Source organism: Trachemys scripta, chromosome 3 (assembly GCF_013100865.1).
Source record: "Trachemys scripta elegans isolate TJP31775 chromosome 3, CAS_Tse_1.0, whole genome shotgun sequence".
Classification (NCBI taxonomy): domain Eukaryota; kingdom Metazoa; phylum Chordata; order Testudines; family Emydidae; genus Trachemys; species Trachemys scripta.
In genome coordinates, this window is record NC_048300.1 from 53,333,167 (window position 1) to 53,405,255 (window position 72,089).

A 72,089-nucleotide genomic window follows, 5' to 3' on the forward strand; every position below is an offset into this window, starting at 1 on the left:
GCCTGTGTCCTGCAGATAGCTAACTGCTTGGTTTGCAAAATAAGCAAGGAGGAGGGGGCAAGTAGATGAACAATAAGAGGTCAGAAGAGGGGCGGATACATGTAGCTTGCTAATTATGTATGGTAACGATGGCAAATTTTTGGCCAATCATAGAGCGATAGATTATCATAAGCAACTGCATATAATGCTTTGGTGTAAGTGTTTTCTTTGTTCTTGTTGACTTATGAGCTCGAACCCAATTGCAATTGAAATAAATGGATCGCCCCTCCCGGGGCTCCTTGCTTGGCTAGCTGTGTCCGTCTCTCCTTATTCCTAAGCTGGAACGGACAGAAATTTCTATGACAAGATGTAAAAGGAAACTTAGTTTGATAGCATCCTGTCTGGCAAGACCTCACTTATCAATAGCTGGGATGTGAAATCCTCATTTCTGTATTGTTCTATCACTAGTCTCCACTTCCCTATTGTTTGTCTGTATAATCTCTGTCTGGTTCTGTGATTGTTTCTGTCTGCTGTATAATTAATTTTGTTGGGTGTAAACCAATTAAGGAGGTGGGAAATAATTGGTTAAATAACCATGTTAGGATTGGTTAGTAACATTTCAGTAAAATGATTGGTTAAGGTATAGCTAAGCAGAACTCAAGTTTTACTATATAGTCTGCAGTCAATCAGGAAGTAAGAGGGGAATGGGAACAGGGACTGGGGGAATTGGGATCATGTTTTGCTAAGCGGGGGGATGGGAACAGGGACAGAGACACAGGCAAGGCTCTGTGGTGTCAGAGCTGGGAAGGGGGACACTAAGGAAGGAAACTGGAATCCTGCTTGCTGGAAGTTCATCCCAATAAACATCAAATTGTTTGCACCTTTGGACTTTGAGTATTGTTGCTCTCTGTTCATGCCAGAAGGACCAGGGAAGTGAGAGGGTGAAGGATTAAGCCCCCTAACATTTTCAACACCACCCGAATGCCTCCTCATCACCCACACCTCTCTTACCCCCCAATACCCATCACGGCCTGAACCCTTCCCTGGCACCCACACCTCTGTTACCCCAATCCCCTTTCACCCTTCTCATCACCCACACCCCTCTTGCCCCCAACCCTGTCTGAATCCTTCTTCATCACTCAGATCCTTCTTATCCCCATCACCGTCCAAACTCTTCCCTATCACCCACACCTCTTTCACCCCGAACCCTCTGTCACCACCCAAACCCCTCCCTGTCACCCACACCCCTCTCACCCCCAACCCCGTTACCACATGAACCCTTCCTTGTCACCCACATCCCTTTTACCCCCAAATCCCCCAATACAGCCCAGACCACTCTCATCCCCAGTCTTCATCACCCACACCCCTCTTACCCTAAATCCCTCTGCACCGCCTGAAATCCTCTGATCCAAAATCCCCTCTTGGCTGCAATCCCTCATTGGCCAATATCCCCCATCATCTAAGCCTTGATATCTGAAATCTCCCATCATCCAAATTACTTTTATCTGAAAACCCTGGACATCTGAAAATAGGGGTGGTCCCCTCTTTCTCCAATGGTATCAGTCACCCTAAAAATCCTTTGATCGCCCAAATAAATTGCATACCTCCACCACCCAATTCATTCTCTTTAGATATATGGGTCTCTACTATAATACAAACGCTATTTCAGAGTTTTTTAGGGTCAAACTCTTGTTTTTAAAATTAAATCATTTTGGATCTCATCTTTGGAACAAATAGAAATAATTTGTCTTGATTGGGGTTGTGAGGGCAGCATGGTCCCCTGGCAGCAGTTAAAGTGCTTGGGCCCAGATCCTCCGAGATATTTAGGTGCCTACATATTTTGGAGGATCTAGAACTAGGAGTCAGGCAATCTGGGTTCAACTTCCAGCTTTGATTTCTCATGCGACCTTCAGGAAGCGACTTAAACTATCTGTATCTCAGACCCCTATCTGTAAAGTGAGGATAATACTTTTCTAGCTCATTGTGGGATGGGGGAGGGGTTGACTCTTAATTAATTCATTAATGTTTCCAAAGCACTTTGAAATCCTCCAATGGAAAGCAACGTAGAAAGACAAATGAAAAATTATTAAAATCATTTTGCATTTATTTAGCTATAATGCTGGAACTTGCTGACACAAATCAGCAGTTACATCATCCGTACAAGAGCTTCTTATTTCTGCAAAGTAGTCAAGGAGAAAATATGTTGAGAACAGCATTTTAAATAAAGGCATCAAAGTTGGTAACATTGCCGAGTGAAAGGTACATCCATTCATTTGGCATGAACATGGCTCATATCACTGTTATAAAACCACATATTACTTTTAAACCAGACTAACAAAGAGTTCTAACTAGGGTGGAGACATTGATATAAATGTATTAATCTTCCAAATAACTATCGAAACACGAAAGAACTACAAATAACCTACTGTATATTTGTGTGGGAAAGACAGCTCCCAGAATTAAGTAAGTACAGAGATTTGGCTGAAGACTAGTGTTTCAGTGAGTTATGTACTGATCAAGAAGGCTGTACAGTTTAGGTGTGAAGTGTCAATTATTTTCAAATATGATGTAATTTTTTTTTAAATGGTAAATTTAGCAGTAGTTGAATTACTGAATCAAAAATAATGAAATTTAGTTTAGTTTCCCAAGGGATAAGAACATAACGGCCATACTGGGTCAGACCAAAGGTCCATCTAGCCCAGTATCCTGTCTTCCGACAGTGGCCAATGCCAGGTGCCCCAGAGGGAATAAACAGAACAGGTACTCATCATGTAGGAGGAGAATTCCTGTATTTCTGTTCTGGTTGTTAATACCCACACGCCATCCTGAATTCCTAACAACAACTGGGAATCCATCTTGGCTGCCTTTCTTCCCCCTCCTTAGGGACAGTTTTCCACCCTTTTTGCCAAAAGGCGGGAAACTGAATATCCATGTGACCTATGATCTGCCCAATAACAGCAGGGCATATAAAGGCTAGCACGTCTGAGGTAGAGGACTGCCAATCTGAGTGGCAGAGGGCTGTACTCAGGTGTGTATGCCAGAGCACCACGCTTTAGGGTTGTGGGAAGGTTTAACACACTTGCATGCAAGGGTGAGCTGTTAGCTGCCACCCTCTCATCCGGATCTTACTTGCACCCATGACATCACTGGGAAGAAGGAAGAAAAACCAGAGTTACCACCTACCTGTCGCCTGAGGTCCACTTCTCACCCTGCCGAGTCACCTGGTCGGTTCTGGACCTGATTCGTGCCGTGAGGTCAGGAGGCTCCAGGCAAGCTGCAAGAAATGGTAGTGACCTTTTAAGTCCTCCATACCCCTTACCTGGGACCTGTCTTGGGGAGGGAGTAAAACCCTTTTGGTCACAGTCAGTATAGTTATAATGTCACCTTTACCTGTTCGCTTTACTTGCTGTGTTGGGAGTTCTTTATAGTATACTCAGTTTACTTACTTTGTTGAACTGTTGTTAGTTTAATAAACATACCTGAGTTTTATTCCTGCACTTCCTTGTTAGTTTTTATTTTGGGCAATCTTAAACCCCGATGATAGAGGCGGGTAGGGAGACAAATCTCTCGACTGGTCTCCGGCCATTCTAAATCCAGTCAATAATCAAGTGATCCATCCCCTGTTGCCCATTCCCTGTTTCTGGCAAACAGAGGCTAGGGACACAATCTCTGCCCATCCTGGCTAACAGCCATTGATGGACCTATCCTCCATGAATTTATCTAGTTCTTTTTTGAATCCTGTTATCGTCTTGGCCTTCACAACATCCTTTGGCAAAGAGTTCCACAGACTAACTGTGCGTTGCATGAAAAAATACTTCCTTTGTTTGTTTTAAACCTGCTGCCTGTTCATTTCATTGGGTGACGCCTAGTTCTTGTGTTATGAGAAGGAGTAAATAACACTTCCTTATTTACTTTCTCCACACCAGTCATGATTTTATAGACCTTTATTATATCCCCCCTTAGTCATCTCTTTTCCAAGCTGAAAAGTCCCAGTCTTATTAATTTCTCTTCATATGGAAGCCGTTCCATACCTCTAATCATTTTTGTTGCCTTTTCTGAACCTTTTCCAATTCCAATATATCTTTTGAGATGGGGCGACCACATCTGCACGCAGTATTCAAGATGTGGGCATACCGTGGATTTATATAGTGGCAATATGATATTTTCTGTCTTATTATCTATCATTTTCTTAATGATTCCCAACATTCTGTTAGCTTTGTTCACTGCCGCTGAACATTGAGTGGATGTTTTCAGAGAACTATCCACAATGACTCCAAGATCTCTTTCTTGAGTGGTAACAGCTAATTTAAACCCCATCATTTTATATGTATAGTTGGGATTATGTTTTCCAATGTGCATTATTTTGCATTTATCAACACTGAATTTCATCTGCCATTTTGTTGCCCAGTCACCCAGTTTTGAGAGATCCTTTTGTAGCTCTTCGCAGTCTGCTTGGGACTTAACTATCTTGAGTAGTTTTGTATCATCTGCAAATTTTGCCACCTCACTGTTTACCCCTTTTTCCAGATCATTTATGAATATGTTGAATAGGATTGGTCCCAGTACAGACCCCTGGGAGACACCACTATTTACACTTCCCTCCATTCTGAAAACTGACTATTTATACCTACCCTTTGTTTCCTATCTTTTAACTAGGTACCAATCTATAAGAGGACCTTCCCTGTTATCCCATTACAGCTTACTTTTCTTAAGAGCCTTTGGTGAGGGACCTTGTCAAAGGCTTTCTGAAAGTCTAAGTACACTATATCCACTGGATCCCCCTTGTCCACATGCTTGTTGATCCCCTCAAAGAATTCTAGTAGATTGGTGAGGCATGATTTCCCTTTACAAAAACCATGTTGACTCTTCCCCAACAAATTATGTTCAGCTATGTCAGGGGTCGGCAACATTTGGCACACGACTCGCCAGGGTAAGCACCCTGGCGGGCCGGGCCAGTTTATTTACCTGCTGACGCAGCAGGTTTGGCCGATCGCGACCCCCACTCGCCGCAGTTCGCTGTCCTGGGCCAATGGGGGCAGTGAGAAGCAGCGCGGGTGAGCAATGTGCTGGCTGCGGCTTCCCGCCACCCCCATTGGCCCAGGACAGCGAACTGCGGCCAGTGGGGGCCGTGATCAGCCGAACCTGCCGCGTCAGCAGGTAAATAAACTGGCCCAGCCCGCCAGGGTGCTTACCCTGGCGAGCCGAGTGTCAAACGTTGCCGACCCCTGAGCTATGTGTTTGACAATTTTGTTTTTTACTATCGTTTCAACCAGTTGCCTGGTACTGAAATCAGGCTTACCGGCCTGTAATTGCTGGGGTCACCTCTGGAGCCCTTTTTAAAAATTGACATCACATTAGCTATCCTCCAGTCATTTGATACAGAAGCTGATTTAAATGCTAGGTTATAGACTACAGTTAGTAGTTCTGCAATTTCACATTTGAGTTCTTTCAGAACTCTTGGGAGAATACTATCTGGTCCTGATAACTTATTACTGTTTAGTTTATCAATTTGTTCCAAAACCTCCTCTAATGACACCTCAATCTGGGACAGTTTCTCAGATTTGTCACCTAAAAAAAATGGCTCAGGTTTGGGAATCTCCCTCACATCCTCAGCTGTGAAGACCGATGCAAAGAATTCATTTAGTTTCTCTGCAATGACCTTATTGTCCTTGAGTGCTCCTATAGCATCTCGATTGTCCAGTGGTCCCACTGGTTGTTTAGCAGGCTTTCTGCTTCTGATGTACTTAAAATTGTTTTTGCTATTACTTTTTGACTCTTTGGCTAGCTGTTCTTCAAATTCTTTTTTTTTTTTGGCCTTCCTAATTATATTTTTACACTTCATTTGCCAGAGTTTATTCTCCTATTTTCCTCACTAGGATTTAACTTCCACTTTTTAAAAGATGCCCTTTTGCCTCTCACTGCTTCTTTTAATTTGTTGTTTAGCCACAGTGGTGCCGTTTTGGTTCTCTTACTATGTTTTTTAATTTGGGGTATACATTTAAGTTGAGCCTTTAATATGATGTCTTTAAAAAGTTTCCATGCAGCTTGCAGGGATTCACTTTTGTACCTTTTAATTTCTGTTTAACTAACTTCCTTATTTTTGTGTAGTCCCCTTTCTGAAATTAAATGCTACAGTGTTGGGCAGCTGTGGTGTTTTCCCCACCACAGGGATGTTAAATTTAATTATATTATGGTCAGTATTACTAAGCAGTCCAACTATATTCACCTCTTGGACCAGATCCTGTGCTCCATTTAAGATTAAATCAAGAATTGCATCTCCTCTTTTAGGTTCCAGGATTAGCTGCTCCAAGAAGCAGTCATTTAAGGTGTCAAGAAACTTTATCTCTGCATCCCATCCTGAGGTGACATGTACCCAGTCAATATGGGGATAGTTGAAATCCCCCATTATTACTGAGTTTTTTATTTTAATAGCCTCTCTAATCTCCCTGAGAATTTCACAATCACTATCACCATCCTGGTCAGGTGGTCGGTAATATATCCCTACCACTAGATTCTTATTTCTAAAGCATGGAATTATTATCCATAGAGATTCCATGGCACAGTTTGGTTCATTTAAGATTTTTATTTCATTTGATTCTACACTTTCTTTCACATATAGTGCCACTCACCCATCAGCCTGACCTGTTCTGTCCTTGTGATACATTTTGTCCCCTGGTATTACTGTGTCCCATTGATTATCCTGATTCACCACATTTCTGTGATGCCTATTATATCAATATCCTCATTTAATTTGAGACACTCTAATTTTCCCATCTTATTATAAGGGATATGCATTGTATTGTGAAATGCACTTCCTGTGTGCTTCCCAACAGGATATACTGTCTGCTAAATGGCTGATCCTCAGAGCACATCATCCTGCCAGGCACAGATGAAGAGTGTTGCACATAAATTAAACGTCTATGCAACACAAGGCATACATGGCAATCCAGTTCACATTAATGAGAGCGTTGATCACTAGGTTACTCCTGCTGAGTAGCAGAAACGAGGCCTATGAGGACAGCTTATCCAGTGCCTCAGTATAGACAAAGATGATGCTTAAGTCCGTGTCTACTCTCATTCTCTCCAGACACCTGTCCCTGCCCCATTTTACCTGGCACGCTTTCAAATATGGGAGTGGGTGAGCGAGAGGCTTGAGATTTACTACAGTTTCCTGTGGAGGAGAAAGCTTAGTGATGTACTTATGACTTGGCATAGCCTCTGCTCACAATTCTGCTGGAGCACTATAAACCTGCACTCCTGGCTGTGTAGGGACTTGCAGATCAATGGCAGAGAGATGGGGACACCAGCCTTATTCACTGCATACGGAGAGAGTAAAACAATGACAGATCTTTGTAATAATGTTTTAGAAAATACAGATTGAGGTCTAACCCATGTGAGGAGTAGGGCAAAGATGGTTTTTAGCCAGGTAGCCATCTTCCCACTCTCAGCATCCTAGGCTACTCTGAGGGAAGATGTGGCTTCTGGAATAAATTAGGGCAGCCTCCAGAGAGCTGCTTATGGGCTTTTCCAGATTTAGGGAACAGAATCTCCCATAATGTTCCATTCTACAGGATCACCCACTCCCATCCCTGGCTCTGCCCATGGTACAGAAGGGAGGTCAGTATAATACAGCAGGGGCTAGAGTGGGCTACAGGGGCTAGAGCGGGGTAGAGTGACCAGACAACAAGTGTGAAAAATTGGGACAGGGGGTGCAGGGTAATAGGAGCCTATATAAGAGAAAGACCCCAAAATCGGGACTGTCCCTATAAAATTGGGATATCTGGTCACCTAGAGCGGGGGCAGGGTTGGTGTAACCACTAGGTGAACTAGGCAGCCGCCTAGGGCGCCAAGATTTGGGGGTGCCAAAAAGCGGTGTCCGGTGTCACGGGAGTCAGCTGAGCAGGGCAGGGCGGGGAGCGAGGCCTCCATAACAAACCCGCCCCTGTAGCAAGGGGCGCCACGCAGGACGGTCAGTGGGAGCCTACGGCGGAGCAAGGAGGAGACAGCCAGCCGGGCGCGGCGACCAGCGCAGCCGAGGGACGGAGCCGTTGGGGGAGGCAGGACGCGGTCCTGAGCTCAGGTGAGCTTCGCCCTCCAATGCATCGCGCCTGGGGCCGGGTGCAGCCACCTCCTGGGGTGAGGGAAAGCGAAACTAAATCCCGCAGCACGACAGAGGGGAAATGGCTGGCGCAGGTGCTGCTTCCAAACACCGACCGTCCTCTCCTCCCCGGTCAGGGCCGGCTCTAGGCACCAGCCTGGCAAGCAGGTGCTTGCGGCAGCCGCTCTGGAGAGGGGCGGCATGTCCAGCTATTCGGCAGCAATTTGGCGGACTGTCCCTCACTCCCGCTCGGAGCGAAGGACCTTCCGCCGAATTGCCGCCGCAGATCAGGATCGGGATTGGGATCGGGATCGCGGCCTTTTTTTTTTTTTTTTTTTTGGCTGCTTGGGGCAGCCAAAACCCTGGAGCTGGCCCTGCCCCCGGTGGCACTGTGCCAATGTGGGGAGCTGGCCCTGATCCCCAGGGAGATCCTCACCTGCTCCCTGGGAGAGCCCGGCTCTTCCCTCCTTGCCCCTGGGTCCCCCTCAGAGGGCGAAGTACTCAGAGCCTGGGAACGTTTAGAGACCCTGCGAGCTGAGGGTATTCTTAGCCTCCTCCTTGCTCATAGGTTCCCCCGGGCCAGAAGGGACCGCTGTGATCATCTCCTCTGACCCCCTTGTATTAATTCTAATGAACAATGCCACATTATGCAGTATTCATTTTTGAAAGTTTATAATAAGCGATGCTCCGGTGGGAGGGGAGAGGGAGGGGGGAGCGCAAGATGGAAGTTTCGCCTAGGGCGCAAAATATCCTTGCACTGGCCCTGAGCAGGGGCACTATTTTATAATCATTGGACTAAATCTGGAGAGAATCAGAATATGGCATAGATCCTATGCTGTTTACAGCTATCAGAGCTTTTCCTTTACCACACATGGTAGGGATCTGCACTTTTGGAGAAGAAGGACTTAAAACTCCTAAGGAGCCCTGGTATGCAGCATAGCAGCACCTGTGGAGTCCTAGGTGGCCATGGATTTTTAAAAGGCCGCTGGCGTTCATTATTGACTCGCTCTGACCTCAGCCAAAGAAATCTCCCCATTGTTATTTCTGCTTGCTGTGTGCTCCACAATCTCTGTGAAAGTAAGGGGGAGACCTTTATGGCGGGGTGGGAGGCTGAGGCAAATCGCCTGGCTGCTGATTACGCGCAGCCAGACACCAGGGCGATTAGAAGATCACACCATGAAGCGCTGTGCATCAGAGAAGCTTTGAAAACCAGTTTCATGGCTGGCCAGGCTACCGTGTGAAATATCTGTTTGTTTCTCCTTCATGAATACCCTCCCCCTTTACTGACTGATTTTCTGTAAGGAACCCACCCTGCCCCTTCCCCCAGCTTTCTTTCAAACCAAATAAAGTCACTATCATTTAAAAATCATTTATTCTTTATTAATAGATTAGAAAAAGAGGGAGGGAACCCGGGTGGTATTTGGGAGGAGGATTGCTGGGAAGGAAAAAGCCACAAAGAAAAGGTTAAAAAAATGACAGCCTTTTGCTTGGGCTGTCCACTGGGGTGGAATGGGAAGGTGTACGGAGCCTCCCGCCCCGCGTTCTTACACGTCTGGGTGAGGAGGATACGGAACATGGGGAGGGGGGAGGGTGGAACAGGGGCTGAAGCGGCAGTCTGTTTTCCAGCAGCCGTTCCTGAACCTCCACCAGACGCCGGAGCAGCCCCAGCGTTGCATCCTTCATCCTCTGGTCTTCCTGCCGCCATCTCTCATCTCGATCGTCTCTCCTCTCCTCACGTTGGTCCCTCCTCTCCTCACGTTGGTCCCTCCTCTCCTCACATTCACTGACTTCTTTCCTATACTTTGAAACTGTTTCCTTCCACTCATTCAGATGAGCTCTGTCACTCCTGCTGGATTGCATAATTTCAGAAAACATGTCCTCCCGCGTCTTCTTCTTACGACGCCTTATCTGTGATAACCTTCGGGATGGAGGAGGGAGGCTTGAGGAATTTGCAGCTGCTGTAGGGAGGGGAAAAAAGAGAGAATTGTTTTAAAAGCTACATTTTGCAGAACAATGCTTATACTCTTTCACGGTGACCAACACTGTTCACATTACATAGCACATGTGATTTCTGTGCAAGGTCGCATTTTGCCTCTTAATGCTGAGTGCCTGTGGCTTTGCTGCTAGAGATCAATCACAGGTCTGGGCAACAGAGGTTCACGTTCCAGCAACAGAATTCGGCTTGCATGCGGCCATGGTAAGCTTCAGCGCCGTCCGTGCTTTCCAACATACCAAGCATAGCTTGTAGAGTGCTGCAGAAGCCTGGCCAATCTCAGCCAGTTGGGGGGGGGGGCAGTGTGGTGGTGCTTGTCTGGGCCCCTTCAGGCAAGTAGAGTGCTGCGGTTTTTCTGTTAACATTCAGCAGCACCAGAAAACAAACTAACCCTGCAGGAAGATCCCTGCAGGCACCAAACTACCCACCCCCCCGCCGCCGACCCCCCCCCCTCGCCATGAATTCTCTGGGATGATCACAGTACCCTCCCCCCACCGCGTGGCTGGTAACAGGGAAGATCCCTGCTAGCCAAACGCGAAAAACTAACTGCAGGGAAGGATTTATTTTCCGCCACAGGCAAACAGCCCAGTAGGAACGGCCACCTCTGTCCCCTTAATTAAGTTCCCGTATTTCAACCAGGTTACCAGGAGTGATATCACTCTCCTGAGGATTACACAACAAGATAAAGAACGGATGTTGCTTGAATGCCAGCAAACACCGGGACCATACGCTGCCAGGCTTTGTCAGGCAATGATACCAGATTACTTGCTGCAAGCATGGCGTGGTCAAGTGTCCTACCATGGAGGAGGGAATAAGGATGCACTGCCCAGAAACCTTCTGGCAAGGCTTTCGGAGTACCTCCAGGAGAGCTTCATGGAGATGTCCCTGGAGGATTTCCGCTCCATCCCCATACACGTTAACAGACTTTTCCAGTAGCTACAGACTTTTCCAGTAGCTGAACTGACCGCGAATGCAAAGTCAGGCAAAGTAATCATTAAAAACTGTTTGCTTTTAAAACAAGTTTTATATTTTAAAAGGTAAACTCACCTGAGGTCCCTTCCATGGGGTCAGAGTCTTGGGTACTGGCTTGGGAGGCTTGGGAGGGTACTTCAGTCAGGGTGATAAAAAGATCCTGGCTGTTGGGGAGAATGGAGTGCTGTGTGCTCTCTGCAAGCTCATCCTCCTCCTCCTCCTCTACCCCCTCGGCAGAATCCTCAGGCGTCGAGACTATCCCCGACCCAGAATCCACGAACAAAGGTGGGGTAGTGGTGGCAGCCCCCCCTAGAATTGCATGCAGCTCGGCGTAGTAGCGGCATGTCCGTGGCTCTGACCCGGAGCGACCGTTTGCCTCCTTTGTTTTTTGATAGGCTTGTCTGAGCTCCTTGACCTTCACGCGGCACTGCTCAGAGTCCCTATTGTGGCCTCTCTCCATCATGCCCTTGGAAATTTTTTCAAAAGTTTTTGCATTTCGTCTTTTAGAACGAAGTTCTGCAAGCACTGAATCCTCTCCCCATACAGCGATCAGATCCAGTACCTCCCTCACGGTCCATGCTGGTGCTCTTTTTCGATTATCAGCCTGCATGGTTACCTGTGCTGATGAGGTATCTGTGGTCACCTGTGCTCTCCACGCTGGGCAAACAGGAAATGAAGTTCAAATGTTCGCGGGGCTTTTCCTGTCTACCTGGCCAGTGCATCCGAGTTCGGATTGCTGTCCAGAGCGGTCACAATGATGCACTGTGGGATAGCTCCCGGAGGCCAATACCATCGAATTGCGGCCACACTAACCCTAATTCGAATTGCTAAAATCGATTTTGGCGCTACTCCGCTCGTTGGGGTGGAGTACAGAAATCGATTTAAAGGGCCCTTTACATCGAATTAAATGGCGTCGTTGTGTGGACGGTTACAGGGTTAATTCGAATTAAAGCTGATAAATCCGAATTAAAGTCGTAGTGTAGACCAGGCCTGTATCACAAAGAATAGGACATAGCATCATTCAGCATGTGTGAGTGGCTATGTTCAGGACAGGCCCACAGCTGGATTAGCAGGGATGTGGCAGTCCAGGTTTGAGTCACATGATAGCTTGGAACCGGAATAGCAGGGGGCGTTACAGGTTTAAATTGAGGTGTACTGGTGAGGAGCTTGCACAGCATGAGCTCACGTTAGGGCTGACTCACTTCTCTTATTTCACAGTGGCTCTGTGCTGAGGATGCTCATGTAACCCCCCTTTCTTCCCTGGGTTACTCGGGAGCAGGCAACTCTGACCTGTGCGCCTGGGCGCCTGATGTTGTTGACATTAAAGGAGATCCTGAGTATCCCAGTGGTGATGTTGGATAAGTGGGAATCTTCGATCCACCCCTCTGTTGCAGTCCCTTTACTCCTAAAGGAAGTTAAAATTGGCAGTGCCTCCACCTGGCTGGCCCCTGTACACTCTCAATAGCGTGCGTTAGGAACCTTCAGGAATAAACCTATTCTAATAATAATAATGTGTGGCATGGGTCTAACTCAGACATCCCAATTATAAATAATATTCATCCAAGATACTTAAATTAGAGCTAACACTCCTTTACTTAACAATTTAAAGAAACAGGGTATAATAGACAGATTAAATGTCACTGCTAATTTAAATCCACAGGGGCAGTTGAATAAAATCAATTAACAAATATAATATACAGTAATAAATGAAACTTATATAACTGGCATTTACATTGCCACCATTTACCCCATCCCGGAGTGGGGTAAATTTTTTTTATCTCTGAGGTGTAGGGATAGGAAGGAGGACATAATATTAAAAAAAATCAGCAAAAGAATTCCTTTGATCAATATTTCCCTTCAGCTAATCCGTCACTACTGATATTACCTCAGTGTTAGTCACTTTCCTGGACATCTGTTGTTATGACACATGTAAAAAATTGCTAGTTATTTATTAGTAGTATAGTGTTATGTTAGTGCCTATAGGTCCAAGTCACAATCAGAGCCCTGTTGTGCCTAGGCACTGTACACACAGACCTTGTCCAGAATAGGATGTAAACGTGATGTTAGATGGAGTTACTAGCTAGATCTATTTAACACCTTCCAAACCTCTAGTCGGAACAAAGCAATTGTACTTTAGCCCGTACTAAACTGGTCCACTTAAAATCTGGGGTGGTCTGAAGAGAGTTAATTGGAGTGAGCTGGATCTAAGACTTCACCTTAAATCCTTGTCTGGACAAAGCCACACAGAATATGAGCTGATCTCTACACCAAAGGATTTACAATCTAGACAGACAAACAGTAATATACTGGCAAAGTTATGCTTTGCCACCCATGCTCTCCGTTGCAACATTAATTGTGTATTGCTGCAAGAAAAGAAAATACCAATACAGGTCTATAGGCATTTGATCTAATGGAAAAGTATAACTCCATAGTCTGAGTACCTTGAATACACTTCTGACTGAGGGTATTGGAGAAAGTTCTAATTCTTTATTAGCATGATAGCCATTCTTGACTGTAGTGGCTGGAGCAAGTCAATGAGAGATGCAGGTGCTCTGCATCTCTCAGGATCAGACCCATATTAAGCAGGCACAACACGTGTTTGAAAAGTTTACCTCTAGCAATGCCTTCTGGGATTGGTGGGGAAGGACCTATATGATTAGCAGTGGGGTTTCCCATGCAGAGAGTGGGTTATATTTTTCTGTGGTTGCCGGCTTGTGGCTAGATGCTGGACTGGATAAGGCTATTTGGTAGCAAGGTCTGCTTTATTAGAGATTCCTTTCTAGAGGAGAAATAAGTTTTTGATCTTCTTTTACTATAACTACCTAGCTGCATTGTTAGATTAGCAATGTACTGTGAAGTACATGTGGTATGAAAGACATGCAAAGAAAAGGTTATTTTGTTAACAACATTAATCATTAGACTCTCCATTTCAGAGGCATTGCACACAGGCACATTAGGAAGCTGCTAACCCTGCACATGATGGGGCTACCTGCAGCAGGACCAGAATGACTTCACTGCACAAGGTGGAGGGATCAGATGTGGGATCCTGCCTAGGTGGGGTATGCACTCCCTGCAGATCACAGAGCTCTGTGCTGAGTGGACCCCCTGGCACCACTGCACAGTGTGTCTTTGGTGGCAGGGCAGAGCTAGTGGATTCACCACTGCACATATTCTCTCCTCCTGAAGCAGCATAGGGTACGCAGGCTTGGCAGAAGCTACTCAAGCCACTTCACTATCCTTGCCCCCAGCCCCTGAATAATTTACCAGTGCATGGCACTGGAGGAACCTGAGTGCACAGCTCTGGTGCTTGAACTGTGCCCTGCATGCGCCAATAGGGGCACAGTATATCAGAATGATCAAGCCACCTGTTGATATTAGCTGCCATTGCACATCACATGAAGAGATCGTGCTAATACTTAGCACGTCTGTAGTGCACATGTTCAAAGTGCCATTCAAACTTTGACCAACTAACCAAGCAGCAATTCAAAGCAAACACCATGAGGATAGATCCCACCTGTACCTGGAAAGGCTCTAAAGAAATCTTAGTCAACAACCGATAAGAAACAAATCTCACTCAAACCTAGCCTTAAAATGAAGAACTGACTCACCCTTTAGAACAATTCCCCAAGGTCAGGGGAAATAACCAGGTATGGGCAAGCATGAAGTGAAATGACATGGGAACATCTGGCACTTGTGCTGGGTGCTACCCAGAGCTACGTCTGTGGAGGCCTCTCTTCTGGAACATCAGCCTGACATGACAAAAAACACGCTGAAGTAATTGGGAATGCAAGGAGAATTGCACAGTACTTCACAGGGGATGAGCAATGGAGCCTAATTCATTGGAAACTTGACTGAGTGGTTGGTTTACCAACAGCAGGGACTTAGAGCAAAATAAGGTCAGAGCTTACTTGTATAGAAGTTAATGCCAAAGCTAATGTCCAGGATTGAATCAAATTTTAGGAAGCAATGTAATTAAAATAGTATCACTATACTAACAGGTAGATCAGCTTGTATTGAATGTTTCCCAATGAAGTACTCAAAGAATTGAATATGCCTTTAAATTGAGATTCCTCAATAGTCATTTAATTCCATTTTAATGGGAGTTCTGTGAGGGGAGCAAATGCATTGGCCTTTCAGCTGTAGGAAACCTGGATTCATATCTGAGTTGTCTAACAAATGAATTTTGTTTGACTGATCTCATTCAAATCCCTTGTCCCCCTAAAAGAGCAAGTAAGCAGGTTAAATCCAGATGTGCACAGCAGAACAGGAGAGTAAGGAACAAACAGAACAGACCCTGATGTGTTGGAACCAACAGATGGCATGGATTTAAAAATGCCTCCAAACCCAAACCTATCTGAAACCATGTCAAAAATCTGTGCCAGTGAGCACCGTCCAGCACCACATCTGTTAATGAAAGTAGAGACTGGCCATATATTAAGCAGGTGAATTCCACAAAGTGCTTAATTAGCTCCCAGTTACTTGAGGGTGCCATTAAAGCTATTGATAACACATGAGGCATCACATTACTTCCTACATACCTAACTTTTAGGACAGTGATGCATACATAAGTCATGGAAACTTGCCATACAGTCCTCCACAAGCAACCCACATACACAGATCTCTGTTACTAATAGTTGTCATCAGCCTCTCTGCCGAGTTATTAGGGTGGATCTCAGCAGGGGGTTGTGTGCAGTGACTCACTGTACATGCCCATGAGCAAACATTCAGCAAACACAGTTGTGTTATGGCCTGTATGTGTTGCTAGATCAGTTCAGGTTATAGGGCTTCCTTAATTATGGTCCCTTATTCCTATTTTTTGGGGGGGTAGCATAACTCTTTCCATCTTGATTAATTCCTACAGCTGAAAGGCCAATTGATTGATTCCACACTTTTGAATAAATCATCCCTAGCTCCCTATTTTGTGGCCCTGGGCTAATCCTACACAACTTCTTAGTACTATCTGTTTCTCAGTTCTTTGGCCTAATGTATGATTCTACCTTTGGATGCAAGCAGTCTTGTGTTCCAAGCTTCAGATAGTTTGTTAACAGAGCAAGTCCAGGTACTGCAGGGATGCACCTTGGAAATATGTATGCCAATAAAATATAGAGAAACTTTTCTTACACAACTGCTCAAGGGATTGACAATAATTGGTTGCTTAATGAAGGTGGCCTCCTACTAAAGATGAAGCAGGACTGTACTTAGTCCATTTGAAAGGAAGTTGGGACACTTTTCTAAGATAGGAGGTTGCCTAATAAGAAAGATCTCTTGTGCAGATTTCACTATAAAATAGCATCATAGTCCATTGGCTTTGTTCCCTCAAACTAGGGTGACCAGCTGTCCTGATTTTATAGGGACAGTCCCGATATTTGGGGCTTTTTCTTATATAGACTCCTATTACCCTCCACCCCCGTCCCGATTTTTCACACTTGCTGTCTGGTCACCCTACCTCAAACAAGGTGTGGGAGTTTTTATGCAAGATGAACCCTCACTATATATCCTGATTCTCCAGTGCTTTGCACTTTGTGCAATCATGGTGTGAAATGAGTGTAAAATGCTACCTCTCTGATCTAGTAGCATTTCACATTCATTTTGCATGGGGTAAATGACTGTTTAAGATGCAGTGGTTAGGAGGCTCACCCAGGATGTGGGAAACTGCTGGTTCAAGCCCCCCTCTGCTTGATGAGGAGAAGGGGTTCACACAGGTATCTAAAGTGAGTTCAGCTCTCTCTGGTCAACTAATATTTAATTATTTAAAGTGAAACAACTTTGATTGGAGAGACGGGGAAGGCCCTACCTTAGAATATGCTATAACTTAATGATTAGGGCACTTACCTAAGAGATGGTAGATCCTAGTTCTCCTGAAGAACTGAGGGGTCTTCCACATCCTGGGTGAGTGCCCTAGCCAGTAGACTAAAGGTTATGAGGGAAGTGGGCAGTGATGCCAGAACCAGGGGGGACCAAGGGGCCATTGCCCTCCCACTTTTTGGAAGTGGATCGGCCTGGCCCGTCCACTTTTCCTGGGCAGACCATCCCCCTTCCCCTCCTCTTCCCCTGAGAGGCCCCATGCCCCAGCCAGGCCAGCATGGCACTGGAGCCTGGCTAGGGATCCGTGCGGACTCTCTACCTGCCCGCAGTGCTGGGGGGCTGAGAGTAGCCCCTGGCCCACGTCACTGCCCCCGGGCTCTCTGCCTAGGGGGAGGTGGAGGTGGAAGGTTCGTGACTCCACACTGGCTCTCCACAGTTGCCCGCGCAGCTCTCCCTGACCCAGCTCTGGCCACGGGTGGGGGCCTCTGACCCGCTGTCCGGCAATGGTAAGAATCACACAGGCAGGGGAAGACTATGGATGGACTACTCATAGGGCCAGGATCCTATTGATACAAGAATCCTGCTTTAATCGCAGAGGAGGGCTAACCAAATTCTCCTCAGTTTGTGCTAGAGTCTGAGATGGGCCCAAGCCAAAATCCCAGATACAAACACCCTGATCTTTGGAGGAGGCTTCAGAATGCAAACCAGGATATGGATCTCTCTCTGTATTAGGTAAACCAAAGCCGACAAATTTGGGGTTGTTCAAAATCCTGGTCTGGATTTGAATGTAGATGTTTAGGACCATCCCCCATATTGTGCACTGTAGAGTAAGAGCAGTGAGTGAGTGAGCCATTAATTTAGATTTGTCTTTCTATCAACTGTAGTTTTGCAGGGTTAATGTGCATCACTATAACAGCTCTGGCGCTTGGCACATATATAGCAGCAGCCATCACATAATTCACAGTCGTGGCCCTGTTGATGTATGTTCTCCTGGCATTTATTTGCTTAGTGTGACTCTGAAGCAGAGTGGAGTGGCTGGCTATTCATGGAGGTGGGCAGCTCAGTAACCACTGCTGGCACTGGGCACAGTTACTGCAATGATTTCTTAGGGTCCAGAGCTTTACTCAGAGCCTTCACACATTTTGAGACCAAAATAGAGACAATAGGCTGTAGAGAGCCATTGCTGTTACACTTGAGTCCGTAGTTGCTACTCTCACAACACAGAGAAATGTATTAAAAATAAAAGACATTAGAACAGGATTGTTTTTATCAGGAGGGATCCAGGTTGTCTCCTTTTAAAGAGGCAATCAAGTATTTTTCATAGCTTTTGTCCCAAAACAATGACACTTGATATTTAAGGGTGTGTGTCTACATCTCAGTTAGACACCTGCAGCTGGCCATGCCAGCTGACTCGGGCTTGCAGGGCTCAGGATAAGGGGCTGTTCAGTTGCAGTGTAGACATTCAGACTCTGGCTGGAGCCTGGGATCTGGGACCCTCCCCTCTCACAGGGTCCTAGAGCCCAGGTTCAGCCTGAGTCCAAACGTGTACACTGCAGTTACATAGCCCCTTAGCCTGAGCCTCTTAGCCTGAGCCAGCTGGCATGGCCAACCCTGGGTTTTTAATTGCAGTGTAGACATACCCTAAGAGATGCTGTGGCTCAAACAGAAGTGATGGGCTTGATGCAGAAAGTACTGGGTGAGAGTCTATGGCTTGTATTATGTAGGAAGACAGACTATAGGATCACAATAGTCCCTCTGGCCTTAAAATCTATGACCCATTTCATCAGCACAGCTAAGGATACAGCAATATTCTGAGTACTAATCTTTTCCAAAAAATGTGTACTTCATACTGCAAGAACACAAGATTTACACACTAGATCAGACCCCTGCCCACATGTACTATTTGCACATAAAAAGGAAAATTGCTGCAGTGGTCAGGAAGGAAATCAGTTTGCATCCTCAAAAGTGAGATCTGATTATCTTTAGTACTCGAAGGAATCTTCTATCTGAAGAGACAGCTATTTTGTCTTGGGTCACCATCAGTGTTTCCATAATGAGATTTATTTAAATCCTTGTTTTTCTCAAAACTTATATTTTGGCCCCAAACCATTTTAAAGAATTGCTTTAAAAGAATTATTTTAACAAACAAAAAAATTGTGATTGCCAAACAAACATCCTTATCGCTTCTTGGATTTGGCATCACATCATCTAATAAACAGACCTGATAGACAAATGGCTGTGGGGCTGCTATACGCCAATCAACAGCGATGTGCTGCAGAAAATGATCTTTTGGCAAATGCACATTAGCATTCTGGAAGTCACTGCTAGCTAATATGTGAGCCTGAAAGGGAGTGACTGTCCTGACAGGGACAGCATACAGCTTGCTTTTGCTACTGAGTTATAAATGATTGAGAAGTCTGCTTCTGTAGTGGTTTGCCCCAGGTAGATATGTGTCTGCAAAATGTATGTGAGTCCATGCTTTACTGAAGTCATCTTATATTCCAATGGCTGATCCCAATCCTTGCAACTGACTGATAAAAATGCTTTGACTTTAGATGTCATAAGCTATTAAGATACCCTGAAAAAGATCCAGTTCATTTTTTAATTGACCCGATGATGACACAGGAAGTTTTACTCAAATATATCCCTCTTTTTAAGAGTTATGGGACAAATTCTGCTCTCAGATATTCTGAAGTAAATCCGGAATACTTTCTGGATTTGGCCTGATTAGTTCTAGAGCAGCAATGAGTAGGGCTGAGTGAATGTAATGTGCTGGCTAGCATGTATGTGCACTACTGACCTCTGCCAGATAATATGTCTGACTTCCTCAATGTGTTTGAATATGTCACTGTCCAGTGGTTCAATTATTTTTGCTTCCAGGTGATGGTAACTTGTTACATGTTATTTGGCAACAGAAAGCAGTGTGTCATAGTGGGCAGGATCAAAAGAAAAGGATTTTGTTCCTGGTTGTGTCGCTGAGCTGTTGCATGAACATAGCAGGTTGGCTGGTACAGAAAGTGTTATTCTCCATCCCTATTCAGTCCTTGTCCTTTTTACTAAAACAGCCAATGATGGTGCCAATGTAAAGATGTAATGTGGACATTGTCCCCTAGCAACTGGACTGAGAACCATCAACTCACTTCACATAAATCTCCAAACAGCCATCAGATGGGAACACCCATCACAAATGCTAGCCGTTGTTGCTTTGTTATATCATTGGGATTGGGATGGCCTTAGCAAATCAGTTATTGTCCTCTTAGCAGGTTCTGGAGCCCAAGCAACATTGTAGATACAGAACGGTATTTGGGTGGAAGAGCTGGTTTGTCTGAACCATAAGTGCCATTGTATGGTTTTGGTATGAAAAACAAAATATGCTTTTCCCATTGCCTGAAAGGTTCTGTGGCCATTCTCAGAACCCCAGCCCAAACAAAGCCAGCCGGTGCTACATGGCAGCAGGGGGATGGCTGCTCCTTTCACAGCCCCGTGTGTCTGTGCAGACACAGTTTCCAGAGAGACTGGCTATTTTTAATGCATCTCATTAAATGAAGCGTTTCATTGACACGAGGGTGACACTGCTCTCTACTCAGCATTTGAACAGGAATGATCCAGGCACACTGTTCCAGCAGAACAGGGACTGGCACAGAACAACAGATGCCTTTAAAATGAACCCCTGATGTCGAAGTGGGGCTCCCACTGTCTCAGACCCCACTGGGACAGAGTGAATAGGCTGTCCTGAACCTCTGCCACCCCAGCCCCTCCCTGCACAGTGTTAACAGACTAGTTGAGTTCCCTGATACTGAGGTGCCCCCTACTGCCCCATTCTTTTTTTTTCATAATGAGAGCAAACTCTTTCAGGCCCTGGACTCTGATTGGATGGGAGGTTGGCCCATTGCCCCTGCCCCTTCAATGCCCATACATTTTTATGGCCTGTTCTGTCCTTGTCTTCACTGCTGGTGCTAATTAATGCCAATATATATTGATTCCGGTGGCAGGGTCCTTTTTTTTTTTTTTTTAAATGTGGACCCTTGTCCACTAATGACTGGAGAGAGACCAGAAATTATTTTCACATAGGCCATCTGTCAAGATGGGAAGTGGGAACTGTTGCTTTTCACTGGTAAACTGAGCCAACTTCAAACAGTGGTGACCTAGAGATGAAAGACTGTATCCCTTCAACTTCCCAGCAGTCTCCCCATAGACCTTTCTCATAGCCTGAGAATGGAGAGAGGGCAAAGGAAGTGTTAATAGATGGGAAGGGTAAGCATCTTGCTTCAGAATGAGCTATTCACAGATTTATAGAAACTTGATATGGAGAATATTTCTTAATCTTCTAGTCCATCCCCATTTCTGCCCCTACAAAAGCTGGATTGTTACCTAGGGTTGATCGCACAGTGCTTTGACCAGTCAAGTTTTATATAATTAAAGTGGTTTGGCTTCCATCATTTCCTTTTTGAGATTATTCCATGTTCTCACAGATCACACTGGGAGGAAGTTTTCCTTTACTCAGTTTCATCACATTATTCCCAGCTGTTAATACAGATGTGCCTCGGTCAGAAAGTCTGGGCCTGAAATTTGAACAACTCAGCTTGATAGTTTCTGGCTCTGAAGTTTTTATTTGACCCTAATGACAGCGACCATTGTTGAATTTCAGATCTGGATCCACGTTTGGATTTCAAATACCCCAAAGCTCAATGACATTCACATTTGGGGGCTTTGGTTTGAGTCTGTCTCTAATATGAATGTGCCATTGCTTCTTATTCTGACTCTTTCATGCTAGCACTGAAAACATTAATCGAAGAGCCACAGGCTTCCACTTTCAGTCCCAACGCTGCTGCCTGGCAAGGGATTAATCAGACACTGCAGGGACATCACGTCCCATATGCTGGACAGGCAGACGCTTCAGAATCTCTTCCAAGAAAATCATCTGCACAGACTTCTGTAAAAAATCAAATTCCACCCTATTAGCCAACAGCTCATAAGCAGCTCAGAAGAAAATTCAACTATAATAGCCCCCCAACAAATGCTCCAGTGCTTAGCCCATTCATTTATATATCCAACAACTGGATGCTTTAAAGGGCACTGAGCCCTTTAACCTTCCTGGTTGATGTTTCCACACCAAATAGATCCATATTATAAAATCATAATACAATTAGAGATGGGGGGGATCTAGTAGGTCACCTTGGTCAAAGCAGAATTGTTCCATACAGAATAATACTGAAATTATACTGTAGTGGGGTGGCTGCCCCACTCCCTGAGATTATGGGCTGCGGCAGGCCAGTGGGCCGGCGCAGACACACAGCCAATGAGAGAAGGGCTTACTGGGAGCCAATCAGGGCCCAGGTTGGAGACAGCCAATCAGGACCAGGCTCAGCCCTATAAAAGACTGCACAGAGAGAGAGCAGTCAGTCTGTCCCAGGCTTTCAAGAGGGGAAGGTCTGTCTCCAAACTGGGAGACTAGCACCATGGACAATGCAGTGCTGGCCAGGCTCAGGGAACAGAGGGGAGCTCTAGCCTGAGGCCTGCCAGGCTGCAGGCCCTGAGTGGAAGGGCCTAGCGGGCGCAAGGGGCTGTAGGGGAAGCGGCCCAGGGAAGCAGACAGACGAGGGGAGAGTAGGAGGACAGCGAGGCTGCCATCAGAGGGTCCCTGGGTCGGGACCCAGTGTAGAGGGTGGGCCTGGGTTCCTCCCTACCCCCTTGCAGTACATCTAGCCATTGGCCGTAGGGAACGGCCAGTACAGACCATGCCAGATCCCTGATGGGAGGGATTAGACTTTGGGGTGTGTGGTTGACTACGGTGGCTGGACAAGGAGACTGCTGATTGACCTCCCCCTGGAAGGGGGTGTGGAAAGACAGAGGGGCACTGCTGGAGGGCAGTGGTCCTGAAGAGGACGCCGCGAGTTCGTGAGCAATGTGGGCTCAGACACGCCAACTGAGGGCGAGATGATGGTTGGGACACCACCAGGAGGGGGTGCTCCACTGGACTGAGTTAATTCCTGGAACAATCAGTAGGAGGTGCCATGGTGGTGAGTCCCAACCCCGTTACATATACTAACAAATCTTCAAGAACTTTTTAACTCCTTTCCACTCTACCCAAGCCACGTGTCTCACTGCCCTCCTTCATTATTATTTGTATTACTGTAGTGGCTGGGAGCCCTACTGTGGACCGGAAGCCCCAGTCATAGATCAGGTCCCCATTATACTAGGCACTGTACAAACACAGAAAGATGGTCTTTGACCCAAAGAGTTTACAGTCTAAGTATAAAACAAGAGACAACAGATGGATACCGACTGACAGGTTGTACTAGGAAACAGTTAGAGAATATTGGTCAGCGTGACAGGCAGTGGTCTCAGCACACCAGCAGCCTAACTGAAGTTTGTAGGCACGGTGGCAGAGGTATTTTCAGGAGGGATTTGAAGGCAGCAAATGAGATGACTTTGCGGATGTTTCTGAGATGCTCCTTACATGCGTAAGGGGCAGCTTGAGAAAAAGTGAAGCTGCTGGTTGGTAAATTTAAATAATGAGCAATGGAGCCTGGCATCATTTGCAGAGCAAAGACAAGAATTCATGTCCTCTCACACAAGGCTGGTCGATGTAGAGCTTAACAAAGCAATGCCTATTGTTACTGGGACTTTATCGGCTACTCCATTGCCATGGCTACCAATACTTGGTAACATATGCTATTGCCTAAGATCCATGAGAACAGTGACTTGTCTTTGTATGCAGACCTCTTCATACCCTCCCTCCCACCCCCGGCAGCTTGCCTGCCTTTTAGACGCTCTTTATGGTCATTTATGCCACCACAGGACATGACGGTGGAATCTGCTTGGCACAATGAGTGCTCAGCGATGACAGTCGTTAATCACTCGCTCGTCACTGACCAACCATCTGTTCACCAGGTTTTGATCTACCAAGGCACCTATGGTCACCTCTGAACCGGTATCAAACAGGACAGGGCAGCTGTGCAGCCAATCTCTTTAAATGGGTTTTTTCTAATGACCCACAGTGCAGCTGCAGTCAATTTCAGAGTGTTGTACATCCTTGACCAGTGCCCACTGACTTATTTTGATGGCGGACTACTGGCTCACCACCTGGCTGATGACAACACCATCAAATGGCTGGGCTCATTGCACGTATGCTGATAATAATGTCTTGATAGCATAGGAGAGGTTGCGTAAAGGTAGGTCAGAAAGGGACTTAAAAGTGATGCTGTGGAAAAGGGGAGCCGGTAGAGGGATGCAAGGAAGGAGATCAAAGTGCTGAGCCAGGAAAATGGATCCCCCTTTTGTCCTTGTCAACACTCCGGTCTTGGCTCTTTCTGCCTGGCCCTGCTATGCCTGAACTCCCCTCATCTGACATGCCTCCACTTGCTCTCCTCCTTTGAGTCTCTCCTTAAAGAGGCTTTTCCCACTGGGTTGATAACCCCGTGTATTTCTCTCAGACACGACTTCATGAAAAGAGATGACAAAGAATGTGAAACAAAATCCCAACAAAAAGGTGGATGCAAAAAGTCCAGGGCTGACTCCACCATTCTGTCGCTCTGCTGTACCCGATCCCCATGCTTCATCAGAATGTTGACCAGCTAGGCCCTGATCCAGCAAGCTGTTCTGCAGAAATGGACCCCCAAACCTGTGTACAGCCTGCATGAGGCCACTTGGAGCTATGGACACAGGGCTCTGCCTCCACAGAACAGCCTGCTGGATGAGGCCTGCAGGCTGTAGACTTGAGGCAATGAACTTTCTTCTTCCTGTTTGTCTTGCCTACTACATTGCTGGCACTCCATCAACAGATAGTAATTAGTAATAAATGGGGCTATAAGTATCCATTTGCATGCTTATTTAGCTGTTTTGTGCATGCAATTGCCTGTTGGCAAGTTTCTGATTTACAGATACAATTTAGACACCGACATTTGCAAATTGAGCCCATTGTATCCAAAGGATAGGTTAACACAATTTTTTTCTGCGTTTCTCCAAGCCACAAGGTCAGGAACTGCCAATGGCTCAGGTGCTATCAAGTGTTCCAATTGGATTATTCTATGAATTTCATTAGAATTATGAATAGTGTCCCAGATTGCATTGCCTGAGAAGAACAACCTAAACTAATAAAAGAGCTTTAATTCTATCTGATGGCTTTGACTCCTTGCTCTGCTGAGCAGCATTTTCTTTTGAGTACAGCATGCATCCTTACCTAATGCTGTTAATGTCTTGTTGACACAAGATATTTGCATGATTTAGGAGTCACTGGTCCCACAGATGATCTGGCATTTAGTAGACGTTCTGCAGCATGATTCATAGAGCACAGAACCTAAAGAGAATTGGAGGAGACTGGTCACAACCATCACCGCAACCGAATTCTAGCAAAACTCTCACTGATATCAGTGAGGGATTTGCCAGAGTAAGGAGTGTGACAGGTTCCCACCTGGAAGTGGGGTACCACTGAGCCCTCTGACCCACCAGCCTGGGCTTCCTCTCACACTGTGCTGCTGTGACAAGTTGCAAAGCTCTCCAACCTTGCACTTTCACCAGTATTCACACAGGGAGGGACACACCCAGCTGCAGTTACATGCAGGCTCTCTAACCACCAGCTTCCCAGCCTGGGACCCCAGAGCAGTACCATCCTACCTGGTCAAATCTGGCCAGTATATGGGTTTAACACGTGGTCCGCTTCTCCCTCAATGTGAAAAGGACCACGCACACTTGTGGTAACCAAGCTGAGATTTTCCCCAGACCTCTTAATCAAATGCACACTGGTTTGGATTAAAATATAAAATAATTGTATTAACTACAAAAAGATAGATTTTAAGTGATTATAAGTGAGAGCAAACAGATCAAAGCAGATTACCTAGCAAATAAACAAAACAGGCAAAGTAAGCTTAATATACTAGATAGATCGGCTATGAATAGCAAATCTTCACCCTAACTGACAATACAAGCAGGCTGCAGATTCTTAAAGGGCAAGCTGCACTGGTTTACAGCTTGGAATCCCCAGGTGTTCCATTCACAGGCTAAATATCCCTTTAGCCTGAGTCCAGCACTTCCCCCAGTTCAGCCTTTGTTCCTTAGGGTTTTAAGGAGTCTCTTTGGGTGGGGAGTCAGTGAAGACTATCAATGATGTCACTCCCCTGCCTTAAATAGCTTTTGCATATGACGGGAACCATTTGTTTCAAAGCTTGGTTCCCACGCCAGTCAGTGGAAAAACACTGATATCCCAAGATGGAGCCCAGCACCAGGTGACCTGGTCACATGTCCCTGTAGTGTTACAGCAGTCAGCTGTCTGCAGTGTCCTCAGGAAGGTCCCCAGGTGGGAGATAAGCTTCTTCTAAGGCCTATTGTTTTCTCTAATGTTCAACATAAATGGGCCCTTCCCAGCCAGCCATCTAGACTGAGAGCCTTTTGCCTAGTGGGCGTTCCCCATGTGTAAACACATTTGTAATATAGATGTATAGTCAGTATTCCTAACTTCAAATACAAAAATGATACATGCATACAAATAGGATAATCATATCCAGTACATCATAACTTTTCCAATGACACCTCATATGACTCATCTTGCATAAAATACATCATAATTATGCCATAATCATATCATAATAATATTACTGCGAAGAATGTGGGGTGCAGTGACACAAGGAGTTCACGACTGGGCCAGTGGAGTGTTATATTGTGAAGTGAGTTGATAGCCTCTGTTCTAGTGGGGAAAATTAAAATGGAATGTTACCTGTGATGTCCAGCCAACATTTGAAGTAGGGGCTCCCACAAAAATTCCCCTCTCCTCTTTGCTCTGTATACATGCGCTTTCAGAGATAGTCACCTGACTGCCCAGCAGCAGGAAAGTCACAGTGTGAAGCTGGGCCTTTCATGGCCAGAGGTGGGCTTTGCCACCTGAGCTGGGCTGTGTGTGTGGGTGGCGGGGTGGTTCAGATTTGGGGAAGGGGCTGAGCCCCTCTAGCCCTAGTTGCTCACCACCTATGCTCCTCAGATCCTGCTGACCCACAGGATCTCCTAGGGCAACTGAGCAACAGACGCTTTGGAGAGGAGCCCAAACCTTGGAGGAGCCAGTGAGCTCAGGGAGGGGGAAATTCTGAAGTGCTGGAGTACCCACTGTCCTGGATTTAGGGTGCCAGAGTGATACTCCAGATCTCCCCAGCATCACTACACCTCTGCTAGAGAACTGATTCATCTGTTTAACCAAGGAAAAAGGCCGCATCCCTGGCAAACAAATCTTTATTAAGTGCATTTGCTGGAAATGTGTAATTCCTGATAACTTAATTCCTGATAACAGCCCAGTGTTCATCTTGCATATGAAGTTGGGGTGGGGTGGGAGGGCAGGCAGGAGAGGTATCCTTGACAGGAAAACATTTTATTAAATCCCTGCCACTTGATGCAATCTAGTCCATTCCAAAGTAAACAAAGTCGCTTTTTGGAAGTATTTTATAAGTCCCAGAGATAAAAGTTGTCTCTGACAAATATAATTTAGCAATATCATGATGTTGGATGACTCCAGGCTGAGACTGAGATCTATTAAACTGTGGGATCCTATCCTAAGGAAAGTAGTAGAAGCCCCATTGCTTGGGACATTCAATAAGGAACAATCTTTCATTGGCTAGGAGACTGGAATACAGTCTTTTCCAACTGAGTCCTAAGATTCTGTGGACAGAATTGCTACAGGCTGCTGGAGGAGTGACTCCCAGAAGAAAAAAGAAGATTAAGTTATTTGGCATAGGGATACAATAGATATTGAAAAGCAAGGTTGGATCTGGTTTGCTGACTATCCTCAAGCTGCGTAAGAGCCTCTGCTCCTAAATTTTATTACATAGCACCACCTTGTGGATATTTGGAGGGAGTGACAGCTTTCCTACATTGTTCTACAAACATTTACCCACATTTGAATAGTGATGCCATTTGTTTGGGGGGTGGAGAGTGTTACACAGATAAAGTTGGTTCATTGTTTTTCTTAGCCAGGGATAATGTGATCATCAACTTTTGGAGGTCAGCTCTCTCTGTGTACTCCTTCTGCCAATTGACAGAAACAGATTTCATGGCTTGATGATTGTTGGGTGTTCATTTATGTGTTTATTGGAAAACCTTATATACAAATAGTTATACTCCTTATAAGCAAATAGTTCAAGATCATAGATGACAAGGGAAAAATAAACCCATCACATATATGCTAAGGAAAAAGGCAATTTTGCTTTATGAAGCTTTTTTATTCTTTCTAGATTATATCTCTAGAGTGAAATTCACCCTCGATGGCCAGTAGGCAGCCTGTGCCACTGAACTCACCAAAATAAGGCATAAATACATCTTAATTGGTGCACAGGCCTTGTTCTGCCATCTGCACAGGAATGAATTTCACCCAAAGGGAAACTGACTAGAAACGAGTACCCAGAAGTCGCCTCCTACAAGACAGGGCCAACTAAGAAAATAACAGAACACCACTAGCTGTCACCTTCAGCCCCCAACTAAAACCTCTCCAGCGCATCATCAGAGATCTACAACCTATCCTGAAAGATGATCCTTTACTCTCACAGATCTTGGGAGACAGACCTGTCCTCGCTTACAGACAACCCCCAACCTAAAGCAAATACTCACCAGTAACCACACATCACTGAACAAAAACAGTGACCCAGGAACCTATCCTTGTAACAAAGCCCGATGTCAACTCTGTCCACATATCTATTCAAGTGACATCATCATAGGGCCTAATCACATCAGCCATACCATCAGGGGCTCGTTCACCTGCACATCTACCAATGTGATATATGCCATCATGTGCCAGCAATGCCCCTCTGCCATGTACATTGGCCAAACCGGACACTCTCTAAGCGAAAGAATTAATGGACACAAATCTGACATCAGGAATCATAATACTCAAAAACCAGTGGGAGAACACTTTAACCTGTCTGGTCATTCTATGACAGATCTGCGGGTGGCTATCTTAAAACAGAAAAACTTCAAAAACAGACTCCAACGAGAGACTGCTAAACTGGAATTGATATGCAAACTAGACACAATCAACTCAGGATTAAATAAGGACTGGGAATGGCTGAGCCATTACAAACATTGAATCTATCTCCCCTTGTAAGTATTCTCACACTTGCTTCTTATCAAACTGTCTGTACTGAGCTACCTTGATTATCACTTCAAAAGTTTTTTTTCTCTTACTTAATTGGCCTCTCAGAGTTGGTAAGACAACTCCCACCTGTTCATGCTCTCTGTATGTGTGTATATATTTCTCCTCAATATATGTTTCACTCTATATGCATCCGAAGAAGTGGGTTGTAGCCCACGAAAGCTTATGCTCTAATAAATTTGTTAGTCTCTAAGGTGCCACAAGTACTCCTGTTCTTTTTTAGAAACTAAAACTGACCATAAATAGATGATAAAACTAACTCACCCAGTTTCCCTGCCCATGATGAGGGATTTACCGGCAAAGTAAACCAATGGGATAAATGGTGAAAAAGCAAATTAAATTTGTAAGGCCTGATTTTCAAACCAGACCTCCAGCTTTGAGGGCACAGTGTTGCCTGCCCAAGTTTATTCATGAATTTTTTTCAGGTATAAAATTACAAACACCGTTCACCAGGGGTGCAAAGTTGGGCCAGTTTGAAAATCTGGGCTCCTAAAATTCTTTTAAATAATCCACGGTATGATGGGTAACCGTGGCTTCACGCTTTGTCTTTATTGACTGTCCAGGGTTAAAGAGTAATGGTTGAAGTGTATCGACTTGAGCTTTTATGGGACTTTCTCCCTTTTTCACATCTTCAGAAGTTACCTTTTACATTGAAGACAGTGGAGCCACTGCTGCCTCTAATAGCACTGGCAGTCTAAGGGGTGGTTTTCGCCAACACTGTTAATTTTAGTTACTCCACTCAAGTGACCCTAGCGCAAGTAAGAGTGACCACAGTGCAAAACAACACTGGAGCTACACAGGGTGATTGGATTGGATTAGCAGATGAGGAGTTTTGCTAATTTGAACTGTAGCCTATAGCTGCATCCCCACAGCATTACTAACGCAAGGGTCAGCAGCACTTGAGCTTCAACCTGTACTACCCCCTGAGAGCACATGTACATTGCAACTCGTAGCAAATCTCCCAGCCTGGGCAGACAGACTGGTGCTAGTGGGGCTAAGGTTGCCAAGCGTCTGGTTTTTGACCGGAATGCCTGGTTGACTGGGCCATTAAAAGTCAGGTCGGCAGCACAGTGAGGCTAAGGCAGGCTCCCTGCAGGCTCTGAGTGGCTCCTGGAAGCAGCAGCATGTCCCTTCTCCAGCTCCTAGGTATAGGGGCAGCCAGGGGGCTCTACACACTGCCCAACCACCGGCTCCGTAGCTCCCCTTGGCTGGAAACTGTGGCCAATGGGAGCTGCGGGGGCGGTGCTTGCAGACAGGGCAGCGTGCAGAGCAATCTGGCCACACCTCTGCTTAGCAGCTGGAGGGGGGATATGCCGCTGCTTCCTAGAGACACCTGCAGTAAGCGCCGCCCAGAGCCTGAACCCGTCACTCCCTCCTGTGCACCAACTTCCTGTCACAGCCCTGATCCCCCTCCCACCCTCCAAACCCCTCGGCCCCAGCCTGGAACACCCTCCTGCACCCCAAATCCCTCATCCCCAGCCCCACACCAGAGCCTGTACCCCCCAGCCGGAGCCCTCACCCCCTCCCGCATCCCAACCCACTGCGTCAGCCAAGAGCTCCCTCCCGTACCCTGAACTTCTCATTTCTGGCCCCATCTCAGAGCCTGCACCCCCAGCTGGAGCCCTCACCCCCTCCCACACTCCAACCACCTGAGCCAGCCCGGTGAAAATAAGCGAGAGAGTGAGGGTGGGAGAAAGTGAGCGACAAAGGGAAGGGGAAATGGAGTGAGCGGGGGTGGGGCCTTGGAGGAGAGGTGGGGCAGGGGGTGGGGCAAGTGTGTTAGGTTTTGTGTGAGTAGAAAATTGGCAACCCTAAGTGGGGCTCAAGCTAGCCTGCTAATAATAACTGGGTGGACATTGTGGCTTGGGCAGAGACTTGACTAGCCACCTGAGCTCAAGCCCATCCAACCCCTCCCCGGCTTGAGGTAAGATGGCTAGCCCGAGACTCCGCTGAAGCCACAATGTCCATGCTGCTAAATGCCCTTTAACTTAAGCTAGAGATTTTTGTGTGGACAGGAATTGCATTAGGGACAGCACTTAAGTTATACCTTGAACTAGCACCACAGTGAAGACAAGTCTTAAGAAGACTTGCAGCTTGTGAGGATATTTGTATTGTTTCTTTCAGGTTGTAGCAGGAAACCTGGCATGAGAGGAACTGGGGAAAGTTACAGTCAGAAGCAGTGCAGCAAAGCAGAAAGAGAGCAAGTAGTATTAGTAATAATACGGTTTATTTAAAATTCTAATCAGGTTCCTTGTTCAGAGTTAGAAGAAAGTGACTCTTTCTGTGATTCTTTACCATTGTCACACCACACAGGGGGAGAAGGCAGGAACTCCTACTCTCAAAGGGATGAAAGCTAGCTGCTGCAAGGGGAAGAAAGATTGTCCCTGGAAGTTCAGATCTGGCTGGGTTGAAATAAGTTGCCTCCTCTACTCCCACTGGGGAGTGGAGTGATAGTCATCTGCCTGCCTCTACCCCCTTTTATTTTGTTGTCAGGAGGGAGAGGTGGGGATATAATGGGGCAGGGTATCCTCCCTGGTTCCCTCTCAAAGAGGGTGATGCAGGATCCCCCCAATTCTGGGAAGACTCTGGGGCCAGAGGCACCCTGTTTCCCCTGCAGTGTGTGTATAAACTCTTCTGGGTGCAGGTTGCCAACAGATACCATGCATGCCATGTGAAATGCCTTAAAACCTTTTCATCTCTGGAAAACTGTGTTCTTCACCAGGTCCTTTACTAGGTGTTGGGAAAAGTCATGATGACGCAGATATCTTCTTACCAAAAATGCAACAGATGGGAACTAAGTGATGCAACTTTGTATTGGCTGGTCTCAGAAAAGTGATTCAAATGAAGAAAAACTAAATTCATAGCAGGTACCATGTCATTTGCTTCCTACCCCCATGCAAAGGGCCAGCAAAGAGATCTATATGCCACTTAAGCCCATGGGGTTAATAGAGGTGCTGGGGCATTCTGCTAACCATCTGCAGAGGAGTGAATTTCACATCTGTTTAACTTACTTACTGGTGTAAGGCAAAAGGATGGTTTTGTAGTTAAGCCAGTGGATGGGGACTCAAGAGGTCCTGGCTGTGACACAGACTTTGTGTGTCCCTGGGCAGCAGAGCTGGTCAAAACAGATTTGTAACATTTTGCCCCTTAAACTTTTTTTTAATTTAATTGATTATGAATGTTTGGCCACTTCTAATCTTGGGCAACTCACTCTCTGTGGCCCAGATCCACTAAGGTACTTAGGCACCGAAGTCTTGGCTTTAGGTGCCTAAGTCCCAGTTTTGGCTCTACTGCGATCCACAAAACTCCAACTGAACTCCGCAGGTTTACTCACTCAGCTCCTAAGGTTGCAGACTAAAAGTTTCCTTGATGCCTATATTTGTGCCTCTCGGCGTATGCGCTGCTACTTTCCTCTACACACCTAGACATCTATCTCCTCCCCAAAACCAGAGAGCAATTAAAAAACCTGAGGTAAGGCAGGTGCTTGGCCCTACCTAAGTCATGTGTGGGGCCCGATCTAGTAGGTGCACTCGGAGGCTGTCTATCGTACCCGGTCCCATTCAAAATCTGTCTGGAGAAGGAGGAGGGGCCCACCTTATAACCTTAGCCCAGTAAGTAGAGAACTTACTTAGGATGTGGGAGAGCCAGGTTCAGTTTGTTCCCTCCCTGCCAAAGAGGGAGAGAGAATTGGAACTGGGGTCTCCCACCTCTCAGGAGGGTGGTCTGACCACTGAGCTGTTGGATATTATGATGTGGGTCTCCTTTAGTCTCTCCTGTTGAAGCTGTGCCACTGTGGATTAAACAATGAAAGTGACCAGAGCAGGGGATGGGATCCAGGATCTCCTGCCTCCCATATGGGTTCCCTAAGCACTGGGCTATGAAGTCATTCTCATTTTGTGTGTGTGTGTCTGTGAGAAACTACTACCTATGAGGTGCGAGACACAGGGTCCAGCTCCCCTGCTCCAATCACTCTCCCTTTCATTATTTTTCCACAGTGGAACAACTTCACCAGGAGAGACTGAACCCCTCCCTTGTCCAATATTCCATGGTTCCGTGGTCAGAGCACTCTTCTCAGAAGTGAGAGATCCCCAACCCCAGTTCAAATCCCTTCTCCCCCTCTGGCATAAAGGGGGGAATTGAACTTGAGTCACCCACATCCCAGGGGAGTGCTGTAACCACTGGGCACTCCCACTGACCATTTTTGTGTGGAGAGAGGCACATGCCTAACCCATTCCGGAAAGAAAGCACTTAGGCACCAAAGCTGCCTGACTCCAGGTGACAGGTTCCTGTTTGTGGATTGCTAAACAGAGATAGGTATCTATCTTCCTGAGAGTAGCAGGGTTTAGTACCCCGCACATCCTCCGGCATTTCTTATTAGCTAGCTTACAGGGCTCCCCTCCTAGCATCCTGGCATTTGTGGACCTCATTCTAAGGTGCCTATCTCCCCCCAGGCGTTGTATAGGGATCCTAGATGCCCAACGCGGGTTTTGTGGATCAGTGTTGTTCCCGTGATTTTCTAGCAGCTGAAAAATTAGCTGCTGCGACACTCAGTGTTGTGATGCCTACGTCTCTTTGTGAATCCAGGCCGCAGTGCCTCAGCTCCCTGTCTAGAAAATGGGGATAAGGGTATTGCCCTACTGCAGGATAGTTCTGTGTGCAACGATCCATGAATGTCTCTGAAGTGCTAATATACTATGGGGCCAGGAGGCCAAATAAGTTCCTAAATAGAATTTGGCTCAAAATATTGTTATATCCAACGTTTGTGTAGTCAGTACATCCTGTAATAGCACTTAAATAGCTGCTCAACTGGACTGATGTACCCTAGCAGAGCTGTGTGGGAAGATGACATGGGCACAGGACATTCAATCTAGCCTTTGGAGGAGCACTGAACTTTGGAAAGAAAGTGTATCTTTGTCCCCTATGAAGAGAAATCCTCATTTTACAGATGAGTAAGATAAACATATGGGCCACATGCAATAGCTTAACACTGAATTTTGTGAAGCAACAGTGTAATTAAATATTTCTACCTATTTATGTAATGATTTTCAGGCTATATTTAACAGGCTAGAACATAAACGTGGTTGTATTCTGGCACACAGATGGCACATTTTTGGCACAGCTTTTTCAATGTTTTTCCACAGGGCGTGTTGATGGGTGACTCATGTACATTCAGATTTTACTCTTAACAGATGCAGTAGCTCTAAGTCTGAGAACAGATGGAGGTTTGTCAGGTGTTTGATACAACCACCAAGGCCAACAATTTCAAATCTCAGAGTCTAAAATTAAGTGCCTAAATTAATGATAAATGGCCTCATTTTCAGTGGGCCTGAAAATTGACAATCCCAATAGACTTCTATTGGAGAAGAGTCAGGTCAATATGGAGTACTTTTGAAAATCCCACCCTGTCTCCAGCAGAGGTAACCTTCAGAACATGAACTGTTTGTAAACAAATGCATTGATACTTGCCAGAGTCTGCAGACCATCTGAACCAATAGTTTTGAGAGGTGGGAATGTTTGTTTATTCGTATTTGCTTCAGTGGTGTTAACTCTGGCGCCTAGTGATTTAGAATTTAAATGTCAACACCGCTAGCCATTCCGTTGCTGATCAAAGCAAGGAGGAGGACAATTATCTAATGAAGATCTGCACAATGGACTGGGAGTGGTATATCATTTTGGTGTGATGAGAGGATGGAACATGGGTCATGGATGGAGAGTGGGGAATACCAATACTTCTTTTTTAATCTGTTCCCTGTTTGAAAAGGCATATGGGGAAGGAGAAATCATCTGGAACCATTAATGGTAAGAGAATGAGCAGGGAGAGTCTGAATGCACAGCATTCCTCCTCAATCGAATCAATCAAGCCTTTATTTTTATACATTTAAGCCACAGTGCAGACTCAGAGAGGACTGCAGCATGTGCTAATGGAAGAAGGAGTGCTTTTAGCTTTGGCATATTAATTCAGGGCACGTCCCTTCATTTGTCTGCATTACAGCTGGCGTGGAAGAATGACGCCTAATTGGTTTCTTCTGGCAGGGCTGTATCTGTCCCACTGTGGATTCTCTAATGGCCCATTAAGGAACACAGTCCATACTGATGTTTTGGACTGGTTTCAGCCCCCTGCAGTAAGGTAGTAACTCACTGTGCTTGGAATGTTTATTAGATAAAGCTGCAAGACACCCCGAGGGACATGCTCAGAAAAGTGACTGTAAAAATGCATTTCTGGGGGTTCCACATTTTGGTTTTCTTCATGGTTCCCGTTTTTCTCATTTCAGAAGACCAGTTTAAGCCTCTAAATGAAGAAGCTCAAGCTTAGAAAGGTTTTTCTAATTGCTAGCCCTGTAAACTCTAAGGGCTCGTCTACACTACGGATGTTATAGCTATGCTGCTTCAGTACCATAGTGTCCTTCCTACAGTGACAGAAGGGTTTTTTTCCCATCAGTTTAAACTCCACCTCCTTGAGCAATGGGAGCTACTTTAGCTGAAGCAGTCTTACATCCACTTAGCTGCCTCTACATGGGGAATTGGGTTGGTATAGGTACTAGGGTTGACAACAGGCCCATATTACAAGGGATGGCCCTTATTTAAATAGAAAATTGTCTGTCCCACACTAAATCAGTACGGGATACCTTTTATCCCATATTTCAACATATTAAAAATATTATCATTATGCAAAGCCAGTTTTATTATTATCTTACCTTCCAAGGATATAAGGTTTGTAAAATTAGACAATCGTAGTAATGCAGAATTGGTCCCTGAACCAATGTACCTATACCATAGAGGTTCCCAAACTATAGGGTGTGGCACCCGGCGGAAGGGGAGGGAGATAAGGTTATCGGTGAGCACGAAGACTTGATGGGGCCATGCTGAAAGGCTGGAGTCAGGAGAACGCTCTGTCCAGCATGGAAAGCGGACAGGACTCTGTGCAGGTGGTCTTAGCTACTAGACCAGGGTCCCTGCCTGCCTCGCTCCCCCACTGCTGCAGTTGCCACCAACCAGCAGTTATGCTCTTCTGCTGGGGATGTTGGCAGAGACTCTGTGAGTAGGGAATGGAAGGCTACACAACAAGAGTACTGATGGCCCTGCCAGACAGAGCCCCTTCCTGACTTTTGCCCTTCAGCGCAGCTCCAGGGCAGATAGCCCCATGCACTTGCCCTGCCAGACAGACCTTGTGCAGGGAAAGAAGACCGGGCTGTGCTCAAGGGCTGGAATCAGCAGGGGGCCCTGTCCAGCAGGGGGCCAATACTCACTGGTGCATCTTTCCACTCCCCTCCCAACCCTGGCCCTTCAGTACTGCCCTGTTCACTTCTGGAGCTGGGTCCCTGCAGCCAAGACTGCCTGACTGCTGCAGGGAGCAGAAGGTTTCCTCAACTGCCACATGGTTAGTACCCCCACCCCCTGTGGCACTGAGTACCCCACCTCTGGCCCCTGTGATACAGGGCACTTCTCCCCCATAGGGATGCTAAGAAAGGAGTCCGTATTTTTGAAATACAATATTGGTGACCTTAATAGCTATTGTGCACAGGTGTGGATTTTTCACACCCCCTGAGAGATGTAGCTATGTCAATCTTAATTTTAAGCATAGATGAAGCCTAAAATCTGACTCAAGATGCGTTCTTTCTGCCTTTTGCACCATTCGCCAGTAGAGCTGCTTGAAAGTTTTCTGAAAAAATGTGCTGTTGTGGAACAGATGTTTTCTTCTAGAACAGAAAATGTTATTTTATCTAAACCAAAACTTTCCATGGGGAACATGTTGCTTTTGATGAAATTTAGAGGAGGAAAAAAAGAAACAAAAATAAAAAAGCATGTAGGCAAGGTTGAAATGTTCCTTTTTGACATTTTGGCAATGGAATGTTTCATTTTTATGTTTCAAAACAACTTTTCATTTTGAAAAAAGGGTTTTTATTTTCTATTATACATTTTTTTAAAAAGGTCAAAATCAAAAACTTGAAACAATGTGAAAACTTAGTTTTGCAGGAAATTTTGAAATTCCTCATTTTCATTCTGATTCAGAACACAATTTCAAAATAATGGAATTTCGCATGACATGCACATTCTGGTTCCTACAAGGGTCTAACTGCTAGTAATAAAGAGTCTACTATCAAAATGTAGGGAAGATTTGTTCATGATGTGCAGTGGCATTTAGTGCCCCAAATAGGGATTCAAAGGTGAATTGGATGATATCCACCATGTCACCGAGGAGGCCTTGAATTGACTTATGGACTTACGACTGCAGCTATAGAACATTATTCTGCAAATGCCTTACACAAGAGCGAGAGGCATTTAAAAAAAAAAAAGTACTACAGTCATTGTCGAAAATCCTACCGTTTACAATAAGGATGTTGCACAGTTTGGACGATTTACTGTAGAATATATTGTTTTTGTTTTTTTATAATGCAAAAATAGAATTCAGTTTGCTCTCCCATAGTTACATGGGCAGTACTGTGCTAACTGCAATAAAAACGTACTTTTGCCAGTAAATATATGACTCTGAATGCACACTCAGGGATCAAATCTCAAATCTTTGTAATTCAACAGGATTTTGATCAGGCCCCAGATTGGTAATTGTGACGTTGCAGTCTATATGGTTTTATAAAAATATGCTAATGAGTGAATATAATGTAACTGGAATATGCTTCATGCAAAAGGTCTCTTGTAAGGTATCATTACAAAGCTTATAATCTACTGAGTGTGATCATCCTATTTATATAAATGTACCACTCTTGTATCTGAAACTAGAAATATGAAATATAACTCTGAGGGCCTATTGTAATTATGCAAAGTGTGGGCCATTAATGGTGGTTTGGAATCTTGATGACTCATTAACCAGGACAATTGTCTGCAGATGGCTGTTTTACCTGTAAGTCTTCCTGTATACATGTGTGCTGGCAAGTGGGCAATGAAGTCTTGCAGTGACATGTGATCATATCACCTGAACTGGAATCCATCTTTAACCTGGTGTCTTTCCATTGAGGAGGGTGTGGGAACCCAGAGAGGGGCAAAGGGTTCCCACCTTATGCAAAAGATATATAAAGGGCTGGAACAGAACAAAGGGAGGAGCCACCATGAACAATCCCCTAGCTACCACCTGAGCTGGAACAAGAGCTGTACCAAGGGAAAGAATTGTGCCCAGGCCTGGAAGGTGTCCAGTCTGAGGAAAAACCTTACTGAAGCATCTCTGAGAGTGAGATTATCTGTAGTCAGTTTGATTAGACATAGATTTGCGCATTTTATTTTATTTTGCTTGGTGACTTACTTTGTTCTGTCTGTTACTACTTGGAACCACTTAAATCCTACTTTCTGTATTTAATAAAATCACTTTACTTATTAATTAACTCAGAGTATGTGTTAATACCTGGGAGAGCAAACAACTGTGCATATCTCTCTATCAATGTTATAGAGGGCGAACAATTTATGAGTTTACCCTGTATAAGCTTTATACAGGGTAAAACGGATTTGTTTGGGTTTAGACCCCATTGGGATTTGGGCATCTGAGTGTTAAAGAGAGGAACACTTCTGTTAGCTGCTTTCAGGTAAACCTGCAGCTTTGGGGCACGTAATTCAGACCCTGGGTCTTTGCTGGAGCAGACGGGAGTGTCTGGCTCAGCAAGACAGGGTGCTGGGGTCCTGAGCTGGCAGGGAAAGCAGGAGCAGAAGTAGTCTTGGCACATCGGGTGGCAGCCCCCAAGGCGGGTTCTGTGATCCAACCCGTCACAGTAATGACCAAATGTTATTAACATCTGATGTCTGTTTTTTGGCCTTCTTTTTAAATTATGTGTAATCCAGTGGTGCCTAGAGACCCCAGGAGATCTGGGTCCCATTGTGTTAGGTGCTGATGCTGTACAAAGAAATAGCGAGACTGTCCTGTCCTTTCCCTAAAGAGTTTATAATCTAAACAGAGGCACAAAGAAGGGAAGTGACTTGCCCAAGGTAGGTCTTGCCCACATACTGAGGGTCCAACTGATCACCATATGTCACCATGGCAGTCAGTCGCAGAGCCAGGTCTAGACCCCCAATTTCCTGACTCTCAGGCAACCCCCTCGCCACTAGAATGAGTTGGAAACAACCTGCCAACTCTCGGATCCTTAGCATGTCTGAAACTCCTAAAGGCTTCTTCCTAATACATTTATTTTTCAGCTGTATTTTGAATTTCTTGCTCCTACATCAGCTGATTCTGCCACTAATGCACCTATTGAGTGAGTTTAACTGCCCAGCTGCAGAGGCACACTACACCATAGATAAAGAGGAGCTTGAGATGATCAGCTGCAAGCTAGCAGGCTCTGAACCTATTAAACATTAAATCAGCGGCTTGTTGTAGCAGCAGCGATTTGTCCTTGTCTCTGGCTAAGGAATTACAAGTGCTCTGCTCAGGGAATGAATTATTATTCCAGCACGGTTCTTTTGGACTAGTGCTGGAGATAATTAAGTCAATCACTTGTAGAAGGATCCTGGACAAGCTTAATTTCTAGGCATTTCTGTCATTCTTATTGCTGTCTGGGATGCACACTGACAATTTTCTGTACTGACATTTGGAATGAATTTTTCTGCCTTAAGGAGCCACCTATGGGGTCTGAAACATGGCAATGTTCAAAGTGAGGCATAGGAAACTAGGAATTGCTGCACTGGCTCAGTCCAATGGTCCACTCAGCCTTGTATCCTGTCTCTGACAGTGGCCAGCATCTGGTGCTTGAGAGAGAGGTGCAAGAAGTTTCTTAATGGACAATTGTAAATTTATAGCCCCATGGGAGGTTGTGTTTTCTAACCCTTGGCATTTGGTAGTTGGCTTATGTTAACATGGAGGGTTGATTTAGTATTTAAATTGTGGTAGCACTAAAAAGTATCAACCAGGTAGGGCCCCATTATGCTAGGAACTGTACAAACCTATAGTTTATTATTATTACTTTATTTGTATTGTTGTAGCCTCTAAGATCCCCAGTCCTGGACCAGGGCTGCTTGGTGCTGTACAAACACGAAACAAGATAAGGGTGCTCCTTACCCCAAAAAGCTTAAAATGTAAAAGAATCTAACCTGTTTTGAATCCTACTAAACTTATGTCCTTGATATCATGTGGCAGTGAGTTCCACAGGTTAATTATGTTTCTGTGAAAAGCATTTCCTTTATATCAGTATTGAAGACAAAATGAGTTTGTGTCTCACTGGATTCTCAATCTTCAGCCTTGGAAGTGGCATGCAGATGTAGCAGAGCAAGGGATCTATGCTAGTAGTCATCCCATGTTTTATCTTGTTAGATGTGGAGGAGCCCACATCAAAGCAGAGCTGCAGCATGGCCCTTTCCCTTCATCAGGAAAAGAGCTACTGGGTGATTTAATTTATTTGTAGTCATAAACCATCAAAGTATTTCTGGCTCATGAAGTGCTGCCATAACTTAACAGTCAGGGTTTTATGGTCTTGGGTTGAGCAGGGTATTCTGGACATTTACGCATCATTTGTGGGGAAAGTATCCCCTAAATAGGTTAGATACCAGGACTGTAAGCAAACAGGTCACTTTGAAGTGGGAGGAGAGTCACCTGATCATGACTTCAGTACATCTTGGGCAGATGCTGTGTAAATCAGGTCTCAAAAGCATTTTAAAAGGCTGTAATAAAATCAGGCTATTTTTTTGTAGCTGACTGAACCAAGCCGTCATCTCATTCTCCAGATATAGACTGTGACTTGTCTAGACTGTATCTGAGGGATACATGACAGGCGTTCTTTCAATTAGAGTTAGCAATGCTTTTAACTCTTCCCTTGGGATTATTTTAGGTATTTATTGGGTGGGTGCCCTTAGCACTCGGCCCTCTCACTGCAACAACAGACAAAACACATTTAACGCATACTCCTGACAAACAGTTAGGAGAGAAGAGCTCTTTGTGAAAGATTCAACATCTCCACCTTGCTTCTGTGGATGCTGTCGCTCAGGGGTCAGCCTATTATGATGTCATTTTCTCAGTCTCATTCTCTGACCTCCGTACAACACAGGGAAGTTGAGATTTGATAGGGAAGAATAAGCAGAAGAAAAAACACCCTGAGAGAAGTGCTAGGGGGCCAGCATTCTACACCACAATGCAGCTGGAACTGTGGTTAAAGGCGATTGAAACAGGAGGGGGATGTCTGACCATACCAAGGAGGAGGGAGAGCTGTGTGGGAGCACTGCTTATCTAAGCCAGGGAGAGGAGAGGGACACAGGCAACAACAACAACAACAAAAATCCTATGCAGCTCACTTTGGAGGGCAATTTCACTGCTTATTGATGAGTTCTGAAGCAATGATCCTGACCACTTGTGGTCTTTAAAGGCACCATGACCTTTTAATCAGAGTGGGGGTATTGCCCCCTCTATCCTGGCCACATTCCAAACTTTGGCAATGGCATTCTCGCTCCTTTAATTGCCTCTACAGTTACAAGTTACACCTACTGTCTTAAGCTGTGGGTGTCATTGTTGTTCACTGTTAGCAGGGTCAGCTCTAGGCACCAGCGTAGCAAGGAGGTACTTGGAGTGGCCAATTCAAAGGGGCGGCACTCCGTCCGGTATTGGAGTGGCACGTCCGGGTCTTCGGCGGAAATTCGGCGGCAGGTCCCTCATTCCCTCTCTTCCTCTTTGAGCTGCCGCCAAATTGCCGCTGAAGAGGAAGAGAGGGAGGACCTGCCACCGAACTGCCGCAGAAGAAGCGGCGCGGTTGAGCTGCCGCTAAAGTTCCGCCACTCGACTTTTTTTTTTTTTTTGGCCACTTGGGGTGGCAGAAAAGCTGGAGCTGGCCCTGACTATTAGACGGTTGGTCTTCTCCCTCCCCCACTCCCCAAATGTTGCTGCATTTCAGACAGGTTTGGCGGATAAAGTGATCCCTCTGCATATCAGTTAAAGACCCTGATTCTGCATCATTGCGATGTTAGTGGGACTCTGCGCAGGTGTAAAGGTCTTCCTATGTAGATCCCTTTGTGAGATCAGGGCTTATGTTTGTATGGGATCCTTTAGAGTGCAATACGTATTTAAGATTATTATTCATAATTTACTGCAAAAAAGTCAGTATCATGGCCAATTTTGGAAATATCGATATAGCTGCTGGCAACTCTGTTGTGCTAATGACACAAGCATGCAGACATGGAAACTAGGGGCCCAGCCTGGCAGAGGACAGTAGAATTGAGGAGTAGTGGCTCCATGTGGCATGCTCTCATGGAAATCCACCATCACTGATGACACTTACTGCATGCAGCAAAATTTCACACTGAGAGTTTCAACGTTAACTCCGCCAGTTGTAAGCCCTTACTATGGCTGGTGAAATTTATGGACCTCCACATTGCACAGTGTGTCCCAGATTTACTACCCTTCAAAAATTCATGATTTCATGACCAGACCTGGGCTGCCCTCTGTGGAAGTATACCCAGGGAGGAATAGAGTGAGGTACAGATAGTCATATGTACATGTTTATAGTATGCTATTGTTATATACACACATATAGGGATTTGTCCTGCATTTTATACTGATTAGTCCTTAGGACAGAAAGACAGTCTAGTGGATAGAGCACTTGACTAGGACTCAGGGAACTTTGTTCAGTTCGGATGTTTTTTTTGTATTGGGTCAGGGATCATATATATTCCCTTTTTAAACTTACAGCCATTTTATGCTTTGCCAGCTGAATCTCTCAGTCATTCTCTGCCAAATAATCCAGGATGCAACATAGAGTTTTAGTATATGCTGGTCAGTTCCTGTAATAACAACCAAGATAGCAAGAATTTCCCTGTACTGTGTATGTTTTTACTAAGACAGAGGTTTTCTGTAACTTCACCTTTTTACACAGTATCTGATAATGCTGCTATGAAATCACAGAAACAGTAGACCCTGTATCAAGCTCATTCCTTCCGCTTGTGAAGAAATCCAAATAGCATTGTTGTCTAAACCAAACAGCTGTAGAGTTGCTACAACGTTCTCAGTGGACTCGATGTTGTCATCTGCAAGCTGACATCCGCATGCTCGGGGTTCAGCTGATCGCCATATTTGGGGTCGGGAAGGAATTTTCCTCCAGGGTAGATTGGCAGAGGCCCTGGAGGTTTTTCGCCTTCCTCCGCAGCATGGGGCAGGGGTCGTTTGCTGGAGGATTCTGAGTGACTAGAAGTCTTTAACTAACGATTTGGGAGTTCTACAGCTAAGTCAAGGGAGAGAATTCTTCCAGGAGTAGGTGGGTCAGGTTTTGTGGCCCGCATCATGCGGGAGGTCAGACTAGATGATCATAATGGTCCCTTCTGACCTTAGAGTCTATGAGTCTAGGAGACTATACAATCCTCTGCTATGGTCCTTACAAGGTAGTGGTTGTGTTTTTTTCACTGATGTGCACATTTTTTGGTCTGTGTCCCAATATCTGGAAGTTCATAATGCGCTTGTTCTTGAACCAACAATCATCTGTATTATGAGACTGTTTCCCACAACAAAAGTCTTTGAGTACTCTCCTGGTAGTGCTTTCTGTATGACCCTCAGTTTGTGTGTTGCACAGATTGCACAACGTTGCAACTCCCTGACGTTATTAGTAGCTGTCTCCATTGATGCAACTTCTAGTGCATGATTTAGGATCAATTCAGCCTTAGGCCAGGTCTACACTTAAAAATTAGATCGACCTAGATACATCACTCAGGACTGTGAAAAAAATTGTCCCTGTGCAATGTAGTTAGGTCGACCTAAGCCCCTGCTAAATCAATAGAAAAATTCTTCAATCAACCTAGCTACCATCATTTGGAGAGGTAGATTAACTATATTGATGGAAAAAACTCTTCTGTTGTTGTAGGAAGCATCTACACTATAGGTAGCACTGTAGCTATGCCACTGTAGCATTTGTAGTGTAGACATACTCTATCTGTTTTTGGGTTGCTTTATTTTGCAAACTACACATTAACTAGTTCATATATCATTTAAATGCTCTCCAAACTGGCAATGTTCTGTTAACTTCCTTAATTTAGCCACCTATTCAGAAATGGTTTCATTTGCTGTTTGATTTTGTTGAGAAGAGCAGAAATGCTCTGTAATCACCAGTGGCTTTGAGGATAGGTGACTTTGTGTAACTTCCACAATTTCAGCGCACTCTGCTGGTTTCAGAGATGCTGTTGGGCTACCTTGCAGGTTACACTCAGTGAAAGCACTACTTTTTCTCATCAGTTGTACTATTAGCCATTTTATATTGTTCTAGTCTCTCAGTATAGTCTACTCTTCTACAGAGGTATCAGACAAGTCCATCTCCCCCAAACAGCCAGACATTTTTACGCCACCCCCACTACTTTATTTAAATAAGCGGTTGACACACAGTCCTAGGGGCTGCCTCCTCATCCCCAGTTGCTTTACCTTTTGCTCTTTACACAATAACGATACTATCAAGAAACCACAGAGGCGCAGCTGAGTTCTGCATAACCCTGTTTGGTAACTATACATAGGCATGCAAGAACTAGCGACCTACATAAGTTCCTTTTTGTGGCTAAAAGTTCCTGACCGTTGAAAGTTCTATCGCGAGGTCATGAGTCAGGCTTAATTTTTACTTAGAAAGCACAGCTCTCACGATTAATTCCTGAGAGTAGGCATGTCTACATCATGAAACTGTCTCAGCTGAAGAGACTAAACAAAAACACAACCAGTCAGAAACACCATAATGGCAGGAAGCAGTTTATTCCTGTTGACCCTGTGAATCAATATACATGTGAGCAACACTCCTGGCCAAGTGAGTAGGTTACTCACGGTCCCAGTGCCTATGGACTGCAGTTACTCTTTCATTTTCACTTGCCTTTTCTGTGACTCTCTGTACCACTGCATTCCTGGATTAGGGAATCTTCACCTGCTGTGTCTTTTGGCCTTTACCCAACAATAATAGCATGAAGAAACCACAATGCATGGTGGGGTCCGTACAACCATGTATATAGGGTTACCATCTTTTGAGTGTCCAAAAAGAGGACAGTCCACAGGGCCCAGCCCCAACCATGCTCCCCCCCAACTCCACCCCTTCCCCAAAGTCCCCGCCCCAACTCCGCCCCCTCCCCTGCTTCCCACGAACATTTGATTCGCGGGAAGCCTGAAGCAGGTAAGCTGGGAGGGTGGGGGGAGGAGGCGCGGCCCAGTCTGGCCCCCCCAACCGAGCGGCTCCCTCCGGCGGCCGGCCCCAGCCCCAGCGTCTCCAGCCTGGCTCGGCTCCTGGGGTGCCCCGGCCAAGCACCCCCGGCCCAGCACCCAGCGGCGCCAGCCCCTCCCTATTTTCCTGGACATGTTCGGCTTTTTGGGATTTCCCCCCGGACGGGGATTTGAGGCCCAAAAAGCCGGACATGTCTGGGAAAATCCGGACGTATGGTAACCCTAATGTATACTAATTATATACAACATGCAAGGCCTCTGGCTGGTTTCTAAAACAGACAAGACAGTTTAAAAGGATTCTGCCAATTCCTGTACACTGCAGTATCCACATATCTCGATGTCTATGAGCTTTAATTGGAAGACCATTCTCCTATCTGGAGTTCTCAAGCATGGTTGCCATGTTCTATCTGAAATCTTAGCTGGTTTTTAGGAGGTGAGGATAAAAAATGTTCCCTGTCCCCTTCAACATACAGAGTTGCATAAAATTGCTTCTTTCTGCTGCTACGCCCTCTGTGAAATTGAGTCAGAATGGCCTGGCCTTCTGCTAACCCTGTGGAATACAGCTCAGCCAATCAGGAAACCAGAACCAACACCGTGTGACACGACTTGCTTGACCAACCAATCTCTGCTCAAAAGGCAAAAAAGAACCCCACTTCACCCCCGCTACCTCTCTTGAATCTTGTGGTTTGTTTGGTTCGCACTCATAGATAGGAGCCAAAGTTTTTTCACTCAAATTTGTTGTGAGAAACCTTGCATGTTTTTGTGTAAGAGATTTACTTCTGTTTTGCAGACATTTTTTATTTTGCAACCTCAAAACAGATGTATTACCAAACAGTCCACCCAGCTCTAGCTTGCATAGACTATTGGATCAGATAAGAGCATGCAGCACGCAGAGAGCTTGCGTATAGCAGACAGCAGCATGGCGGGGAGAATAGATGAGCAGCTTAAGGAAGCGCAGAGGCGGGCCTGATATATAATCTCTCTGCTACAGATTTGGCCCCATTTCTCCCCAGTGATCCTTCCCAGGAGATGCCTCTGTCCCTTGGGCATCTCTTCCCTCACCCTAATGGCACAACATTGTCTCTTCATAAGCCATGGAGTTTAGAGACTAATTATTCCTTCTCCTGGTATTTTATATGGGAAGGGACAATATTGTTTGCAGAACTGTTTTTGTTCAGATGTTTTTCACCCAGTGAACACACTATAATTACCCACAATAATAGAAGAGACTACAAACGTTGTACTTTGTCTTTAGCTCCAAACTTCTGCCATCAGTTTAAGAAAGAGAGGGTTGTCCAGTGGTCAGAGCATGGAGCAAAGACTCAGGAGTTCATGGCTCTACTCCCAGTTCTGCCACTGCCTTACTGTGTAAACCTGGGTAAGTCATAAAACAGCTGTGCACGTGCCTCTGTTTCCTCCTCTGTAAAATGGGGCTAGCAATACTTACCTATCTCACTGGAGTGTTGTAGACATAATGAATTAATGATTGCAAAGTCTTTTGAGATCATAGAATCATAGAATATCAGGGTTGGAAGGGACCTCGGGAGGTCATCTAGTCCAACTCCCTGCTCAAAGCAGGACCAATCCTTCATCATTGGATGAAAGATGCTATCAACATGTAATGTATTAATACTTTAACTTTTAATCAGACCAGTTTATTACACGGGGCCTGTATGCTAATGGCCTGATTTTTCAGACTGTTTGGGTGAACAACTGGACACACAAAATATGTTTGCTCCATCATGCACCTAAGTCCGGATTTAGAGCACACTGATGTTATTATGACTGCATATTTAATGCCGACAGACCCCGGGTGAACCTGGGGCCTCTGGAGCTTAAAGCAAGAGCCTCTACCATATGAGCTAAAAGCCAACTGGCTGTTAGCTAAGGCTATAGAGCAGACTCATTTTATCTCTCTCTCTAAGTGGTCTTGGTGCCAATAGATGGGACAGAACACCACACCCAGAAGGTGTGTGGGTTACACATATAAACTGGATAATTGTGCATGCAAATATCTAATTAGCTGTATTTGCATGCACAGTCACATTAATTGTGAACACAAACTGGGCATGCAATTGCTCACTCAAAATGTGTAAACCTGACCCTAAATATTAAATGTATACACTGTACAGGAGATGAGCTTGAATCAAACCCCAGGATTTAAATGTCCCTGAACTTTGTGGGCTGGGAGGTTGCATCCTGTACCCAGATCCAGACCCAAACTTTGCAAATGGACCTAATTTTATCCTATGATGATCCAAACCCCTGGCCTGAACACCTTGCAACTTTGGGCTATTCAAAATCCAGATCTGAATGTTGTGTGTTGAGTCTCTCAATATGGACACAGTGTAGCTTGTTGCCCCTTTGCCAAGTTATAACAGAATTCAGGACCTTGCAGTTCAGGTCCTGTTTGAAGCAGAAATCAGTGAAGCAGAGCCAGGTATTTTCTCAGTATAATTTGTTTATTTACAATGTGTGCAAATCCTGTTTCATTGAACACAGGTGGTAACAAACAGCACACAGGGCACGCCCTCTTGCAGAAACCTCTGGTCAGGTACCTCTGCCTTGTCCCAGAAGCATCTGCCTTGGGCCTCTGTCTCTTCCCAGGTCCTCACACAAGTCTCACACAGCCCAAAACTCCCCTGCTTGGCCAGTCCCTGAGCTAGACACCTGGGAAACCCCTAGTGCAAGGATCCCTCTCAGACTAGCTGGTCTAGACAGAAAGGTGGCTTGGACATTGTTTCTTCATGCAGCTGCTTTGCAACACAAAGGAACCTCAGAGCTTTAAATGCCAGATAAAGGGAAGTGCTTTAACTATCCAATATCCTTCATGACTCTGGATGGGGTTACTGCACAGTGTCTTCAACTTGTTCTATGTGGGGTTTCAGCCTATGGGCTTATGCATAAATGACTTATAATAGACAAACCATTATCAGTGTTCCCTAATGGGCCAGCCATAACAGTATTTAATAAATAGAAGTTACTTTATAACCATATAGCTAGCAATCCAGTATATAAAAATTATATATGGTCCTCAATATTGATTATATAGTATCAATATACATTTATTATATAATGAATTGTACAAGTACGAGGGACAAAGACAAATGAATAAATGCATATTGTGCTTACTGCACTATACCAGCTGATCTGGGTAGGCATCAAACACAGACAGAAAATTGCCTTACCTCTAAAGCTAATTTTAGTCTCCTATCTAGCTCTGCTTCTATTAAATCACTGCTAGTCTGACAGTGTTCCAGTAACCTGTGCCGTGCACGAAGCAGGGTGCACTGACTAACCATCTATTGCATGGCATGGGTTAACTGAGCCTGTGGGATTGTGCTTACCTAAACAAAACCACTGCAATGAGGGGAAAAAACAATGAATGGGTGGAGATGTTCAAGCCGAGGCACTCCAGCTAGTGCAGTCGGGCTGCAATGACAGGCTGAAGGTTGCAGCAGCATCGGGATCTGCATTCAAAGTGAGTGAATCTTACATTCTGGAGCGAGCTTGCGTGCAGGTCTTGTTTATTTGCTGAGACATGGCCAGTAACCAGGCCAGCCTGCAGGATGAGCAGAGCAGGCATTGTAAGTTCTTATCCTATATGTTCTACCAGGCTGTGAGAGACCACAAACCGGTATGGATGCTGGAAGATATGAGAACTATGGAATATTTTTACTGGGAGGAAAATGCCAGCCTGAGAACGTATTCACCTTCAGAAGCCCTTCTCTATGCAGTGGTGCATAATCACCTGCCTTATGCCCAATATCTGCTGTCTCATTTTCCAGAGGAGGCTCTCAAGGTGCCTGGAGAGCATTTCTGCTATTGCCCGTCCTCTGCCCCTCATTTGGCCATGGCAGTCACATACGACAGGAGGGACATTTTGGGGCTGATCATCAAGATTGCACACAAGCTACCCAGCCTAAACTCCTACATCAACAGGACCGGCTGCTTTCATCTGGAAGATGGCAAGACCCCGCTTCATCTTGCTTGCGAACTGCTGAGGTCAGAGACCGTCCTCATCCTCCTAGGGAACGGGGCTTCTCCCAGGATCGAGGACAGCAAAGGGCTCACCCCGTTGGATGTCATCCTGGAGCAGATGTGGGACTCCAAAGTCAATGTGGCATCAAAAAAGCTCTGCCTCGATTACCTCTTGCTCTTCATGCCTAGCCCACAGTTTAAGATGCGGAGAGTTCTGCAGGATCATCCAGACCACTGGACAGCTTTGCTAGGGGAAGACAAATTCAACACCCTGGTGGGGAACACACCTGCTTCTTTATACCTGCAAGCTATGCAAACTATTCTCCAGTCTCTCCCACCTTCCCACTTTCCTAAAAGCATCCAGGAACTACCTATACCTCAGGCACTAAAGCCCCTACCTTCCTACGGCAAAAAGTTACAGACAAAAAATGTGGTAAATGTTTTTCCTTGACTATTTTGGGGGGGTTGGATTTTCAAAGGCACCTAAGGGAGTTAGGCACCTACCTCCCCTAGAATTTCAATGAGATTTTGGTACCTACCTCCCATAGGCCCCATTTGAAAATCCAATATTTTATGAGAAGATTTTCAGTGTTTTTCTAATCAATTGCGGGCACGGCACTTTTAAAAGCAACTCCTTCTTTTTTATTGTTGTGCATGTGAAGGGTTAAGTTTAATTGAAGCAATTTTTTTAACTGCCAGCTGAAATCAGTGTATCTAAATTCCCAGTATATTAACATTATCCTATGTAAATTATGCCGGTGAAAAAGAATGACCTGTCCATTGGGATTTGCAAATACTGTAACTATGGAACTGTATTCTACCAGCCCTATAAAAACCAGCAACGGGGTTGAGATGTCAGGTTTCCTTTCTGCTCCAGTCATGATCAGAAATCCTGTGGCTCACAATACTCTTACTGCAGTGGTGTTGAGTCAGTGCTGCAGACTACTATTGCATTTCCTCAATTAGAGCCAGGGACGTGGTGTTCTTGCTCAGAGGATAAAGACAGGCAGCATACTGATGAGAAGGCATCCTTTTTTTATTTGGGAGTGAGAGGGTTAAAGGCGATCCCAGTGCTGAAGCTTCTGTAGAATTGTGCAGTGGGGCGGGAACCATCTTTCATGGTGTTCAGCGAAAAAATGCAAATCCGGGCAATACCAGCGAGTGGAAGTCCATCTGTAATGAGTGACATTAGTTCCCCGGGACTTTTGTTTTAAGGGGTGACGGTGTCCCCAAGACAGTTACAGCTGTGCCTGTGCCTTGATTTAGAGATTTATATCAAAGCCACCTGCATTTGCTAATTACTTGAAGATGGGCTGTGGTATTTTGCTGCTATAAATCATCAGTGGGGCAGATTAGGTCATTCATCCTCCATGCCGCAGATAGAAGGCCCGATCCTGCAGTGGGAGCTGAAGACAGGTGGTGTTCACAGGATCGGGCCCGGAAACTGATGTCGACTGCCTTGAATTCCCAACACAGAGGGGACTCCCCTCATTAATCAGTCAGTCTCTTGCTGTCGGTGTGGAATACTACTCCCCACACCCCTAGCCACAATCACCGCAGACTAGTGAGATCATGGCCCAGCAGCATGCCTCGCCAACGCCCTTCGCAGCATAGTCTTTATTTAGCTATACAATAAAGTTATTTTAGTCAAAGTGGTCTCATTTTCAATTTAATCCTTTGCTCTACTCCCCAGCCCCAAAAGGAACACATTCCCATATATCTGTAGGGTGTGATAGAGAGTGGATGGTTGATCTCTTTAAAATATATGCAGTGATAGGCAAAGGGCATGATTACACTGGCCAGTTTTCATGAGGTTGTGAACAAGAAACGATGTGCAATAAAGTATTGTGCCACATAGCACACTGAATAGACCACTTGTTACATTTATAGATGACCTATATCTCACACGTAAAATGCTGAGCCACGTTCTCTGTTGCTGTAAATGGGTGCAGCTTCTCTGAAGTCAATGGCTGCAGCCCCATTGACACCAGCAGTGAATGTACTGAGGGCACCACTGCTATATTGCTCTGTGTATCTGGGCGGCATGATACTGAATGCACTGGGTGCACCCAGGTGAGGTGCCTCTGATGGCCTGCTGACTGTACAGGATATGTCCACATGGAGTGTCCCTGTTGTATGTATCAGGGACATCCAGATAGAATGCTCCGGTTCTGCTACTGAACGTACCATTTCCAGTGCATGGCACCTTCTGGGCTGCTGAATGTGATGCGTGCAGCTTAATACCCCTTTTTATCATCACTTGTATGTGGAGAAAATGCCAGCACAGCATTTTCAATGCAGACCAGCAGTCGGAGGGTTAACCTATTTCCCTGCATCTCTCTTCTTGTTGCATTGTGCCCCAATGGCATCTCCAAGGACAAACAGTTCCTTTTCGATGTATTCCTTGCGAGGAGGGGTGGCTGGTGGGAATGGAATTCAGTGTAAACCTCAACCCCCCTTTTTTTCCGCAGAGACACTGCCTCTGCAGCACATGCTGGCAGAGCTGAAGGCTGTCACAGCTCAGGGGTATCTTTCTCATGAAGCAGAGCCAAACTGAAGGCAGATTAGCATAATAAGCACTTGCCCAGCCAATCCTGCCAGTCCGTAGAGAGTGTGCAGGCACCTCCAGCCTTAAGGCATCATCAGCCCCCTGTGTCACGGGGGGGAGGGGAGGGGACAAAACAGATGTTCCTCCCCCAAGGCTGCTGAACTGACAGAACAATAGCACAGCTGCTAAGAGCGGCCTCCATCCTGCTGCCACTGGATCCATCAAGCTCATCCATGCTGGAGCTGCAGCAGCTAATTTGGATGTCAGTGGGGGAGAGGTGGAGGCGGTGGGTGGAAATATTATTAAGATGCTAATTAAGCTCCAGTAGCAGAAATTCCATATTAAGAACAGTGGAAGGGAATTCATTAGGTATCAGGGAGGCTCACACTCTCTGATAGCATTAGACCTTCCATGCAGAACAGAGTTTCAGAAAATCCACTCCAGCTGGTGTGTGTGGGTAGGTTGTTGCTACACAAAACACAGATTGTAGGGATTGATGGTGTGTGCAATATGGTATTTTCCAGTAACACAGAGGGAAATTCACCCCTTGGCAGAGGGCTAGAACTAATGCTTTGGGCACACATAAGCCTTAAATGGTGAACAGGCATCAGTTTCACACATGGCAGGGTCAGAGCTTAGGTTCCCCACTGCTCCCGTCTACGCAGATGTCTTCAGTTTGCCAAGTTGGGGGTGGGGGGAGGAGGTTCAAGGGCAGTGTGATGCAGTGTGTGAGGGAAGTTGCGCTCTGCTAGCTGGCCTGCAGCAAGGAGAAGACACCTCCTTTCAGCAGCGAAAGAAATTCGCCTGTAGCTCAAGCTATGGTGTTACTACGGCAGCCTAGGTCAGTACTGGTTGAAAGTCGCTACCATCTGATGTGTGTTCATTGCCCTGTGTGTAATGAGTTTGGTGTTCTCAGCTCAGTTCTCAATGGGCAGATATCCACATCAAAGAAATCACTACCGTTGCCTCCAATTTGCCCCTTTGTTGGTAGTCTTAGGCCTGGTCTACACTTGGGGAGCAGGGGGGGAGATCGTCCAAGTTACGCAACTTCAGCTACGTGAATAACGTAGCCGAAATCGACATACTTAGATCGATTTACCGTGGTGTCTTCACCGCGGTGAGTCGACTATTGCCGCTCCCCCGTCGACTCTGCCTGCACCTCTCGCGGCGCTGGAGTACAAGAGTCGATGGGAGAGCGCTCGGGGGTTGATTTATCGCGTCTAGACTAGACACAATAAATCGATCCCAGCTGGACTGATTGCTGCCCGCCAATCCGGTGAGTAATGTAGACATACCCTTAGCAGAGGGTTCAAGGACCGGATGGGCCATAGAGGCTGATTTACCATTTGACCTTTAGAGGGGTTTCTTTGGGCCAGGGTTAACGGACACTGACAGGCCATGGGGAGAAGCTTGTAGTGTCGCTAACTAGGCAGGACGTGATGAGGGAACAATCCTGGATGGGATTTCTTTTTGATGGAAGGGCAGGGATTTTCCCCCCATGCTAGTTCACCTGTCCTTTGCATTGATCTGTCTGTTCATTTGATCTCCTGTATGTCTTCCTTCTCTGTAGGATATTACACCTTACACAGCCAAATCTACCTCAACTTCATCACAATTTTCATTGACGTAGGGAAAAAAATCAGTTTCACTATTCATTGTTCTCCTTAAGCCTGCTCATCAGCAAAACTAAATTCTAGATCTGTTTCACAATCCCTCTAACCCAGGGGTGGCCAAACTATGGCTCCGGAGCCACATGCGGCTCTTCAGAAGTTAATATGCGGCTCCTTGTATAGGCACCGACTCCGCGGCTGGAGCTACAGGCGCCAAATTTCCAATGTGCCGGGTGGTGCTCACTGCTCAACCCCTGGCTCTGCCCCAGGCCCTGCCCCCACTCCACCCCTTCCCGCCCCCTCCCCTGAGCCTGCCATGCCCTCGCTCCTCCCCCTCCGCCCCAGAGCCTCCTGCACAACAAGAAACAGCTGATCGGGAGGTGCTGGGAGGGAGGTGGAGCTGATGGGGGGCTGCTGACATATTACTGTGGCTCTTTGGCAATGTACATTGGTAAATTCTGGCTCCTTCTTAGGCTCAGGTTGGCCACCCCTGCTCCAACCCATCAGCCCATAGCCTTGAATCTTTCCAGAGAAAAACATCCCTGCACTTGCATGACAAATACATTAGTGATGGTATTTTTTTAAAACAAACAATAACAACAAACAGGGCATTTGGTGCCATGTAGCAATGTTTTCATTTGGCATTAAAAATGCATTGAATGAGTCTAGTTTAAGATCTTTATTTTTAAACTTTGGGGAAAAAAATAAAAGACAGAAGAAGAGGGGTGGGGGCAGAAATCTGTACCACGCTCTGGATTATCAGTAGGCTCAACAGGATTTTTAACTTATTTCAGTTTCTATGAATATTGTTGGAAAGGCCTCGCTTGTGTTTGTGTGAGTGTGTATAGATCACTGCCCTTTCATGACCAGAGCTGCTCTTGACAGAGGAGTTTCTGGGATAAATTCATCAATGTTTGTGAGACAGTTAGATCCTACAGTGATCGATGCCTTAAGAAAGCCTATCAATTATTTAAATCAAGAAAACGGGGTCTCATAAGCCCTGCTAAGTTACTGCTCATAGCTAAGGAAGTTTCTTCATCAGCTAAAGTGGCCTGTACTCTTGAAGCGGGAGCTCTGTCTCTGACTCTCAAGTGGCAATGGGTTAGAGCAGGGGTGGGCAAACTTTTTGGCCCGAGGGCCATATCTGGTTATGAAAATTGTATGGCGGGCCATGAATGCTCACGAAATTGGAAATTGGGGTGCGGGAGGCGGTGAGGGCTCCAGCTGGGGGTGCGGGCTCTGGGGTGGGGCCAGAAATGAAGAGTTCAGGGTGCAGGAGGGGTTCTGGTCTGGGGCAAAGGGTTGGGGGAGGGGCTCCAGCTGGGAGCGCAGGCTCCGGGCTGGGGATGAGGGATTTGGGGTACAGGAGGGTGCTCTGGGCTGGGACCGAGGGGTTTAGAGGGCAGCCGGGGGATCAGGGCTGGGGGTTGGGGTACAGGAGGGGGTCAAGGGTGTAGGCTCCAGAGGGCTCTTACCTCAAGCAGCTCCCGGAAACAGCAGCATATCCCCCCTATGTGGAGTGTGGCCAGGCGGCTCTGCGTGCTGCCCTGTCCATAGGCACCATCCCTAAGCTCCCATTGGCTGCAGTTCTGGGCCAATGGGAGCTGCAGGGACAATGCTTGGGGCGGGGGCAACATGCGGAGCCCCTGGCTTCCTCTATGCGTAGGAGCTGGAGGGGGGACATGCTGCTGCTTCCAGCAGCTGTGCGGAGCCACGGCACCATGGAGCAGGGCAAGCCCTGGACCCCGCTCCCCAGTGGAAGCTTGAGGGCCGGATTAAAATGTCTGAAGGGCCAGATGTGGCCCCGGGGCTATAGTTTGCCCATCCCTCGGTTAGAGCACAGTGACAGGTGTAATTGGGCAGCAATGGATTTGTTATCAGTTCAGCACTGATTTTTTTAATCAATTTTTTTCCAAAATAAAATCTTTTAAACAGACATCCCCAGCTTCTATTTCTATTGCCATGTAGCTGAACAAGCAGGCTTCTGCTTCTGTGCTGCCAGAGAAATTCAGTGGCCTGAGAACTCCTACTTCGAGGTACCATTGTACAACCACTAACAGCAAAGGGCCAGATCCCCCGAGGACTTTTTATGTTTTTGTCTAAAAAATATTTTGAATGTCTCTAAATGTTCATTAGCATTGATGGCCATTTTGTTTTCCTCTGTCCATTTTTGGGTTCAGTGTGAAACTGACAAATGCTGATGTTTACTGATTGAACTGAATCCAGCCAAGCCTAAGTACAAACGAATGTTCATTGTGTGATACGACTTTCTTATAGATTAAAGCCATACTTTGTAATTTAGGTTTCTCTCTTTTGTTTAATTTTATTCCATGTGATTATTTGTATTACTCTCTGCACGGTAAAGATGAAATGATTGCCTGTATTGAAACGAAAATATTTATATTCTCTCTGATATAATTGTATCAACTATGAAGATTATTTAATCTGATTGTATTACTGTAATAAACTTACAATATAAACTGGATGTGTCTTTTATTGCCTATTAGGTCAGGAATATCTGACAGTAGCTGTTCCTATTGTTTTAGCTACTTTGGGTCTCTGATTATCTTATGCTGAATATTAGATCCCCTTGAATGTGATCTGAGGAACAAAGTCATTTCTACATGGCCTTGTAACATCTGGATATGCCATGAGATGATGATCCTATGTGATGTCATGTAACCCCCCATCACAGTATCACCACCAGCTGAAGATGGGTCAGCACAAAACGAATGCAGAGGGAAGGTAAGTGGATGACTCAGGGGATTGGCAACGGGATGTGAAGTCTTTCACCTTTAGGTCACTGTTTTGAGTTCAGCTCAGCTTGGTTATGACAGTTGTTTCCATCTGATGGGAGTATAACGATGCAGACAGGCTGCTTTCCCAATCTGCTATGTGCATGCAGTCCACAAACGTATCCCCTTCCTGGGATTTGGCTTCACTACAAAACAACCGACAAATTCAGCTCACATCTCCTCCATAGGCTTGGCTGCTCCTGGAGTTCCTCCTTCAGGACTGCTCAGCCCTCAGCCCATGTCTTCTTTCCCCAAAGAGTCACTCCCATCTTCCTTCTATACCAGGGAAGTAACCAGTATGAGTCAGCAAAATCCACTTAACCCTTTTCCAGCAGGATCAGGACCTGCTTACTGGAGTGTTTTAGGCAAACAGTGTCTGACTTCTACAGGATTGCAAACTGTCAGTTTCTGGTTGCCCCAGGTGGCTTCACAAAAACCTGTGGTCCCTGGTTCCCTGAGTAGGGGGAAGCCAAAATGTAAAGGGGAATTTCAGCTTTTTATTTTTAAATTAAGTTCCTGGTCCTATTCCCTCTGAAACCAAAAATGGTCCCCAGGATGGAAAGGAGCAAGGACCAGAGCTGTACTTCTGTGAAGATCCCCGGCACACACAATATTACATTTGAGGTACATCTCAAACAATCAGGTCCTCAGCTGGCCCTGTGCATAGTGAGTGTGACAGGAACTGTTTATGTGTAGGGGAGAGGTGGGCAAAATTTTTGCTTTACTGGCCCCAAAAGGCTAGGATCAGCTCTCCAGGCCTGGCAGGAGCCATTGTAGGGGAAGATGTAATCTTGCATGATAGTACTCCGAGAACGGGAATGCAAAAGATGCTACGACATGGGCTGCAGTGATATAGAAGTTGATTCGCTCTCTAAGGTGCCCTGGCTACTCTGCTGAGATTGCCATTAATTGGCCTAATTAGTGGGATTGATGATGTGGACCTTTGTCCACCAGAAACTGGACTGACACCACCAACTGATTTTCTGTAGGCCACTCAACAGCTATCAAACTGCAACAACTTCTGAGCACTACTGACCAAGATTAGATTGGAACTTGTGACCTAGAACTGAAAAGCTGCATGCTGTTAACTACTGCCCCTTCTTGATTGTGTTACTTGCGTGACCTATCCTTCTGCTGGGATAAAGAATTGGCTGCCAAGGGGAACAGAAATGAAAGAAGCAGGAGAAATTAAGTCACCATTGTATCACCTTCACTCAGGACTGTCAAAGGGCAGCCCCAACTGGAGTGACCTCTGCAGCCGACCAGGTCACAACCAATGTGCCTGCCTCAGTTTCCCCTCTAAGGTAACCTAAGGGACTCTGTGCCAGGCCCAATAATACCCCTCCTGGGGGTTGGTTTATTTCAAAAATATTGATCAATTAATCCCCAACAAAAAGTCCCAAACATACTCCATTTCACTCACAGTCCATGTAGTCCTTAAAACCCTGCTCTACCCAGAGTGACCCACCTACCCCCGCCCTGCACTCCCCCCACAGCCTCTCTGTTGAGACGCTTTCCATACCATATTCTGGTGTCTTCCACTATATTCAGGCTCCTTATTCATCCTTTTCTGTCCTGGGACAGCCACTCCAGCCCTTTCAGCGGGCGTGCAACCCTGCTCTTCCCAGCTGGGAAGACCATCCTCACCACGGAGCGTCCTTTACTCCCCCATGTCCTCTCACTAACCCCCTGGGTCCAGCTGTCTGATGTGGAGACATCAGCGGGTAAGCTTCTCCACTGGTTCTCAACTTCAGCCCTCTCTGGTCCTCGGCTTTGGCTCTCTGGCTTAGAGCCAGCAGGCGCTTCCCTCTTCTGCTCCTCTTGTCTTCAGCTGTCTGAAGCCCTCTGGTTTGGGGAGGTCAGCCAGCAAACCCCTCTTACTGCTCTCCTTACCTTCAGCCTTCCCCCGGAACCACCTTCTAACTCTAGCAGCTCTCATCCCCCTCCAACCTACTACTCCCAGGTAGCCCTGGCTCCTCAGGTCCCAGACACACCTAGTCTCCTTCCCTCTCTCTCTCGGATTCTCCTTGATCCTTTATAGCCTCAGAAGCTGCCCTGCTCTCTTATTTGGCCAAACTGGGAACACCTGTTCTGGCATAGGGGGTCTGGACCAGCTTCAGTCCCATGGGTCAGCCACCCTACAACAGAGACACCTGTAACATGGTGAATATTACCACACAGGCCAGGGTGGATTTGAGTCACGCTTCATCTCCTTTAGGCAGGGCTAGTAACATAACTGTTCACTTAGGAATATAAGTATGTCTGGGGGCTAGAGACAAAAACAGATGACTTCCAGACAGACCATCTTCCAGAAGGGACTCAGGTTTGGACTCTCTTGTGCCTTGCGCCTTGAGTAGTCATCCAGAATTGTGCAAAGGGGGTGCCCCTACCATTCTTATTTGGTTTAGCTCAGGTGCAAATGACAAGCTACCAGGTAGTGGAGAATCATAGAAATGTAGGGCTAGAAGGGACCTCAAGAGATCATCCACGCCATTCCTCTATGCTGAGGCAGGGCCAAGTATACCTAGTCCAGCCATGACAGGTGTTTGTCTAACCTGTTCTTGAAAACCTCCAGTGCCTGGGATTCCATGACCCCCCTAGGTAACCAGTTCCACTGCTTAACTATCCGGATAGTAAGAATGTTCCCCCTAGTTGATAACTTAAATCTTCCTGCTCCAAACTAAGCCAATTTCCTCTCGTCCTTCCCTCACTATACATGGAGAACAGTTGATCACCATTCTCTTTATAACAACCTGTATACCTATATGAAGATTTATTAGGTACCCATCAGTCTGCTCTTCTCCAGACTAAACGTGACCATTTTTTTTTCAACCTTTCCTCATATATCAGGTTTGCTAAACCATTTCTCATTTTTGTTGCACTAGACTCTCTTCAATTTGTTCACATCTTCCTTAAAGTGTGGCACCCAGAATTGGACACCAGCAGCTGAGCCTTCACCAGGGCCGAGTAGAGCAGGATAATTACCTTCCAGGGCTTACATACAACATTCCTGTTAATACATCCCAGAATGGTATTTGCCTTTTTGGCAACAGCATCACATTGTTATCTCATATTCAATTTGTGACCCACTATAATCCCTAGATTCTTTTCTGCAATACTATGGCCTAGCAAATTAGTCCCCATTTTGAAATTTTGCATTTAATGTTGCCTTCCTAATCTGAAGTACTTTGCACTTGTCTTTACTGAATTTCATCTTGGCTTCAGACCAATTCTCCAATTTGTCAAAATCATTTTGAATTCTAATTTCCTCCTCTAATGGGCTTGCAACTTCTCCCAGCTTGGTGTCAGCCACCAGATGTTGTAAGCATACTCTCCGTTCCATTATCCAGGTTGTTAATGAACATATTGAACAGTACTGGAACCAGGACAGATCCCGCATGACCCCATTCTCCCCAGGACATCCTTTCATTTTGTCAATGAATTGTTGATAACTACTCTTTGAGGACAGTTTTTCAAAAGTTGTGTTCCCACCGTTCAGTAATTTCACCTGGACTAGAGGTTCCCAAACTTTTTTTTGCTGCACTCCCCCTTCTCCGTTGGAGTCACATAAGAGTCCTATTCCCTGCCCCGCATTTCCTCCCACTTGCCAACTGCCACCTGTCTGGGGCAGAAAGTGACTCATAGAGAAAGCAGTCGGCTCACATCTGGGACAGCATCAGGACCAGGCTGGCTCCATCCTCAGCGAAGCCCATGGCAGTGCAGCGCAGTGTGGACCGGGGTCTGCACCTTCCCTCCCCACTACCCAGAGCTTCTTGCTCCCACGAGCTCTGGAGAGTTTAAAATATGGGGGGTTGCAGCGAGCCTGGTGTCCAGGCCAGAGCAGGCAGCAGGGTGGGACAGCACACACACAGTGGTCGGAGGGAAAGCGGGAGAGCAGCAGGCTGCTGCTGGGGTGGGGCGGGGCGGGTCAGGACAGGGACCCCCACACACCACTGAGGACTCCCTATGCATTCTCCCCATTGCTGTCCTGCCATTGCCTGGATACCCAGCCAGCTGCAGCCCCTCCATCCCACCTTGCCCTCCCCTGATAACCTTCTTGTGCCCTCCAGGGGACCACGCCCTCCAATTTAAAAATTTATAATGTAGATAATATGCTCCTAATTTGCTTATGAGAACGTTATGGGGGACTATTAAAAGCCATACAGAAATCGAGCTATATTACCTCTTCCCCATTATTCACTAGTCAGGTTATCCTGGCAAAGAAGGGAAATAGACTGGTTTGACATGATTTATGCTTGACAAATCCATGCTGGCTATTCCTTATCACTTTATCTCCCAGGCGCTCACCAGTGGATTGTGTAATAATTTGTTCCAGTATCTTTCTGGGAATCAAAGTTAGGCTGACTCATCTATAGTTCTTCAGAGCTACTAATTAAGCCCCTAATTCAAAGGATTTAAGGCTATGCTCAGTCTTGCACATCTGCATAATCCCATCCCTACTCAGCAAAGCATTTAAGCACATGCTTAAATCCCACTCAAGTCAATGGAAAGTCACTAATTTCAATGGGACTTAAGAACATACTTAATGTTAAATATGTTCATAAATGCTTTGCGGAATCGGGGCCTATAACAAGGCCAGAAAAGGGTTGCACCTCTTATGCATTTGCATTGAACAAATTAGAGAACAAGGTCAGCAGCCAAATAAAATGGAAAAAAATCCTCAGCAAACCAACCCTGTGCATGGAGTTACAGCTTCCCATTGGCAGAGCACATTCAGAGCTGCTACAAAAATAGAATAAGAATTCCACCTTTCAATTAAAAATGGGAATAATTGTTGAAATCTTGTGGTTCCCCCACCCCTTCTATTTTTTGACCAAATGTACAGCTGGTTGCAATTTTTCATTTCAATGAAACAAATTGTGGGGTTTTTATTAATTTTTTTTATGAACTCCAGTTTTCCTTATGCCCTAACATACCTACTTGGAGCGTCTCCTTCATGGTTTTTATACAGCTTAACCCTGCTCCTGACTCAGTGGCTGATTTAGGGTGACCATATTTCCCAAAGGGAAAACGGGACACAGCACAGGGCTGGCTCGAGCCCTGCCCTCCCATCTCTGCATGAGGCTGGGGCTGGCATTGCTGCTCGCCCAAACCCTGCCTGCCCCCCGCTTAAGCCCGGCCTCCCCGCTGTGTGGGGCTGCCATTGCCATTCCCCAGCCTGCACATTCTTCTGCATTTCATCTTTTTGACCACAGTGGGCATTTGTCCCTGTCAGGGTTCCTTCCCCACTCTGAACTCTGGGGTACAGATGTGGGGACCTGCATGAAAGACCCCCTAAGCTTATATTCCACCAGCTTAGGTTAAAAACTTCCCCAAGGCACAAATTCCTTTCCTTGTCCCTGGACAGTATTGCTGCCACCAACAAGTGATTTAAATAAACTTTCAGGGAGGGGCCACTTGGAGCCCTATCCCCCAAAAATATTCCCCCAAGCCCCTTCACCCCCTTTCCTGGGGAGGCTTGAGAATAATATACCAACTGATAGGTTAAAGTGAGCACAGTCCAAATCCTTGGTTTTTAGGACACTGAAAATCAATCAGGTTCTTAGAAGAAGAATTTTATTAAAAAAAAAGTAAAAGAATCACACCTGCAAAATCAGGATGGAAGATAACTTTACACGGTAAATAAGATTTAAAACCCAAAGGATTCCCCTCTGACTCTGTCTCCCAGTTACAAAAAAGAAATAAAATTACCTCTTAGAACAGGGAAAATTCACAAGCTAAAATGAAAGAATCTAACATTTCCTTGCTATTACTTACAATTTCTGTTATTTTAGATGTATCATTTCAGGATCTTTTTAGGAGATGTTTTTTCCTGCCCTGGTCCCTCTCTTTGTCCTGAGAGGGAACACACAAAGAGAGCAAAAACAAAACCTCACCCTGCCCCCAGATTTGAAAGTATCTTCTATCCCCATTGGTTCTTCCAGTCAAGTGCCAACTAGGTTAATTGAACTGATTAACCCCTTACAGGTAAGTGATTCTGTACCTCTGGCCAAGAGGGATTTTATATTACTGCATACATAAAGGTTGTTACCCTTCCCTTTCATATATATATATATATATATATATATGAATAACATGCCCCCCCCAAATCACAGACGGTACTGGACAGCCTGTTCCACACTGGCTGTGATTTCTTCCTGGAGCTCTAGGAGAAAACGGTTAATAAGACACATGCACCTTTAGATATACTACTGATTATATAAAAACTAACAATATTTCCCACATTTCAAGGATGATTTTAACCAGTTAATTCTGGGAAACTTTCATAGGAGAGTGCATCAGCCACTTTGTTAGAAGCTCCTGAAATGTGTTGTGTGACAGGTTACATCACAGAACCCTCCTTAGGAGCTGCCACCTGATATGCCAAGACTACTTCTGCCCCTGCTTTCCTGTCCTGTCAGCTTAGGACTTCAGTGCCTTGCCAGGTTTGAGCCAGACTTGCTAGCCTGCTGCAAACCCAGACCCAGGTCTGAAACACATCCCTTAACAGCTGTAGGCTTACCTGAAAGCAGCTACTCCTGCCTTCCCTGCCAGCTTGGGGCCCAGGACCCTGTCTTGCTGAGCCAGACACTCCCGTCTGCTCCAACAAATACCCAGGGTCTGAATTACTTGTCCCAAAGCTGCAGGTTTACCTGAAAGCAGCTAACGGAAGTGTTCTTGTCTAACACTCAGATGCCCAACTCCCAATGGGGTCTAAACCCCAAATAAATCTGTTTTACCCTGTATAAAGCTTATGCAGGGTAAACTCAAATTGTTCGCCCTCTATAACACTGATAGAGAGATATAAACAGCTGTTTGCTCCCCCAGGTATTGATACATACTCTGAGTTAATTAATAAGTAAAACGTGATTTTATTAAATACAGAAAGTAGGATTTAAGTGGTTTCAAGTAGTAACAGACAGAAAAAAGTAAGTCACCAAGCAAAATAAAGTAAAACATACAAATCTATGTCTAATCAAACTGAATACAGATAAGATCCTCACCAGTTCCAGAATGCTCCCTTTTACAGACTAATCTCCTTTTAGCCTGGGTCCAGCAATCACTCACACCCCTTGCACACTGTCCTTTGTTCCAGTTTCTTTCAAGTATCCTGGGAGGGGGTGGGGGTGGAGAGGCTCTCTCTTTAGCCAGCTGAAGACAAAATGGAGGGGTCTTCCAAGGGCTTAAATAGACTCTTTTATGGGTGGAGACCCCCCTCCTTCGTGATGTCTAATATGTCACGTGGGTGGCATCCATACAGTAGCTTGAAGGGGGAGAAACCAGTAGAGGCTTGGGGAACTTCTCGTATTGCAAACATCAGATATGGTAGGCGGGTATCCCAATCTTTTTATCTTGGGCCACCACCTTTTGGATCATACTCTTGAGAGTACGGTTAAATCGCTCAACCAGATCATCTGTTTGGGGATGATAGACTGAGGTCCGCAAGGCTTGGATGCGGAGCAGGGTACATAAGTCTTTCATTACTCTCGACATGAAGGGAGTCCCTTGATCTGTCAGGATCTCCTTAGGGATGCCTACCCTAGCAAAAACCTGCACCAGTTCTTTTGCGATTGCCTTGGACGTGGGGTTCCTTAAAGGAATGGCTTCAGGGTACCGTGTAGCGTAGTCCAGGATGACAAGTATGCTTCGGTGGCCCCGGGCTGTTCTTTCTAGTGGGCCCACTAGATCCATTGCTATTCTTTCAAAAGGAACTTCAATTATGGGCAAGGGTACTAACCGGGCCCTTAACTGAGGTCGGGGACTATGCAGCTGGCACTCTGGGCAGGAGGTGCAATAGTGTTGGACTTTTGCCCATACCCCCGGCCAGTAGAACCTTCTTAGGACTCTATCCAGGGTCTTGTTTGCTCCTAAAGTCCCCCAAACAGATGACTGTGAGCTAATTCTAATACAGCCCTTGTGTGCTTCCGTGGTACCAAGAGCTGTTCTACTATTTCCCCCCGTATTGGCACTACCCGGTACAACAGATCCTGCTTGATTATATAGTATGGCCCTGTGCCTTTGGTTTTCCCTTCTACTAGCATGCCATTTACCTCTGCTACCTCCTCCCTCACGTTTGCATATAGTGGGTCATCGGCTTGGTCCTGCCCAAAACATTCGCGTGCGGGACCAATCTGGCCTGATTCTGTTGACTTGGGTTCCCCTCCTTTTGGGGTGCTTCTGCTCGTGCTGGGGGCCATCTCTGCATCTCCACAAGCCTTCCTCCCAACCAGGGCAGCTTTCTGGTTTGCTGCCAAGATCCTGGTTCCTAATCTTTTGTCTGCTCTCCTTTCCTGTCTGGATTTCCGGGACTTCCCAGGGGATGAAAATAATTCTGGGGAAAACCCAGCAAAAATTGTGGTAGGATCATTCATGGGTACCTCACATTCTGCTCGGGGTTTACTTCCCTTCCCTAACTCAAGGGGAGGGAGTAGGATCTCGAACCCAGGAAAGTCCCTGCCAATTAAGACTAGGTAGGGGAGCTTGGGGACCACCCCTGCAGTCATCTTGATAGTACTTCCCTGGATCTCAATCCGTATTGGAATTGTGGGGTAGACATTTACTGTGCCAAGGACACATGTTACTCCAGTGCTCTTGACCTGGCTCAGTTGGTCTTGCCCCACTAATTTCCCTGAGACCAATGTGACAGCACTCCCAGAGTCCACCAAAGCTATGGTCTGGATGCCATTCATCTTTACTGGCCTGGTGTACTCATGTTGGGCCATCGCAACCCCCACCAGGCTGATTAGGCCACATTGGTCCCCGGGATCCCCCAGATTACATTGCATGGGCTCCTCCCTGTTGGGGCACTGGGCTGCTATATGCCCCAACTCCCCACACTCATAACAGTGATATCTCATTCCGGAGGTTGCCCTCTGTCTTGGGCCCTCTGACTCGCTTCCCCAACCCTCTCCCCTCGGACTCTCAGGTCCCTTTGGGGCCTCAGGCTGCTCCTTGGTGCCTGTTCTTCCAGCTATGGCTTTCCTGGAGTTCTCGATGTTCCGGGGTCTCGGGGTTGGGACTGGTTTCCTAAAACACCATTGTCAAGGCTGCTTCTCCACTTTGAATTTTAGGGTACAAATATGGGGGCCTGCATGAAAACTTCTAAGCTTAACTACCAGCTTAGATCTGGTCCGCTGCCACCATCCCAAAGCTAATTCCCTTCCCTGGGGAGCCTTGAGAGACCTTCACCAATTCCCTGGTGAATACAGATCCAAACCCCTTGGATCTTAAAACAAGGAGAAATTAGCTATCCCCCTCCTTTCTCCCACCAACTCCTGGTGGATCAAGATCCAAACCCCTTGGATCTAAAAACAAGGGGGGGAGGGAAATCAATCAGGTTCTTAAAAAGAAGGCTTTTAATTAAAGAAAAAGGTAAAAATCCTCTCTGTAAAATCAGGATGGGAAAATAACTTTACAGGGTAATCAAACTTGAAGAGCTCAGAGGACCCCCCTCTAGCCTTAGGTTCAAAGTACAGCAAACAGAGAAACACTCTAGCAAAAGTTAGATTTACAAGTTGAGAAAACAAAGATAAACACACCTTGCCTGGCTGTTTACTTACAAGTTTGAAATATGAGAGACTTGTTCAGAAAGATTTGGAGAACCTGGATTGATGTCTGGTCCCTCTCAGTCCCAAGAGCGAACAACTTCCCAAACAAAGAGCACAAACAAAAGCCTTCCCCCCACCAAGATTTGAAAGTATCTTGTCCCCTTATTGGTCCTTTGGGTCAGATGCCAGCCAGGTTACCTGAGCTTCTTATCCTTTTACCTGTAAAGGGTTTTTGGAGTCTCTGGCCAGGAGGGATTTTATAGTACTGTACACCAGAGAATTGTTACCCTTCCCTTTATAATGATGACAGCCGTGTTTCACCTCCCAGGGTTTCGAACAGTTCACGGGCTGCCAGTTGTCTCTCTACAAGGGTGACTAGTTCGTCATAGGTGGAGGGGTCATTCTGGCCTACCCAGGCCCGGAGGCCTGAGGGTAGTCCCTCGTATAGTGGTCCAGTACCAGGAGCTCTATCATTTTCTCTGAGCTGAGAGCCTCCGGGCGTAACCACTTCCGGGCTAAGTGGATTAGGTCAAATAGTTGTGATTGCGGTGTTTTGTCTTCACAGTACTGCCATTCATGGAACCTCCAGACTCTCAAGGCCGTTGTTATCCCTGCCCTGGCTAGGATCTCCGCCTGCAGTCGGGGGTAATCTGCTGCCTCCTCTGTGGTCATATCATAGTAGGCCTTCTGGGCCTCCCCACACAAAAATGGGTCAAGGATCCCTGACCACTGGTCTCGGGGCCAGGCCTCCCTCAGAGCTGTCTTCTCAAAAGCCAAGAGGTACACCTCCACATCATCCTCCCGGGTCATTTTCTGCAGACAGTAGCTGGCCCGTATGGTCCGTGTCCCATCATACCCGCAGCTCAACTCCGTAAGGACCTTCACTTGGTTCACTAGTTCCTGCAGCATGGCCCGATCTTGGGTGGCCTGGGTCATCAGCAGGTGATTGGTCTCTTGCTGCAGCCACATGGCCTCCTGTTGGACAGCTGCCTGAACCCAGGTAGCCTCCTGCTGGGCAGCAATGGCTTACACCAGTGCTTTGACCAGATCCTCCATCTTGAGGCAGGGTGGTTGTGACCCACTCTGGATTATGTTCACGGCGCAGTGATCCCACTCCTGACACCATGTGTGACAAGATGGTCAATATAGTATGATGGGTCCTGTGCTTTTCTTGGTGGGGGGGGCTAAAATACCACCCCTTACCCCTGCTTTTGGGGCACCAAGGGCCCCACTATTGGCCCAGGAAGGTGGTGAAGGAGGGAAGCAGGGGAGGGGTCTGGGTTTGCTCCTCAATCTGAGTCCCAACCCCTCTCAACCCCTGCAGGTTCTTACCCTCATCTCCCTTGAGTGGGGTACCTTCAGTCCTTAAATGCTGGAGCAGGGTCTCCCTTACTCTGGTTTTCTGTTCCTCTAAGTCTAACAACACACCTCCAAGCTCCAGTCTTCTCTTTTTCCTTCTTCCCCCTGACTGCCTGAAGCAGGGGGTTTTATTAGGTTTCTAACAGGGCCTTAATTGATTACAGGTGCTCCAATTAACCTGTAGCCCCCTCCCTAGTCTACAGGGAACCACGCCTTAATTAGCCTAGGGTTTATATACTTCCCTTCTACCACTTCCCACTGCTCCCTGGCCCTCCTGTATCACACCTCCATTAAAAAACAAACAAACAAAAAAAACACAACTATGTAGTTTAGCAGTTATCCAACAGATTGTCTTGGCTCCAAAGAGGTACCTAATGAGTTATGAAAAACTGCTAGTCAATCCAGTAATTACACCATTAGGGACAATTCTAAAGGCATTGTACCTCTTGAGTAACTAATGCACATTTTGTAAGCTACTACCAAGAACTTGTGGTTGTTTTTCAAATACATCCAATGTAATCAAATTTAAAAAAAATCTTTCTTTTTAAAACATTCTTTAATATGTTTATTTATACTTGACAAAAATTCCCAGCAAAATCAGACTTGCATTTATTTTTTAAAAACTAGAAATAACGCTTGCCAGCCCCCCAAAACTGATGTGTCTGGCAAAAAAGCCCACATCTTTGATGCACAGTGGAGGCAAGTAAAATAGAAATATTCAAAGTACAATACTGTTCACAGTATCCCCTTCAGTACATAATATATTTTATTGTTCTCTAGGTGACTTAGCCAAAGAAATGAGATTCTCTGTTGCAGACAGATGCTGCAGGAGTGTAAGGAAAGCAGCCTGATTGCCACTGATCATGTTGTTTTCTTTTCTTCACAGGGGGATTGTTAAAAAGAAAAGAAATAATGAAGAATGTTTGAATCTAACTTGGTGAATGTGTATGTTACGGGGATGCCCTATCCCTATCCCTACATCAAATATTTGCGCACACTTGGGGAGAATCCGTTTCACAGTATAAAAGATCATCTGTAGCATCTCCTGAGGACTGGAAGCCAGAAAGAGGAGGGAGGGGTCCTGATTGATTTGTACAGCTTCCTCTGTCCAGTGCCCATTCTTCTCAATGCTTGTGTAACCCACACACCTCCTGGGTGTGGCGCTCTGTCCCATCTAGTGGCATCAAGCCCACTTAGAGAGAGAGAGAGAGATAGAGAGAGATAAATGAGTTTGCTCTACAGCCTTAGCTAACAGCCAGTTGGCTTTTAGCTCATGCTGTAGAGCAAGGGTAGGCAACCTATGGCACGCGGGCCGAAGGTGGCACGCAAGCTGATTTTCAGTGGCACTCACACTGCCCGGGTCCTGGCCACTGGTCCGGGGGGCTCTGCATTTTAATTTAATTTTAAATGAAGCTTCTTAAACATTTTAAAAACCTTATTTACTTTACATACAACAATAGTTTAGCTATATATTATAGACTTATAGAAAGAGACCTTCTAAAAAGGTTAAAATGTATTACTGGCACACGAAACCTTACATTAGAGTGAATAAATGAAGACTCGGCAACCACTTCTGAAAGGTTGCAGACCCCTGCTGTAGAGGCTCATGCACTAAGCTCCAGAGATGTCCCCGGTTTGGTCCTGCCTGCTGATGACTGGGGTCTGTCAGCATTACCCTTGTCTTGCTGCAATGCCAGTTTATAAGCACCACAAGTCTTGAAATATTCATTTGGTTTAAATTGAAACATAAGGGGTTGTATATTTGGCATTGGTGTTCCTGGATTCTGGCTGTAGTGTAGCTGACAGCCATTTATGGTATGTCTACATAGCCCGCGGAAGCAAACCTCTGAACCCAGGTCAATGGACTTGGGCAGGCGCTAGAGCTCTAAAGATAGTGGTGTAGACAGTGAATTGAAGTTGCAGCTTGGGTTGGAGCTTGGGCGCTCTGAAGCTTAGGGAGCATCAGCCCTGCTAACCAAATCTGTCCACCGGAGCAGTACTCTATATGTGCAGCAGTTACGTTGTCCTCCGCCGAAGAAGCAGAGATCAATAGAGTGCTTTGAATGCAATGTTTTCCTTACAAAGTTCTATCTGGGAGTTTGTAGCAAAAAGGGGAAGGATCCAACACTGATATGGCTCTGCAGGACTGACTCACGTACCTGCTATCTTTGAATGCCCCCATAAACTTCTCAGGATGATCTCTCCTCCAATATTCACCATGCCTGTCCCTGCTTAGCTTTTGAGATTTAAGAAGTTCACCACCCAAAATAACAAAAGTCTAATGCAAATGGGGAACCTGATTATTTCCTCGTTATAATAGGGGCATCGGTTATGCATCAGACAGAGTGTGGTGGTCGAAGAATCTCAGTAGGTGAAGTCATGTTGTGAATACTAAACCAAAAATATTGTAAACAAACGTGACAATGAAACCAGTATGAAAGATAGTGCTGATATAGGCTGTGGTAAATTTGCAATGCAAAATTATACGGTCAGTTGGAGTTTCTCGAGATGAACGCAGCTGTAGCTAAGACAAACTCTGTATCATGGAATGAAGTTTTGGGCCTGCACCCTTTTTCCACGTTTTTAAGCTCATTTGTTTTTTCTCTTTTGTGGTATTGACTGATTGATATTGGCAGGTTCTATATTTTAACAAAGTTCAGATACTTTCTGATATCTAATATCTGCTTGCAGTTTTGTTACTTTTTAAAGAACAGGGCTCACTTATTGAAGCAATAGAAACAAATATACTCGTAATGGTTTCTGTGTTTACTGAATGGAGTTGTGGGAAATTATATCCTTGTAATTATGGTTTTGTTCAGACTTGTTGACCACTCCCATTCCCCTTGGAATTAACTACAGGCTGGCAAACAGTGGTAGCCTTTATTAAACTTTAAAAACTATGCTAAAAAAATGTTAACCCAAAATGAGCAAAGAAGATTGAACCTCAGTTCTCAACTCATGTTTTTATTCTCTCCCCTTTCCCCATAACTCTGAACGAGGGCTTCATAACTATGAACTTCTTGGTTTCTGCCATCTTGTGTAACTGTTTGTATCAATGTACAACCATGTTTTTGTCTATTATATTTGTTTATTTCTCCAACATGTAAAACATTGAAAGTTTATAAAATACATATTTTTATCTACTTTTCTGAGACAGTTTCTCTGAAGTGAATATTTGTTTAGGCAATTTAAAAAAATGTTTTATTCATCTAGGATTCTAAGTAAATATTTAATTTCAGTTAAAACAAAAAACACATAATCTTGGCTAGTGATATAATAACGTTTAATTAATATAATTTCATATGAAGGAGCCCTAAGGATTTCACAGCTTGTGGGCCATAGCCTGACTTACCTGCTGAATGGGCACAGAGCCAGACGGTGGCCTTGCAGCATGGATGAGCTGAGTACCTACGGAGCAGTAGTGGAGTCTCTCCTCTATTCCACCCCTTCCTAGAAAGTGGGGCCCACGACTTCTTCCTCCCAACACATACGATCTAGTGTGATGTCAGGGAATTGGTGATTTCCCAGGGACCCTGCATGTTGGAGTATGACCATCCCCTATCCTGGAATAGAACCAGAGTTGGCACTCAGCAACAGTCCCAACATTTGTCCAAAGAGCTCCCATGATTCCCACGGCAAAGGCAATGTCAGGGACCCCTTATTATCTCTCAATCCCAACAGGCTTCTCCCAACCCTAGCAGCCTCTAGGTTTTACTCTGTTCCTGTCAGGGCTACATTTTTCTACTGTACCCTTAGGGATTGTACATCCATGTTATTCTCCTGCAAGCAAATATTTTCCACCCAAAAAGAAAATGCTGTGTTTATAACTTTTCTCTAATTTCAGATAGACTTTTTTTTTCATGGTAGTTTTCATGATACCCACCCCCAACAATCAACCCCCTTTAAAAACAAAAACAACCACCAAAAAACCCATCACCAACCAAAGCTAAAACTGGAATTTTCGGCTTAAACTCAGCAGTTCATATTCCTTTAAAGTAGATCAAAGAGCGGGCATGCCACATGTGTTTTTTAAAATTAACAAAGTGACTTTGGAATTGTACCCATCCAGAGCCTGTTAATTTCCGTTTTTTAAGAAAAGAATGGTTGACTGAAAATTGTCCAAGCAGACATTTTGTTTTGTAAATATAAATAAATAATTTGCTCCAGGTTGAGCCCTTGCATGCCAAAGTCTCAGCCCACAGCATACGTTCATGACCAAGTCATATAAATTCTGAAAATAAGGATTCATAAAGAAAATGGTGACCACCTAGTAGAAATAACGTAAGCAGCTATGACTTAAATCTTTGTGCAAGAGTACTATACAGTGATGGTACTTAAAAACTTGACAGATGCTTTAGATAGCCAAGGGTATGATCTAAAGCACACCTTCTATTGACTTCAATGTGCTTTGGAGCAGGGCCTAAATAAGGATTCCTCTTAGCATATGCCCAACATGCCTCAAGTGGCACGTGATCAGGATTCATCACCAAATTTGGTCGCTGGTTGGGTCATTAGCTTGCCCAGCCTGGGCTGGGTATTGATGGGGGGAGCATGACATGAACGCTGGTCCATGCCCCCAAGCTAAGAATTGCAGTTAGCTAACTTCCATATCTGTAGCATGTCATACAGCAAATATGGGGAAGTACAAGGGAATACTCTAATAAATACTGAGTTAACAGTATGTATTTTAGATAAGGTTGGTAGATTTTATATTTCTACTGCTTTCATTTATTTATTTATTTATTTGGATTTCTTTGTTTTTACCATAGGTAGGGTGACCAGATGTCCCATTTTTAAAGGGACAGTCCCATTTTTGGGGACTTTCTTATATAGGGGCCTATTACCCCCCACCCCGTCTCATTTTTTCACAGTTGCTATCTGGTCACCCTAACCATAGGTGTGCGTATATCGGAAACATTAGCAAATATTACAAAAGAAATAAATAACCAATCTCCATACCCAGAAGCCAGTCAGGTTTAATATATGCTATCCATTTAATACAATTCAGCACCGCGCAACACTGTGCCTTATACAGGTGCTGTAAAAAACATTCAGGTCAAGATTTTAAAAAGTGACTTGTGCTTGTGGCTGTCCCCATTTTTGGGCGTTCAATGTGAGATAATATAAAAGAACTTGATTATCAGAAAGGTGGGTGCTAAGAACTTTCCTAAAATCAAGCCT

General features: G+C 45.6%; 1 protein-coding gene across 1 annotated transcript; it reads left to right on the forward strand.

Moving 5' to 3' along the window:
* The first annotated feature begins 48,225 nt into the window (after window positions 1-48,225).
* On the forward strand, window positions 48,226-55,844 carry LOC117874534 (ankyrin repeat domain-containing protein 9-like). The gene is made up of 2 exons (XM_034764757.1): window positions 48,226-49,481; window positions 55,175-55,844. The coding sequence occupies exons 1-2, from the start codon at window positions 48,609-48,611 to the stop codon at window positions 55,307-55,309; spliced, it is 1,008 nt and encodes a 335-aa protein (XP_034620648.1). The 5' UTR covers window positions 48,226-48,608; the 3' UTR covers window positions 55,310-55,844.
* Window positions 55,845-72,089: the final 16,245 nt, after the last annotated feature.

What these genes read in the sequence shown, in the direction of transcription:
- LOC117874534 (XM_034764757.1), top strand. Translation starts at nt 48,609, where the DNA reads ATGGCCAGTAACCAGGCCAGCCTGCAGGATGAGCAGAGCAGGCATTGT. An exon ending in AGTTACAGACAAAAAATGTG is followed by an intron (nt 49,482 to 55,174) that starts GTAAATGTTTTT and finishes ATTGCCATGTAG; the next exon opens with CTGAACAAGCAGGCTTCTGC.